Here is a 71,231-nt window from a genome sequence, read left to right as displayed (position 1 = left end):
CACAAACACACACACACACACACCCGTAAATAAGAATAAAATATGGCGAAACTAAAGTGGCAACCTGCGCGAGAAAAAGGGTTGTGTAGATAGAAGTAAAGACTTAGAAATTGAAGAATAATGTCAAATGCAAAAATACACACACACACACACACACCCCACACACACACACCAACCCACACACACGCACACAAACACACATACACACACACCCACACACCCACACACACACACACTGCACACGCACACAAACACACATGCATACACACACACAATCACACACACCTGTAAATAAGCATAAAATGTGGCGAAACTAAGATGTCAACCTGCATGAGAAAAAGGGTTGTGTAGATAGAAATAAAGCTTTAGAAATTGAAGAATAATGGCAAATGTAAAAAGATACAATTGACATTCGTTGGAACAGAAGATAAAAGCAACACCACACTACTTCTATGTTCAAAATGGACGTAAAATACGTTCGACTGTGACACACACACTCCAAACACACACAAACACACACACCCCACACATACACGCACACAAACACATACACATACACATACACACACACACCCCTACACAAAATGGAAGTAAAACATGTTCTACCGTGAGACACATACACACACATCCACACACACACCGCACACGCACACAAACACACACACACACACAATCACACACACCCGTAAATAAGCATAAAATGTGGCGAAACTAAGATGTCAACCAGCACGAGAAAAAGGATTGTGTAGATAGAAATAAAGCCTCAGAAATTAAAGAATAATGGCAAACGTAAAAAGACGAAGATGACATTCGTTGGAGCAGAAGATAAAAGCAACACCTCACTACTTCTATGTTCAAAATGTATGTAAAATATGTTCGACCGTGACACACACACAGTCCAAGTACACACACACACACACACACCCCACAAACATGCACACACACACATACACACACACACACCCCACACACACACACACACACCCACATAAAATGAACGTAAAACATGTTCTACCGTGACACACACATACACACACACACCCCCACACACAAGCACACAATCACACACACACACACATCCGTAAATAAGCATAAAATGTGGCGAAACTAAAGTGGCAACCTGCACGAGAAAAAGGGTTGTATAGATATAAATAAAGACTTAAAAATTGAAGAATAATGTCAAATGTAAAAAGACGCAGATGACATTCGTTGGAGCAGAAGACAAAAGCAACACTTCACTTCTTCTATGTTCAAAATAGACATAAAACATGTTCGACCGTGGCACACACACACACCCCAAACACAAACCCACACACACTCACACAAAATGAAAGTAAAACATGTTCTACCGTGACACACACACATACACACATACACACTAAATAGAAGTAAAACATGTTCTACCATGACACACACGCACACCCACACACACACACACTGCACACGCACACAAACACACACACACACCCATAAATAAGCATAAAATGTGGCGAAACTAAGATGTCAACCTGCACGAGAAAAAGGATTGTGTAGATAGAAATAAAGCCTTAGAAATTGAAGAATAATGACAAATGTAAAAAAACGCAGATGACATTCGTTGGAGCAGAAGATAAAAGCAACACCTCACTTCTTCTATGTTCAAAATGAACGTAAAATATGTTCGACCGTGATACACACACACACACACCCGTAAATAAGCATAAAATATGGCGAAACTAAAGTGGCAACCTGCACGAGATCAAGGGTTGTGTAGACTGAAATAAAGACTTAGGAATTAAAGAATAATGTCAAATGTAAAAATACACACACACACACACTCACACCCACACAAAATGGAAGTAAAACATGTTCTACCGTGACACACACGCGCACACACACACACCCACACACACACACACCGCACACGCACACAAACACACACACACAATCAAACACACCCGTAAATAAGCATAAAATGTGGCGAAACTAAGATGTCAACCCCCACATACACGCACACAAATACATACACATAGACACACACACACCCACACACACACACACAAACACACACACACACACACACCCGTAAATAAGCATAAAATATGGCGAAACTAAAGTGGCAACCTGCACGAGAAAAAGAGTTGTTTAGATAGAAGTAAAGACTTAGAAATTGAAGAATAATGTCAAATGCAAAAATACACACACACACACACACACCCCACACACACACACACCAACCCACACACACGCACACAAACACACATACACACACACACACCCACACACACACACACTGCACACACACACAAACACACACGCATACACACACACAATCACACACACCTGTAAATAAGCATAAAATGTGGCGAAACTAAGATGTCAACCTGCATGAGAGAAAGGGTTGTGTAGATAGAAATAAAGCTTTAGAAATTGAAGAATAATGGCAAATGTAAAAAGATACAATTGACATTCGTTGGAACAGAAGATAAAAGCAACACCACACTACTTCTATGTTCAAAATGGACGTAAAATACGTTCGACTGTGACACACACACTCCAAACACACACACACACACACAAACACACACACCCCACACATACACGCACACAAACACATACACATACACATACACACACACACCCCTACACAAAATGGGAGTAAAACATGTTCTACCGTGAGACACACACACACACATCCACACACACACCGCACACGCACACAAACACACACACCCGTAAATAAGCATAAAATGTGGCGAAACTAAGATGTCAACCAGCACGAGAAAAAGTATTGTGTAAATAGAAATAAAACCTTAGAAATTAAAGAATAATGGCAAATGTAAAAAGACGAAGATGACATTCGTTAGAGCAGAAGATAAAAGCAACACCTCACTACTTCTATGTTCAAAATGTATGTAAAATATGTTCGACCATGACACACACACAGTCCAAGCACACACACACACACACACACCCCACATACATGCACACACAGACATACACACACACACACACCCACCCACATAAAATGAACGTAAAATATGTTCTACCGTGACACACACATACACACACACACCCCCACACACAAGCACACAATCACACACACACACACATCCGTAAATAAGCATAAAATGTGGCGAAACTAAAGTGGCAACCTGCACGAGAAAAAGGGTTGTATAGATATAAATAAAGACTTAAAAATTGTAGAATAATGTCAAATGTAAAAAGACGCAGATTACATTCGTTGGAGCAGAAGACAAAATCAACACTTCACTTCTTCTATGTTCAAAATAGACGTAAAACATGTTCGACCGTGACACACACACACACCCCAAACACAAACCCACACACACCCACACAAAATGAAAGTAAAACATGTTCTACCGTGACACACACACATACACACACACACACACACCCACACACACGCACACACACACACACACAAAATGGAAGTAAAAAACATGTTCTAACGTGACACACATGCACACCCACACACACACACACCGCACACGCACACAAACACACACACACACACCCATAAATAAGTATAAAATGTGGCGAAACTAAGATGTCAACCTGCACGAGAAAAAAGGTTGTGTAGATAGAAATAAAGCCTTAGAAATTGAATAATAATGACAAATGTAAAAAGACGCAGATGACACTCGTTGGAGCAGAAGATAAAAGCAACACCTCACTTATTCTATGTTCAAAATGGACGTAAAATATGTTCGACCGTGATACACACACACACACCCCTGTAAATAAGCATAAAATATGGCGAACTTAAGTGGCAACCTGCACGAGAACAAGGGTTGTGTAGACAGAAATAAAAACTTAGGAATTAAAGAATAATGTCAAATGTAAAAATACACACACACACATACTCACACCCACACAAAATGGAAGTAAAACATGTTCTACCGTGACACACACGCGCACACACACACACCCACACACACACACACGCCGCACACACACACTATCAAACACACCCGTAAATAAGCATAAAATGTGGCGAAACTAAGATGTCAACCCCCACATACACGCACACAAATACATACACATACACACACACACCCCCACACACACGCACACAAACACACACACACACACACACCCGTAAATAAGCATAAAATATGGCGAAACTAAAGTGGCAACCTGCACGAGAAAAAGGGTTGTGTAGATAGAAGTAAAGACTTAGAAATTGAAGAATAATGTCAAATGCAAAAATACACACACACACACACACCCCACACACACACACACCAACCCACACACACGCACACAAACACACATACACACACACACCCACACACCCACACACACACACACTGCACACGCACACAAACATACACGCATACACACACACAATCACACACACCTGTAAATAAGCATAAAATATGGCGAAACTAAGATGTCAACCTGCATGAGAAAAAGGGTTGTGTAGATAGAAATAAAGCTTTAGAAATTGAAGAATAATGGCAAATGTAAAAAGATACAGATGACATTCGTTGGAACAGAAGATAAAAACAACACCACACTACTTCTATGTTCAAAATGGACGTAAAATACGTTCGACTGTGACACACACACTCCAAACACACACACACACACACAAACACGCAAACCCCACACATACACGCAGACAAACACATACACATACACATACACACACACACCCCTACACAAAATGGAAGTAAAACATGTTATACCGTGAGACACACACACACACATCCACACACACACCGCACACGCACACACACAATAACACACACCCGTAAATAAGCATAAAATGTGGCGAAACTAAGATGTCAACCAGCACGAGAAAAAGGATTGTGTAGATAGAAATAAAGCCTCAGAAATTAAAGAATAATGGCAAATGTAAAAAGACGAAGATGACATTCGTTGGAGCAGAAGATAAAAGCAACAACTCACTACTTCTATGTTCAAAATGTATGTAAAATATGTTCGACCGTGACACACACACAGTCCAAGTACACACACACACACACACACACACATACACACACACACACACATACACACACACACACCCCACACACACACACACACACACACATAAAATGAACGTAAAACATGTTCTACCGTGGCACACACATACACACACACACCCTCACACACAAGCACACAATCACACACACACACATCCGTAAATAAGCATAAAATTTGGCGAAACTAAAGTGGCAACCTGCACGAGAAAAAGGGTTGTATAGATATAAATAAAGACTTAAAAATTGAAGAATAATGTCAAATGTAAAAAGACGCAGATGACATTCGTTGGAGCAGAAGACAAAAGTAACACTTCACTTCTTCTATGTTCAAAATAGACGTAAAACATGTTCGACCGTGACACACACACACACCCCAAACACAAACCCACACACACTCACACAAAATGAATGTAAAACATGTTCTACCATGACACACACACATACACACACACACACACCCCCACACACACACACACTAAATGGAAGTAAAACATGTTCTACCGTGACAAACACGCACACCCACACACACACACACCGCACACGCACACAAACACACACACACACCCATAAATAAGTATAAAACGTGGCGAAACTAAGATGTCAACCTGCACGAGAAAAAGGGTTGTGTAGATAGAAATAAAGCCTTAGAAATTGAAAAATAATGACAATTGTAAAAAGACGCAGATGACATTCGTTGGAGCAGAAGATAAAAACAACACCTCACTTCTACTTTGTTCAAAATGAACGTAAAATATGTTCGACCGTGATACACACACACACACACCCGTAAATAAGCATAAAATATGGCGAAACTAAAGTGGCAACCTGCACGAGAACAAGGATTGTGTAGACAGAAATAAAGACTTAGGAATTGAAGAATAATGTCAAATGTAAAAATACACACACACACACACACTCACACCCACACAAAATGGAAGTAAAACATGTTCTACCGTGACACACACGCCCACCCACACACACACACACACCGCACACGCACACAAACACACACACACACAATCATACACACTCGTAAATAAGCATAAAATGTGGCGAAACTAAGATGTCAACCCCCACATACACGCACACAAATACATACACATACACACACACACCCCCACACACACGCACACAAACACACACACACACACCCGTAAATAAGCATAAAATATGGCGAAACTAAAGTGGCAACCTGCACGAGAAAAAGAGTTGTGTAGATAGAATTAAAGACTTAAAAATTGAAGAATAATGTCAAATGCAAAAATACACACACACACACACACCCCACACACACGCACACCAACCCACACACACGCACACATACACACACACCCACACACACACACACTGCACACGCACACAAACACACACGCATACACACACACACCCACACACACACACACTGCACACGCACACAAACACACACGCATACACACACAATCACACACACCTGTAAATAAGCATAAAATGTGGCGAAACTAAAATGTCAACCTGCATGAGAAAAAGGGTTGTGTATATAGAAATAAAGCTTTAGAAATTTAAGAATAATGGCAAATCTAAAAAGATACAGATGACATTTGTTGGAACAGAAGATAAAAGCAACACCACACTACTTCTATGTTCAAAATGGACGTAAAATACGTTCGACTGTGACACACACACTCCAAACACACACACACACACCCCACACATACACGCACACAAACACATACACATACACATACACAGACACACCCTACACAAAATGGAAGTAAAACATGTTCTACCGTGACACACACACATACAGACCCCCACACGCACACCCACACAAAATGAAAGTAAAACATGTTCTACCGTGACATACACATACACACACACACACACACACCCCACACACACACACACACACACACACACCCACACACACGCACACAAACACACACACACACACACACTGCACACGCACACAAACACACACACACACACACAATCACACACACCTGTAAATAAGCATAAAATGTGGCGAAACTAAGATGTCAAATGTAAAAAGACGCACGAGAAAAAGGGTTGTGTAGATAGAAATAAAGCTTTCGAAATTGAAGAATAAGGGCAAATGTAAAAAGACGCAGATGACATTCGTTGGACCAGAAGATAAAAGAAATACCCCACTTCTTCAATGTTCAAAATGGACGTAAAATATGTTCGACCGTACCACACACACACTCCAAACACACACGCACACACACACACACCCCACACATACACGCACACACACACACACATACACATACACACACACATACACCCCGCAGACACACACACCCAACACACACACACACACACCCCCACACAAAATGGAAGTAAAATATGTTATATAGTGACACACACACATACACTCACACACACACACCCCCACACACCCGCACACAAACACACACACACACACACACCCATAAATAAGCATAAAATATGGCGAAACTAAAGTGGCAACCTGCACGAGAAAAAGGGTTGTGTAGATAGAAATAAAGACTTAGAAATTGAAGAATAATGTCAAATGCAAAAATACACACACACACACACACCCCACACACACACACACTCACACACACACACACACACAAACACCCACCCACACACACACTGCATACGCACACAAACACACACACACCTGTAAATAAGCATAAAATATGGCGAAACTAAGATGTCAACCTGCATGAGAAAAAGGATTGTGTAGATAGAAATAAAGCCTTAGAAATTGAAGAATAATGGCAAATGTAAAAAGACGCAGATAACATTCGTTGGAGCAGAAGATAAAAGCAACACCTCACTACTTCTATGTTCAAAATGGACGTAAAATATGTTCGACCGTGACACACACACACACTCCAAACACACACACACACACACACACGTAAATAAGCATAAAATATGGCGAAACTAAAGTGGCAACCTTCACGAGAAAAAGGGTTGTGTAGATACAAATAAAGATTTAGAAATTGAAAATTAATGCCAAATGCAAAAATACACACACACACACACACCCCACACACCCACACACACGCACACAAACACACATACACACACACACACACACTCCACACACACACCCACACAAAATGGAAGTAAAATATGTTCTACCGTGACACACACACCCTCACACACACGCACACAAACACACACACACATACCCATAAATAAGCATAAAATGTGGCGAAACTAAAGTGGCAACCTGCACGAGAAAAAGAGTTGTGTAGATAGAAATAATGACTTAGAAATTGAAGAATAATGTCAAATGTAAAAAGTCGCAGATGACATTCGTTGGAGTAGAAGATAAAAGCAACACTTCACTTCTTCTATGTTCAAAATAGACGTAAAACATGTTCGACCGTGACACACACACCTCCAAACTAAAACGCACACACACCCACACAAAATGGAATTAAAACATGTTCTACCGTGACACACACACATATACACACACAGACAGACACACACACACACCCACACACACGCACACAAACACACACACACACACCCACACACATTCACACAAAGACACAACACACATACACCCACACAAAATGGAAGTAAAACATGTTCTAGCGTGACACACACGCACACACACACACACATGCACACACACCGCACACGCACACAAACACACACATCACACATACCCGTAAATAAACATAAAATATGGCGAAACTAAGATGTCAATCTGCACGAGAAAAAGGGTTGTGTAGATAGAAATAAAGCCTTAGAAATTGAAGTATAATGACAAATGTAAAAAGACGCAGATGACATTCGTTGGAGCAGAAGATAAAAGTAATACCTCACTCCTTCTATGTTCAAAATGGACGTAAAATATGTTCGACCGTGACACACACACACTCCAAACACACACGCACACACACACACACACCCCACACATACACGCGCACACACACATACACATACACACACACACACACCCACAAAAAATGGAAGTAAAAATGTTCTACCGTGACACACACACATACACACACACACACACACGCACACAAACACACACACACACACCCGTAAATAAGCATAAAATATGGCGAAACTAAAGTGGCAACCTTCACGAGAAAAAGGGTTGTGTAGATAGAAATAAAGACTTAGAAATTAAATAAATAATTTCAAATGTAAAAATACACACGCACACACACACACACCCCCACACACACGCACACAAACACACACACAGACACACACCCACACACACACCACACACGCACACAAACACACACACACACACAATCACACACACCCGTAAATAAACATAAAATATGGCAAAACTAAAATGTCAACTTGCACGATAAAAAGGGTTGTGTAGATAGAAATAAACCCTTAGAAAATGAAAATTAATAGCAAATGTAAAAAGACGCAGATGACTTTCGTTGGAACAGAAGATAAAAGCAACACCTCACTTCTTCTATGTTCAAAATGGACGTAAAATATATTCGACCATAACACACACACACAGGCACACACACCCCACACATACACGCACACACATATACATAAACACACACCCAACACACACACACACACACAAAATGAAAGTAAAACACGTTCTACCGTGACACACACACACACACCCCCACACACACGCACACAAACACACTCACACACACACACACGTAAATAAGCATAAAATATGGCGAAACTAAAGTGGCAACCTGCACGAGAAAAAGGGTTGTGTAGATAGAAATAAAGACTTAGAAATCGAAGAATAATGTCAAATGCAAAAATACACACACACACACACACCCCACACACACACACACTCACACACACACACACACACACACCCCACACATACACACATACACACACACACCCACCCACACACACACTGCATACGCACACAAACACACACACACCTGTAAATAAGTATAAAATGTGGCGAAACTAAGATGTCAACCTGCATGAAAAAAAGGGTTGTGTAGATAGAAATAAAGCCTTAGAAATTGAAAAGTAATGGCAAATGTAAAAAGACGCAGATAACATTCGTTGGAGCAGAAGATAAAAGCAACATCTCACTACTTCTATGTTCAAAATGGACGTAAAATATGTTCGACCGTGACACACACACACACTCCAAACACACACACACACACCCCACACATACATGCACACACACACTTACACATACACACACACACCCAACACACACACACCACCCACACAAATTGGAAGTAAAACATGTTCTACCGTGAGACACACAAACACACACACACACACACGTAAATAAGCATAAAATATGGCAAAACTAAAGTGGCAACCTTCACGAGAAAAAGGGTTGTGTAGATAGAAATAAAGATTTAGAAATTGAAAATTAATGCCAAATGCAAAAATACACACACACACACACCCCACACACCCACACACACGCCACAAACACACATACACACACACACACACTCCACACACACACCCACACAAAATGGAAGTAAAATATGTTCTACCGTGACACACACACATACACACACACACCCTCACACACACGCACACAAACACACACACACATACCCATAAATAAGCATAAAATGTGGCGAAACTAAAGTGGCAACCTGCACGAGAAAAAGAGTTGTGTAGATAGAAATAATGACTTAGAAATTGAAGAATAATGTCAAATGTAAAAAGTCGCAGATGACATTCGTTGGAGTAGAAGATAAAAGCAACACTTCACTTCTTCTATGTTCAAAATAGACGTAAAACATGTTCGACCGTGACACACACACCTCCAAACTAAAACGCACACACACCCACACAAAATGGAATTAAAACATGTTCTACCGTGACACACACACATATACACACACAGACAGACACACACACACACCCACACACACGCACACAAACACACACACACACACCCACACACATTCACATAAAGACACAACACACATACACCCACACAAAATGGAAGTAAAACATGTTCTAGCGTGACACACACGCACACACACACACACACGCACACACACCGCACACGCACACAAACACACACATCACACATACCCGTAAATAAACATAAAATATAGCGAAACTAAGATGTCAATCTGCACGAGAAAAAGGGTTGTGTAGATAGAAATAAAGCCTTAGAAATTGAAGAATAATGACAAATGTAAAAAGACGCAGATGACATTCGTTGGAGCAGAAGATAAAAGTAATACCTCACTTCTTCTATGTTCAAAATGGACGTAAAATATGTTCGACCGTGACACACACACACTCCAAACACACACGCGCACACACACACACACACCCCACACATACACGCGCACACACACATACACATACACACACACACACACCCACACAAAATTGAAGTAAAACATGTTCTACCGTGACACACACACATACACACACACACACACCCCACACACACACACACACACACCCCACACACAAACACACACACACACACACGCACACAAACACACACGCACACAAACACACACACACACACCCGTAAATAAGCATAAAATATGGCGAAACTAAAGTGGCAACCTTCACGAGAAAAAGGGTTGTGTAGATAGAAATAAAGACTTAGAAATTAAATAAATAATTTCAAATGTAAAAATACACACACACACACACACACCCCCAAACACACGCACACAAACACACACACAGACACACACCCACACACACACCACACACGCACACAAACACACACACACACAATCACACACACCCGTAAATAAACATAAAATATGGCAAAACTAAGATGTCAACCTGCACGATAAAAAGGGTTGTGTAGATAGAAATAAACCCTTAGAAAATAAAAATTAATAGCAAATGTAAAAAGACGCAGATGACTTTCGTTGGAGCAGAAGATAAAAGCAACACCTCACTTCTTCTATGTTCAAAATGGACGTAAAATATATTCGACCATAACACACACACAGGCACACACACCCCACACATACACGCACACACATATACATACACACACACCCAACACACACACACACACACCCACACAAAATGAAAGTAAAACATGTTCTACCGTGACACACACACACACACCCCCACACACACGCACACAAACACACAAACACACTCACACACACACACACGTAAATAAGCATAAAATATGGCGAAACTAAAGTGGCAACCTGCACGAGAAAAAGGGTTGTGTAGATAGAAATAAAGACTTAAAAATTGAAGAATAATGTCAAATGTAAAAACACCCACACACACACACACACTCCAAACACATACATGCACACACACACACACCCCACAGATACACACACACACACACATACACATACACAGACACACCCAACACACACACACACACACCCACACAAAATGAAAGTGAAACATGTTCTACCGTGACACACACACATACACACACACACACACCCACACACATGCACACACACACACACACACACACACACACACACACACACACACACACACACACACACACACACACCCGTAAATAAGCATAAAATATAGCGAAACTAAAGTGGCAACCTGCATGAGAAAAAGAGTTGTACAGATAGAAATAAAGACTTAGAAATTGAAGAATAATGTCAAATGTAAAAATACACAGATGACATTCGTTGGAGCAGAAGATAAAAGTAACACTTCACTTCTTCTATGTTCAAAATAGACGTAAAACATGTTCGACCGTGACACACACACACCCCAAACACACACGCACACACACACACACACCCGTAAATAAGCATAAAATGTGGCGAAACTAAGGTGACAACCTGCACGAGAAAAAGGATTGTGTAGATAGAAATAAAGACTTAGAAATTGAAGAATAATGGCAAATGTAAAAAGACGCAGATGGCAGTCGTTGGAGCATAAGATAAAAGCAACACCTCACTTCTTCTATGTTCAAAATGGACGTAAAATATGTTCGACCGTGACATACACACACGCGCACACACACACACACCGCACACGCACACAAACACACACACACACAATCACACACACCCGTAAATAAGCATAAAATATAGCGAAATTAAGGTGTCAACCTGCACGAGAAAAGGGTTGTGTAGATAGAAATAAAGCCTTAGAAATTGAAAAATAATGGCAAATGTAAAAAGACGCAGATGACATTCGTTGGAGCAGAAGATAAAAGCAACATCTCACTACTTCTATGTTCAAAATGTACGTAAAATATGTTCGACCGTGACACACACACGCACACACACACACATACACATACACACACACACACACACACACACCCACACAAAATGGAAATAAAACATGTTCTACCGTGACACACACAACCCCACACACACGCACACAAACACACACACACATACACCCGTAAATAAGCATAAAATGTGGCGAAACTCACGAGAAAAAGGGTTGTGTAGATAGAAATAAAGAGTTAGAAATTGAAGAATAATGTCAAATGTAAAAAGACGCAGATGACATTCGTTGGAGCAGAAGATAAAAGCAACACTTCACTTCTTCTATGTTCGAAATAGACGTAAAACATGTTCGACCGTGACACACACACCCTAAACACAAACGCACACACACACACACCCCACACAAACATGCGCACACACACACACACACCACAACACACACACACCGCATACACACACACACACCCGTAAATAAGTATAAAATGTGGCAAAACTAGTGTGACAACCTGCACAAGAAAAAGGGTTGTGTCGATAGAAATAAAAACTTAGAAATTAAAAAATAATGGCAAATGTAAAAAGATGCAGATGGCATTCGTTGGAGCAGAAGAGAAAAGCAACACCTCACTTCTTTTATGTTCAAAATGGACGTAAAACATATTCGACCGTGACACACACCCACACACACCCCACAACACACACACACCGCATACACACACAAACACCTTCACGCGCACACAAACACACACACACACACACCGCATACACACACAAACACCTACACGCGCACACAAACACAGACACACACCGCACATGCACACACACACCCCCCCCCCCCCGAATAAGCATTAAATGTGGCGAAACTAAGGTGTCAACCTGCACGAGGAAAAGGGCTGTGTAGATAGAAATGAAGACTTAGAAATTGAAGTATAACGATAAATGTAACAAGAAACAGATGGCATTCGTTAGCGCAGAAGATAAAAGAAACACCTCACTTCTTCTATGTTCAAAATGGAAGTAGAACATGTTCTACCGTGACACACACACACACACCAAAAAAAAGACGCACAGATAAGTAAATGGAAAAGCCGAAACATGGAGGGGCATCATTCAGCAAAGCTTCTCCAGTTCTGGTCGATAAAATTGAAAAAGAAATGCAGTTGTTGATTAGAACATATAAAAATATACTCCTTGACATCATGATCTCAACAAAAACCTGCTATACCAGATCATGATTTTCAGAGAGGTTGATCCAGAAACTAGAATATTAATATAAAATCATTGCCCTAATACAATTGCATATGTAAAACACACTAGGAAATGTTGCAACCTTCTTTGCTCCAATAATAGTACTGGGTTCAAAAGAACAACAATAGTTATGCTCTTCTTGATGCCCACAGGCAGGCTTCGCCCAAAGCATTGAATAGCAATCAACAAATAAAACCAACTTTAAACTCAATAAAATTCCAAAGCATTACTGCAATATTTCAACTAACAGGACCGATCACATATCGAAATCACATATAGCATACTCAGTAAATATCATAATTCTTACAACTAAAAGAACAAAGTAATTAAAATGATACATTACATCAAACTGAAAAACATCAAATGCACCAAACTAATGCATTATCCACTAAGCTAAAGTGGGTTTCATCAAGAAGCTCATCAACCACCAGATTAAAGATTGAATAGGGCACACTTAGCAGCAGTTTAGAGGAACCTTAAAAGCATAAGACATATCACCTACTGTAGAAGCTAGTCCTCTTCATGGCGATGTTTCCTGATGTTCTTCTCAGACTGCTTCTTGCCCTTCCCACTCGCGAATCATCTAAAGCACTAACCTCGTAATCAGAGTGTGAATATGCCTTCCTGCTCCTCCTTTTATGCCGTCGATCAGCAGAATCATCAGAAGAATCATCATCTGAATTATGGTGACTCCTCATCCTCCTCTTCTCCTTCCTACACTTCCTCTTTCTTCGCCTGCGTTTCAATTCCTGCAATTTACCTAATTCAGATAAGTGCCTTCAATTTCTTAAAAAAAAACAAAAAAAAAATAGAAAAGTACCTTCAAGGTAATCCAACTACCTATACTGCTCAAAAGCAACATGAGATCAGAAAGTAAAGTAAAATCCGAAATGCTATGAATACATGGGATGGTTAACAGAAAGCAATTAGCATTGACTTAGCTTTGTATTTACTAAGGCATTTAAGCAAAAGCCCAAGCGACAAGAAACATAAATTACACAAGACGTCTCAACCTTTAACAAAGTTAGCATAAAAACTTGTAATGGATTTTGATTGCTTCATGAAACTTTCCTCTTTTTCAAAAAGTTAAAGCTAGTGTCTCCTTCCAGTAAATGAATCATTAACTTTCTAAAGAAGAGCCACAGAAACAGTTGTGTCATGTATCAAGCAACACCGCAGATTCAACAACTTATAGGCCTAATATCCTGGTTTCTGCAATACCAAAACCAATATGTATGAAACTGCCCATAAGTACCTGAAGGCAGAAAAATAACGGAATGATTAGTTCTTTACATGATAAACAGTAAGCCTCATGTAAGCACAAGCACGAGTCAAGCATCAGCTACAACATATATAACTAATTAATTGTTCCTGAGCAAAAGGACCATTCTCCCTCTTCCATGCAAGTACCCAAAAATCAATGTGTTGCTACAGAAACTACCATGTGATTCAAGGGTGAAAATTATAAAAACCGCTATTAGCAAGAAGGAAATCAAAATGGCTAAACACACCAAAGTCAGGGTTCAAAACTACAACATTTTGTAGTGGTTGCTGGCAACCAATTCAAGAATTGGTTAGCAGATCATAACCACCCAAGTCATTTATCGAATTTTATCAATCCTCCACTCATTTTCTCTCACTATATCCCCTCTGGTAAATTAAATGAATCCAAGACCACTCTTGCTAACAAGATATATTGTAAGGAAAAAATAAGATGAGCAATGCACTCTCTCCTATCCTGTTATTGCTCTTCGTTTTAATAAATAGTCTTTCATATCAGCCAAACAAAAATGAGAATGCACATCTATGCAAGTACACAAAAATGTTACAAATGACATAAATATACCATAAAGACACACAATACCCGTAATGAGCATAAAATGTTGCGAAACTAAGGTGACATTCTGTATGAGAAAAAGGGTTGTGTAGATAGAAATGAAGACTTAGAAATTAAAGGATAATAGCAAATGTAAAAAGACGCAAATGGCATTTGTTGGCGCGGAAGAAAAAAGCAACACCTCACTTTCTTCTATATTCAAAATGGAAGTAAAACATGTTCTACCGTGACACACACACACATACACACACCCCACCCACACACACACACACCGCACACACACACACACACACACACACCCATAAATAAGCATAAAATGTGGCGAAACTAAGGTGACAACCTGCACGAGAAAAAGGGTTGTGTAGATAGAAATGAAGACTTAAAAATTAAAGGATAATGGCAAATGTAAAAAGACGTAGATGGCATTCGTTGGCGCGGAAGATAAAAGCAACACCTCACTTTCTTCTATGTCAAAATGGAAGTAAAACATGTTCTACAGAGACACACATACACACACACACACACACACACACATACACACACACACCCGTAAATAAGCATAAAATGTGGCGAAACTAAGGTGACAACCTGCACGAGAAAAAGGATTGTGTAGATAGAAATAAAGACTTAGAAATTGAAGAATAATGATAAATGTAAAAAGACGCGGATGGCATTCGTTGGATCAGAAGATAAAAGCAACACCTCACTTCTTCTATGTTCAAAATAGACGTAAAACATGTTCGACCGTGACACACACACCCCACACATACACGCACACACACACACACACACACACACACCCGTAAATAAACATAAAATGTGGCGAAACTAAGGTGACACCTGCACGAGAAAAAGGGTTGTGTAGATAGAAATAAAGACTTAGAAATTGAAGAATAATAGCAAATGTAAAAAAACGCAGATGGCATTCGTTGGAGCAGAAGATAAAAGCAACACCTCACTTCTTCTATGTTCAAAATGGACGTAAAACATGTTCGACCGTGACACACACACACCCCGCACACACATACACGCACACACCTGCACGCGCACACAAACACACACACACACACGCACACCCCTGCACGCGCACACAAACACACACACACACACACCCATAAATAAGCATAAAATGTGGCGAAATTAAGGTGACATCCTGCACGAAAAAAAGAATTGTGTAGATAGAAATAAAGACTTGAAAATTGAAGTACAATGCAAATGTAACAAGACGCAGAGTGCATTCGTTGGCGCAGAAGATAAAAGAAACACCTCACTTCTTCTATATTCAAAATGGAAGTAAAACATGTTCTACCGTGACACGCACAACCCACTACCACACACACAGACCCACACACCCCACAAACACACACACACACCCCACACACACATACACAAAAAAGATTCACAGACAAGGAAATGAAAAAGTCGGAACAAGGAGGGGGCATCATTCAGCAAAACTTTTCAAGTATGTGGTCGATAAAATTGAAAAAGAAATGCATTTGTTTCTTCGTACAAATTATTACATGGAAACGTTAAATAAAGGATAAAATTAAAAATTTATGCAATTTTCTTTGCTAACATAGGCATTTTTCATTAAACCCTAAAAGGAGGAAGTTCGGTGTAAATAATGCATTTTTTAAAGGAATGTAAATATAATTTTGAACTTTTTCTAGAAAGAGGATAATTTTATATTTTTAGAGAATTCTAAATGTAATTAACTGTTAAAGTAATTAAATATTTTAAAGAGAAGTTACTATAATTGAGCATATTTCAGAATAATTCATGAAATGTAATCGAACTTTCAGCCATAATTTTGTGAATTTGTACTAACCAAGAGGTGTAAACATAAATTTTCAAATTTATGTGTAATTAAACCATGGAATCACATAATTATCCCTAAATTGTCCTTTTCTATTTGTCAAATTTTACGCTATACGTATATGAAATTTTAGTGTGATACAGATCTTATTTGAACCCATTCACTCATAACACCAAGAATCAGGTACAAGCATTCTTCTTGTTAGAACCACATCTTCCCCATTCTTTTCTATATGTTTTCCTCTGTCAATGTGTTATTCAATCTCATACCACTTCATTCTGATAACTTTGGGGATCTCCGTGGATCATCTCCTATTGGGGATGACAATTAGGATGAGTAAATTGGAGACCTGCCTCGCCTCGTCATCTCAAATGAGGCGATGCCGAGTTCAAATAAATAATCGCATCCTGCTCCATCGCTACAAAATCAATAAATAAGCAAATCATGATATAACGCAAGAAGTTCATCATCTTCTTCATTAAAGCGTGAACCAGAAGCAGAATCAATACGAAAGGAGGAAATACATCAATCTTCTTCAACCTACCACTAACTCTACAGAAACATAAATTACATTTATTACTACAAACTTATTTCGCTTTTCCATTTCAAATACACGGGCATAGTCAGCCACATATAGGCCGCCCATTTTGCAGTTCGTCCACAAGCATAGCAGCACCACAGGACTTATGAATTATCATCAAGCATCATCGACAACAGCAACCCTTGAACAAAGTCACTTCTCTTTGCCTTCTCCTCCTGATCTTTGATTGACATGGGAGGCTGCTGCACTTTTCTGCAAAACAGAATCCAATAAAGGAGATTACGTTAGCAGTTTGAAGGGCCGTAGAAACCTCAAAAGAAATTTAACACCGAACAAAACAAAGTTTTGGGAAGCTTAACTGGACTATAAAAGTGTCGTAACAGCTACCCAGATAATTAAGTTATATTACCATATAAGATCTCAATGGCGCAGGATTAATATCAATTCTCCATTCAACAGGTTTGTAGGATTTTATTTCTCTATCATCAACAGACATTTCAAGATACAGTAACCGAAGCATGGAGCAGGAGTTCTAGAGCCCCAAAACAAAAGAAAACTTATTCTAAGTGAAGACACTCAAAGCGTCTAAAAAACCATGTAGTTTGATATATAATTTTAAGCTAAGCATCTCAGGTGTTGCAATACATTATGATCATAACTTCAGCAGGGATCACGTTGAAAGCCAATTCAGCTATCTGATACCACTCTAACTTAATGGAAAGATGAGGATTAACTAAAGTTAAAGACATCTAGTAGAAACAAAGATCTATAATTGTCCTCCAGAATGTCAATCCCTCGACATACTTCACTGGTCTCCCAATATTCACATGCCTCTCTTCTATTTTCCTTTCTCCCTCTCTACATCATTGTCGACCTAACTTTGCCATGTCCAGCTCCTTAAATCTAAATCCTTCTCCCAAGAGGTTCGGCTAATTGTCTTTGCTAACAACCCCAAGTTTACCGTGACACCTCCATAAATTTGAGTGCAGACTTAAGTATGCTAAAGCCTGTGAACTGAAGCATTTAAAATTCTTGGATTCATCCTCATGAAGGTACGTGCTTTAAATTGATCTGACGCCTAGCTAGGGTGTCCATGTAGCTGGAGAAGAAAAAAAACAAAATCTATACCCACACCAAGAAAGATTATATACTCCCCCCCCCCCCCCCGCCCCCAAAAAAAAACCCCCAACGTCACCTAATCCTGTAAACCTCTCTTCGACATGATACGTCAACCAGCCCCAGTGCAACCAACTGTACTTTGTCACCAACATAATAGGATGCAATGCCCACCAAAAACCAGTACTCCCCAGTTCTCCACTTCAATCTCTTGGTAAACTTGATTTTTAATCCAAGTAATACTTGAGCATGTGCAAGATTATGGCGCAGCACGCATGGAACTCAGGCAAGTAGATTTTGCTGTTCTGATCTGCAAGCCAGAGTGTCCACACCCTTAAATTGTTGTCTCGGATGACCATATAACAAGCAGCAGGCAAATAGAGAACTGATGGGAATATTCAAGAAATAACAAAGAATAAAGACTTCTTTCAATACTTGTTGAGGAGGAAGGAAGAAACGTGAAACAAGAAGCAAGTCATCACCGATGCCTTTGAAGTGGCAAACTATTCCGCTACCATCCTTAAAAGTGAACTGCAGATTTTTCATCCATGACTTGCAATCTAATTATGTTTGTTGAGGCTACAAGCCACAATTAGCTGATTCAGTCACCAGGATCAACAACTATGTTGACCTGGATATAGATAACCCACAAGCAAACAAACCAACAAGACAAAGTCCCATAACATTGATTTGTTCGGTGATATAGTTTTCTTCCTATCTCTGTGTCATCAGGTCTATTCACTGTGAGTATTGCTATAAACATGAATGTTTGATGAGAGAAAAGGTGCAGATAGAAGAATATGGAATAACACATAAAAGGGAGCAGATATCTCAAATTGAAGAACCTGAGCTTGTTTTAGGTGAACTACACTGCTAACATAGTGTTGATTTCACCGCATCAAAGTTTTGTCAGAGTTTAAACCAGTCCGTAGTAGAATAAGCAAATAAAAAAATACTTATATCTTTACCAATCATACATGAAGTTGAGCTCATGGTATGCAAACCCAAGTTACCCAAGAAGGACCAAACAACAATTTTCAAGGACTGACTACTGTGTCTATCACAATTACAACATAATCTTTTTGCAGCTCTTATTCATGATATTTGCTGCTTATAAGTATCTAACGGATATAAACATTTGTCACCAAATTCAACATTGAAAAAACCAGTGAACACAATAATGCATTAATAAATGATAGAAAGATCTAGACAAACCTTACAAATGGAACTATCAACTTTTCCAAGAAAATGCAGCAACAAATGCATACCTTCCTTTCACTAACAAACTAAGAAAATTTAGATGCTTAACAGGCAGCAGCTTCAGGACTTTATAAGCATGTCAAATACTTCAGAATTTGCAGAGGTAAAGAAATTTAAATGGTGCAACAAAGTTTAGCAATCAGCCACAGAAAAAGAATGATGAAACAGTGTCTATTTATCCTTTCAGGAAGATCAGGTTAGACATATCTCCAATTTGTAGCAAAATGGACTGGGATCATGCACATAACCAGTGAGTTCAGATCTTCTGTCACACTTTTAGAGTTAGCACTTTGTCTCAAATATGCATGCTTTGCAACTAGCAAGCATCCAATTTTAACTATTTTGGGGTCCCCATATAAACTTGTCAAAGAATTACACTAATGTGACACAAGTATCATATAAAAAGGTGAGCTAGAGATCTTTTGCCACCGGATGCTGACATATGACATATGTTAGGGCTATACAACCATAGCAAGAACCGAGGGACAGAAGCTGTCTATTACCTCTCTGAAATGCTATCAGTTGAGCTTTTCTTTACTGATGTTGACTCCGTTGAAGAGTGTGATGGAACATTTTCATAATCTTCGACCATCGGCAAAATGAATGATGACAACAGCGGATCTGGCGCTGCATTACTTGAAGAAACTATGCAGGAAGACCCTCCAAAGAGGGACTGCAAATTCCCTTCTCTCAGCTCCCTCCTCAACAAAGAAAGAGTAGAATGTGAACCAGCTTTTCGTGATTTTCTCTTGCGCTGCATGTAATCTCTAGTCAAGGAACTCATAATGCAAGGTTAAGTTCTTCTAGCATAGACCCTTATTGCATGAATGAAAAAAAAACAGCTATTGGGGAATTGACATAATCTTGCACTTCCAAAATTTCAAGAATTTATGGTCAGGGTTACTTTGAATAACCAAAGAACCAATTGCATGTAAGACGACATTTCTTCTATCATTCATAGAATCTCGTACAAATCCTGGGGTGACATATAAGACTGCATAAGAATATAAATTTGAATTAAGAAACATAGAAATGATCCCGTAACTGAGTTCAAGAGAAGTACAAAAATAACTGAAATGCAAACTAAGAAGAAGGATATCTTAAAGACATTCCCATGTTGCAAGGTAATATGAGCTACCATGTCGACACCCACCCTCATCGCGCAAACTGGACATACCTGCAAGGATATACTAATTTTAATATCACTTGAAACAACAAACATTGGAATTACTATCAAATAAAATATGCCTGAAACATAGGGAAGAAAAAGTTCTTTGAAAATAATTCAGATCATTCTTGAACGCTTGTGATCAAACTAAGTTCTCAAGAGAAAATTCTTTTAAAAGGAGTTCCTTTAAGAATGATCAAGGAAATAAATCTTGAGAAGAAAAATAAACAGAGTGGGATGGAACAAGCTTAGGAATTCTGGTAACATCTCCTAAACCACCGAAGCAGACAAAGTCTGCTTAGAGTTACTAAATTCAGAATTGATCCATCTCTCTCCTTTTTCTGCACAAACTTTGAAAGCGGAGAATGGTTTACCCCATGATATATGTAAAGTGTCGTCTCTGCATATCCCATAACAAGTAATAAATTCTCAAACTTTATTGATATAAGAGAATCACCAATGATTATCTAGTTCATTCAGTCTCAGCTTTGCACATCAAATGATGCAGCAGTTAAACATCTCTTAACGGTTTCGGTGCAACTTCAACATTTCATACATAATAATATAAGTAATGGAGAGGACAATAGAACTTTACCCCATTCCTGGCTTCTACAGGATGCTCATCATCAATGTGGCAACATAGTCCCACAATATCAAAATAATCCGTACAAAAAGGGCATGGATATTCCTCCCTTATGTCATCATCCACGTCTATTTCCTCAAATCCCATGAGCATTTCTGCATCAAAACTATCCCATTTCATTCCTACAAAGGATACCCATCAACCCCAAATGCTAGAGTGGCATAAACACATGTTCTGATGCATAACATACCCCAGCAAAGATCCAATTTTTAAGGAAACCATTTAACGTTCAAAATTACATATAAATCACTGGTGAAGTGTTAAAATACCCAAACACAAATTAAGTCATTCACACACACAAAAACTCAGAGAAAACCAAGCATAACAGAAAAAACACGTTTACTTTCAAAATCCCTAACTTCGAACTTAAATCGCACCTTCAAGAATTCCACATAGATTAATAATTCAACAAAACCTAGACCGAAAGAATTCAATCATTAACATGCGACTCACAGCATCACACATGTAAACCCAACAAAAACAAAATTCCCGACCAAAACTAAATTAATTCGACCACTAACTAGAAGCACGTAATAAAATTACCCATTAAACAAAAAGCTGAAATATTGGATAACGCGTTTACCAGATCGAGATTGAAGAGCAGTTTGGTAGCGCTTGGAAGCAGAAGAGAGACGAGCAGCCCAAGAATTAGCATCCATGGCTTTCCTTTTCTCAACCTCAAAATTCAAAAAAAATTGAAAATGGTTTTGCAAATCTAAGCTCTCTTCTTCCCAGGAGCTGATTAAACTAATCAAGGGTATGCCTGATCAGTGAAAAATCCTTGCCCAGAAATTCTTCTTGATTTATGAATCTTTTATGAGGAGTGAACAAGATTACGATGATGAGGATATGAGAGACAGAGGGAGAGAGAGCGAGAGAGAGAGATAAAGCGAAGAGGGCTTGCCTTTGCGAGGTGAAATGAAAATCCACCGAAAGGAAGAAGAGAGTTGTCTTCCACACACCTTTTATATTGTTTTTTCTTTCTTTCTTTTTTTTCCCCTCTTTTTTGCCTTTTCCGGATTTTGTTTTCCTGACAGCCCGATGTGTTGTCTCATCCTTATTACTCCCAAATCTATGATGAGATTTTGAGCATAAAGTTGGAAGTTCCCGGTAAAAACACGACAAATAAATTACATTAACATTCCTCAAGATTGCGTAGAAAAACATATAAATGTTTTTTATATTTTATAAAATTATAAAATATTATATTTAAATTATAATTATAAATATAAGTATACTCTTTATTAAGTTATAAAAAGAATAACTATGCTCTCCTCTCTTGAGGTTTGATTTAATTACACATAAATCTCATGTAGTTTGAGAACTTACATCCCGAATTTATTGATATTAATGAAAAAATTGGAAAAAAAATATATTTACCCCCAATTGGCTTAGACGTATAGTAGGTCAAATAAATCTTTTTTTTATTAAATTACCCTTATACGTCCTCATACGTTAATGAATGTGGGGAGCTATATTTTCACCATTATAAGAGTAGTTTAGTATCAACAAATTTGGTAAATTTTGACTAACGGATGGACTTATTTATTAGACTAAAGCAAACCACAAGATGCTAAATGTAATTTTCAAACCACATGAGATTTATGTGTAATTACACCAAATCTTATAGAATGGGAGTGTAATTATCCCAAATTTAAATAAGCATTCTTTAAGTTATATTGCGCTAACCCCTTTAAAAAGTGTAACTGTATTATTGCAGGGAAAAAAAAGAAAAAAAAATTATTTGTATATTTAAATCTAACCTTAAAACGTGTCAATATAATTTACGCGAAAAAAATTAGTGTCATCTTTTTCCAGTAAAAAGGATAAATATTTGTATGCCAAGATTGTGAATTTCAACTTATTTGGGGGGGGGGGGAGTATGTTTATAATTATGTATCTTTTACTTTATCTTAAATTTTATATCGCCAAAAAGCATAATTTTAAATGAATCTACTCAATCACCAAATCGGCAAATACCTCTAGGACGAAGCTAGTAAAGCTCGAATAACAGCATTGAAAGATGCTTCCCCGATTACTTTCTAGTTGCCCACTGCACTCCACGTCCCCATTTAAGCATAGACCAATGCCACTTGACACTTCTCTGAATAACTCGAATATATATTATAAAAAATAAACAGTCATAAAATTTTAATTTTAATTACTAAACTAACCCACTATCATAGGTCCGTTTTTAAAAAAAAAAATCAAGTGATGTCCTTTTATTGAATGTTGTTAGGATTACCCATTTATTCAACCTTTTTTTTTTTTTTTTTTGATAATTGAGAGCTTTGTTTGGAAATAAATTTTAAATGAATTTCTAAAGATGACATTTGAAAAATTAATTAAATATTTTATTGATTGATATTAAATAAATTTCTACATAAACCGCATCGCTAAATCCATTTTTAAAAAAGGAGAGAATTAGTGATAATTTAAATTCATATAAAAGATTTTCTCAATTTAAATTTGGAAATAACTTATATTCATATCAAATATTCCTTTAAATAATTTGTAAATACTTTATACAAACGTTTTCAAGTAAATAAACAAATAGCTCATACTCTGCTGAATTTTATTTCCCATGCGACTCCAAAACCTTGCATCTGTTTTCATGTACTACTCGTTATGACACGTTGTATCTACGTGCATATATAATAAATATTTTTTTACGTTTAAAATATATATTATAAATGAGAACAAAATATACAAATAAATACATTATATTAAAAAAAATAAAAGAGAGAAAACTAATTTATTAGTTAGAGTATAATTTGAAAAGTTGACTAAGTTAGTTATCTTATTAATTGAAGGACATTTTTTACTTTACAAAAAATTGGTGTGGCGATGTTTAGGATAAGTGGCTTTATCATGACGTTTTTTGTTACTTAATTCAAATATTTAAAATATATATTTTCATCTTTTTACCAACAATTCCTATTGTCAATAACACATAAATCATGACTTAAGTGAATAAACAAAAGATGTAAAATTATACTTTTATTCTTATAGGACATGGAGGACAACACTTTTAATTTTTTATCTAAGGGCGTTTTAATTTGGTTTTACAACTAGAAAAAATCCATAAATTCAATCTCATTTTTAGTTTTTCGTAAAAAAAAACAGACATATTGCACGTGTCCAGTAGTCAATTATTTTGGAAAGAAAAATAATTATATTTTTTGTCTTATAAAATATGATAGTATTTTACTTTACAAAAAATTTAATTTAATTTTAAAATTAAAAAATTCGACACATTTCGTCTTTTATCTTCTGAAACGAACTTCCCAATCCCCATGCATCGTAATCCTTTTGCCTTAATCTCAAGAGCCCCAAAATCCCTCCTGTTTTTCCTTAATTTTTTCTTTAACCCTCCCTATCAAAATATTCGTGAAATTAGAAAAATAAGAATGATTTGTAGTGGTTAGAGATCGGAGATCATGATGTCGAGACATTTAGATGCATTACTCGACTGTGAAAATTCATTTGAGGTCAGAGATATGACTATTTTTTCAAGTCTTGCCAAGTCTGCGTATGTTTACGGGATTCTGTTACTTGTTGATTAAAAATTGAATTACAGTCGAATCTTTAAAAGTTTGTTGGTAATATTTTACTATGGCGTGTCCTTATGTGTAAGCGAGCTATGTAACATGGAGTTCTTGTTGTATATTGACTAGGCTTGCTTAAATATATTTTTTTTAGGCCGCCATATCAGTAAAGATTTCGTGGTTTTATGGGCTAAAAGACCATGCTCATGGGTCGATCGAGTCTACTTGTTGGGCTATCCTGGATCGATCGGGTCTACCTGCTGGGTCATTCGACTGGAGACCAATTAGCACTTCTTTGCTCTTGGACTCTTAAGGTGAATACTTGAGGATTCATAAAGTACAAAAATATATATGATTGTATTTGGATTGAAGGATGTGGAATTGTAGATTTTAAATCTTTAATAACGAATCATTTAAATATATTTTGATAATTCTAAATTTATAAAATTTTTATATTTTAATTTTGAACTATATTTTAATAAATACGAATGAATTTCAAATTGAAAGTCATTTAAAATCTTGTTTCAAAATACTTTCTTTAAATTCAAATACAAATTCATGGGTGCAAAATGCAAATACAGCTACTTTGGACTGCACTTAATTTAACTTCTCAAGGGTCCCACGCTTTGTACACCGTATGTCTTAACTAGGCCCCACCTAAACCCGGCTTCCAATATCATTCTTTTTCCTTGCACTGTAACTTCCCGTATCAAAGAAATAAATACCAGAAACCCAGCCCGATTCTCGGCCCGACCACTTTTACCCTGTTTCCGTCAATCGGAAATTGGACACCGTCTGAAATCGGAGAGCTACTTACCCATTAGCCACTAAGTCATTCGTAGATCTATTTGAATTTAGACACTTTTGGAGATTTGATTCTTATGATTTTGCTTATGTTTTAGGGAATTTGGTGAAATTTAGTGTTAACTTTTTTGATTAATGGCGACGAGGAATAGGACTATTTTGTACAGAAAGTATAGGGATGCATTGAAAAGCGTCAGGGTCCCGGCGGGCTCGTCGCCGTCGATCTCTGGGAGCGGAGGTGCGGTGATCGAGATGTCAACCACTTCTTTGCTTAACCCTAAACGATCTTATACTCCTTTGAGCACTGAAGATCCGGGATCCTCCAGGTACTTTGATTGATCGGTATTTTAAACTAGTTTGTTTTCTCTAGTGAAACTCTGAAATGTTATCTGAATTTCTTTTTCTTCCTTCCTATTTACGAATTTAGTTTCTACTCTGTGTTGGAATGATTCAAAATTGTTACCACTTGTCGAGTCATTATCTGGGTGAAAACTGATTCCTCAGATTGACTAGATACTATAAGATGAGATATAAAACATCGTTCTGCCTCCATCACATCCAGGAAATGACTGGAACTTCCCTGAAGAATATGATGAAGTTCCAATGCAATAGCTGTCCTATATGAAAAATAAATGTGTACTAAGATTTGAAAAAATGATTTTAGATAAATTGGCAGAACCCTTGCAAAATCTTGAAAGCTTGTTTTGTTTGCAATATAAGCAATTCACAGGGGAAAAACTGGATGACTCCTTTTCTTTTGCATGTGAAATCTTACACATGTTTCAGATGTCTGCTGCCATGGTTTACTTAATTGGACTTAGTATCTTGTCAAAGAGGAAGGTAAGATGCACAAGAACTTATTTCAGTCGCTCACCAAGGATATTGTGGACTCAGGCATTGTAGTTTATTCATCATGCTTCTATTATAATTTTATCTCAATTCTGCCTCCCTAACTTAGATCCAGATTTAGGTTCTTCTAGTTGATTAAGAAACATGAATAATGCTGCTGTACTTTGTTCTATTTCGTCATCTGTTGTGGATACTAATTATTTGGGAACAAGGACTCCAGGGCTGGATGGTTGCGAGTTCTATTATTTTTTCAAGAATTTCATATTTCCTTGTGTACTGAAGGTATGTTGTGAAAGTATGCTCTCTTCTGCTTTGACTTATACACATAACTGGAAAAGGACAATGTCATAGAAGAACTGTAATGGGACTCTTTGGAGAGTTTGGATTCATTAGGGTTCCACTTGTTGCTGTTTTCAATTTTATGATCTGCCACAAAACAGGAAATGAGAATTTAAAATTTCTTTTTTCTAGCTTTAATGTTAGTATCAAACTTTCCAGTTGAAGCCATAAGAAGTGGCAGAGAGTCTTTGTGTTGTGCTGGAAAAGATGAATTTGGGATGATTACTGTAAGAAAAATAGACAATACTCAATGGAAATTCTAACATATAGTGTGAGGATGCAATTTTAATGCTTCTGTATTAGTACCACTGTAGTTATGTCCACCTGTTTGCCTATATGCTATGTGCCTGATGTTTCTAAAACGCATAACTAAGCTTTAGCTGATTTGCCTGTCCCTGTTCTCTGGTGGTATGGGTTTATCCTTAGGCATAAACTATTCTGATTGTTGACTCATGGCTATATGATAAATGTTCTCCAATCTGAAAATATATAGATCCATCAATGAATTAAAGTTTTCTACATCTTGAGGTATGCGTGGTGGCTTATCTCTGGAACTTGTATTTGATCAACCTGAGATTCATGTGAACTATGATAAGGTTAATTTTTTCATTAAGAGAAAATGGATTACAAATGTTTGTAATTATTAGTTTACATACCATAACTTGCCATAAAGGTGCATTCCGAGGCTGTTAAATTTTCACAATTGTCGCATTAAGTGATGATATGGGAAACCATGTAATTTGATTACCATTACTCGTCAACATGATTCGTACCGAATGACCGACTGAGGAAATCATCCTTGAACAAAGGTTGCTCCAGTTAGCTTTGAGAAATAATAAGATTACTATGGTTCTTTGAATTTTAAAAAAGGATGTTACATTGTGTGATGGTAGCAACTTTAGTTTATTTTTTTAAAAAATATATCTATTTAATGAAGTTATTTGTAAAGAAATTTATGCTACATTGTGAATTACTTTTTTTTAAAGTCATTAACTTAAGAATTTTTAAAAAGAAATTATATGCAAAGATGTTTCACACTTTCACTGGTAGTGTCTTTACACAATATTTAAAAAGAAAAAAAATCAAGGGATGCGGTGCCTCTGATAATTTTTTTTTAAAAAAAATGAAAAATGTATTTCTCGATAACGTCTTTGTAGAAAAACATTATCTTCAATATTGTTTTATGTTATATTGGAGAAATTTTTATACCATATTAACTTACTGTCTTTTCACAAATCTTAAATGAATTGCTATGTGCGATTCTATGTATAGTATAGAATCCACTCTTGCCAGTGTGCTAGATGTTATTGCTACTATTAGGGTGCAACTCAAGACCTTTAAACTGCACAACTGCCCAAGCACGAAATCCGGTTGTGGCTGCCACAAGGACAATTGTTGCCTTAAAAGTCAATATTATTGTCTTAGCTATTACCACAAGTGTTTGCCCTTTCCACACAGCACCTATATTCTCTCCATGGGCGTCTGCCATGCAGCACTATGTTCCCTCCCATGAGTGCCTGCTGCTTTGTAATTCAAAGGAAGGTGAAAGACCCTAAATCTGCAGACTGCTTATGATGAAGAACTGTGAACCACGGTAATTAGAAGCCTGTAACCCCTTGTAAACCAGTCTAGAGGGTCCAAGAGCTATCTATAATCTGTAGGTTTAGGGATGACAGAAGGACTTCCTTGTTTGGTCTTAGTCAATGCGATGTGGAGAAAGAACCAGTATAACAGATACTGGATAGGGGTGCACATTACTGGTGGTAAAAAGTCATAGCTTATAGCAACAATCAGATCTTTAAACAGTATAGTAACATGTGCTTTAGGATCCAAGTGTGCCGCACAATTAGGTAATTGCTGGCACCCCACGCCAACAATCTCCTGCATCACTTGCCATGAAGGTCACTGCTACGGCACAATAGATGTAGTAACTGTTTCATGTTTGTGTCAGAAGAAAGCAAATTTAAGCACTCACTTGATACTGGTAGGAGGTTAGAGGAGACTAACATATAGAGAATTGTCATAACTAATTGAGCTTCTCTTATGTTATTTGCTTAATAAGTTTATCCTATTCTAAGACCCAAAGCTTCCTAACATCCTAATATATGATTATAAGCTATGATTCTCCATCAGATTCTAAGGTTTTTCCCTGTCGCTGTAGGAGTACAGTTGCAGTAGGTTTACCACCAGCTTGGGTGGATGTATCTGAAGAAATAGCAGCTAATGTACAACGCTTGAGGGAAAAAATGGCTGAGTTGGCAAAGGCTCATGCCAAGGCTTTAATGCCTTCATTCGGAGATGGCAAAGAAGATCAACGCCGGATTGAGGCACTTACACAAGAGATAACTGATCTTTTAAAACGATCGGAGAAAAGATTGCAAAGACTCTCTGCTTCTGGGCCTTCAGAGGATTCAAATATCAGGAAAAATGTCCAGGTATGATCTGTAATCTTCTGTTTCCTGATTTGTATATCTGCAGACAGTTGTGGTATACTGTATCCTCAATTGTATAGAGTTATGAATAGTTGTGGTAATACTTATGTACTAAAACTGTATTACTGGGTTTATTAGATAATTTAAAGTCAGATGCAAGCAAAAGACGCAGTATGCTATTAGGGGATTATTACACTTTTGTTATGCATCGAGGAATTTACTAAAATATGTTAAGTATTTGGTGGAATGAGGAACAGACCCAACTGCTGCTTTTCTCGTCCTCGTCTTGTTTCTTTTCTGGACTTGCACCATGCATTGAAGGAAGTTTACTTTGAGTTGCTGAAATTGAATAGAATACGATGAAGTATTGTGGTGACTTTGGATCGCTATTATATCATTATTTTGATATTTCATAACTGAGCTAACTGCTACTCCTGTTGGTAACATAATTGGTAATACTGCTCAGAACATGCCATGCAATTCCACTTTTCTTCTGAAAAATTTTATTGTTCACTATAGTTATCAGTATGCTATTAGGGGATTATTACACTTTTGTTATGCATCGAGGAATTTACTAAAATATTTTAAGTATTTGGTGGAATGAGGAACAGACCCAACTGCTGCTTTTCTCGTCCTCTTCTTGTTTCTTTTCTGGACTTGCACCATGCATTGAAGGAAGTTTACTTTGAGTTGCTGAAATTGAATAGAATACGATGAAGTATTGTAGTGACTTTGGATCGCTATTATATCATTATTTTGATATTTCATAACTGAGCTAACTACTACTCCTGTTGGTAACATAATTGGTAATACTGCTCAGAACATGCCATGCAATTCCACTTTTCTTCTGAAAAATTTTATTGTTCACTATAGTTATCATCTAGGATATTGTCTTACAGTATAGTATTTCTATGACAGAGGTCTTTAGCTACTGATCTTCAAAGCCTCTCAATGGAGCTACGTAGAAAACAGTCCACATATTTGAAACGACTTCAGCAGCAGAAAGAGGTGCAATTTCCTTTGTCAACTCCATTTTATCAAATTTAAATGTCCAGATTAGTGACGTAATGCACTTGTTCACAGGAGAAGTGTTCTTCTGAGGTTTCACCTCCTGAACTTGTCAGTGCTTCCAAGATTTATTGAATAGCTGCTAGTGTCATTGTATCTCTATGCTTTATAGTTATGTTTTGTCAATTTCTTTAACATACTCATGCTGTGTAGGGTCCTGATGGGGTTGACTTGGAAATGAACTTAAATGGGAGCAATCCTAAGGGGGAGGATGATGATTTCGATGATATTGTAAGTATCCATATTATCTTGTTTTCAACATAAATTTCTCTTTGGTATGTGAATTATATGCTCAGCTAAGTAGGAAGAAACCACACACACGTATAGGTAATGGTTAGTTGTAGACCAGAATTGTTTGCCCTTAGAGGTGCTCAAGTAGGGATACATCCATTCCCTCTATTCCTTCATTTATGGAAGTAGATGTAGCATTCAAGAAATTGCCAATTTTTGTGTTAAGATTATACAGGAGTTACTCCTAAGACCTGAATCTGGTTATCACAAGGATACATGTAAATCTCTCAACTGGCTGCTTATACAACTAATATTTACATGGAGAGCAACAAAAGAGGGTACATCCACCTCATTGTGGATGATTTGATGTCCAAAGTGTCACCCTCTTGTCAACCTTTATGTCAATTTTCCACCTGATACAGATTTTTATTTTGTGGAAGATAGAAATGCCATCCAACAATTGGACCTGTTGACCTTAGTTTTTTTAAAAATTGGCATACTGAGTTACCTATTCTGTTCCTTAACATAAGTGGGGTACCTACGAGGCTACGACCTTATCTGTTTGTTCCTATGAAAGTAAAATGAGTTTGCCATGCTTGCAACTGGCATTTAGGCTTTCTCTTAATCCAGACTGATTCAATGAAAAGGTCCATAAAAGTGGCTACTTGAACCCGGGTTCTTAAGGTTATGAATTTACAGACCTGTGATTACTGGGCCTAGACTTCAGGGATATGCAGTAGATCTAAGAAATAACCCTGACCTCATAAGCAGTTCCTGATGACCAGATGAGGATAGGATCATATTACTACCTGAATTAATTTTTCTACTATGTCCACCAACTTGGCAATTTCATTAATGTAGTGGAGATTCCAAAGCTTTCTACAGATTGCTTCTTTGGTTTGTTTCACTGTCAAAGTGCCTCTGATACCCAAGTTACTACTGAAATGCAATTTTCCGCATTTATGTCATGAATGCATTCTTTGACCTCAAGTGTCTCACAAATATCACAAAACAGGGATTCAGTGAACATCAAATGGCCAAATTAAAGAAAAGTGAGGCATTCACCGTAGAGAGGGAGAGAGAAATTCAACAGGTGAGTTGAATTTAGGTTTTTTCTTTAGCATGCACAATGAACAAATATTTCATTTCTTTTGGCATTTTCATTGGTTCTAGGTGGTGGAATCAGTGAATGAGCTGGCCCAAATTATGAAAGATTTATCAGTGTTGGTGATCGATCAGGTCGGTGCTATATTCAATTTTCATTGGGTACTCATGTATTAGACTTTGGATTTTGATTAATTTATGTCTGCAAGCAGGGGACCATTGTTGACAGGATTGATTATAACATAACAAATGTCGCTGTGTCGGTTGAAGAGGGCTTGAAACAGCTTGAGAAGGTCCACATTTTATTTGATTTATTATTCTTATATCACCATTCTCTTAAAGATTTTTCTTTGGGACACATTTTTTGTTTATCTTTGCTTAGATTATGTCTATATTTGTGGTTAATTTTGTGTCTTTTATGAACTGGATTTGCAGGCTGAGAGAAGCCAAAAACAAGGTGGCATGGTTATGTGTGCCACTATTCTTGTTATTATGTGCTTTGTTATGTTAATTCTCTTAATTTTGAAGGTGATAATCTTCTAATCTTTGAACGAAGCATCTTCTTGAATTCTCCTATGGTTCTGGACCTCCATGGCAACCTTTACAAAGTCAGCTATCAAAAAGTCGAATGCTGGGATTTCCAAGTCCCAAATAGACTCATCTTACTAAATGTTGAAGACAACAATTAATTATTTCTCACTGTTCATTTTTTGCTTTTACCACTTTCTATGTGGGAGGAGTATATATATGTCTGGATAGAATGTTTGACTGCTCCTGGGACTTTGTACAGTCTGGAGGAGGGATGTGACATTGATTCTTTCATCCCAGGAAGATTTTGTAGCTTTGTTACAAATGCTCTCTTCTCTTGAGTTGAGGTGAAATATGTTTTCTTTGTAAGATTCTTTCTTGAAGTGGGAAAACAAAACACAGAATGACCATTGTAGAAGCTCTGACTCACCTGAATAATGATTGGCATTTATTGTGTTTGGTAGGGGACTCAAAACCTAATTGTGGCACATACTTGTATGTCTGCGCTGTAACATATATTCAGGTTGAATTATATCGACACCCGTGAAGTTAGGCTAATTACCGTCATTTATAGGTCTAGTGTTGTAATATACCTTAGAAATGTTTGTGTAATATTTTACCACTACATAATTACGATTAATGGGTGTGCTTGAAATTTTATAAAAGATAGGAAGTATTTTTTATAATTAAACATAATTTCGGGCAGTGTTAATATATATATAGGGCCAATTGCACCGCTCATCTAGAATATGAAATTACATTTTTCAAAAATACTTATTTAAAAATATAAGCACATCCTCCCCAAAACGTCTTTTATCAGAATATTTTTGTTTCCCACTTCAATCAGTTAGTGATAACTCATAAGTATAGATATTTTTCTATCATAATATTCAAAGATTGCTTAAAGATATTGAAAGGAGAAAAAAAAAATACACGCACAAACACAACCTTAAAAAGCTATCAATACAAATGTAAAATATTATCAACAAAATCGCCCCTCAAGATATAAACATTACAAATACGTCTATGGGCACAACGACCAATTAATAAATTTATTATTTAATTATGTAGAGCTTTTATTAATTATATTAATCTTAAGCAGCAACATAAATAAAGAGAGTAAAAAAGAGATTATCCAAACATGATCCTGCTCCTACATTATTTACAAGTTAATGAAGAATTATAGCATCACCAAAATATTTCTTTCGACTATATTAAACTTGGACGTGTATATAATGATTATTTTTACAGTATACAGGATAACAGTTATTAGTCCAGAAGAATGACTTTCTGATAAGAGCAGCAATGCATGGAGGTGCTGATGAGAAATGCACTTCACACCATTCCTCTAAAAGATGAACAATGTCGAAGAAGATTTACAGCTTCAGTTTGCACTCTAGCCATCAAGAAATGCTTCGAGTAACTAGAATAGACAAGTTTTGCTTGAAAACCTGCAAAACAATATAAATATGATTCTGAATAACAAAATATTTGTATTCTAATCATGTAACAGGAATAATCTTACCCTCCTAAAATGTTCCAATTCTCTCTCCATTGTCATATTGATATCCCCAGATAATGGCTGGGCAATGCCAGCAGATTGATTTCTTGCCTCACCCTCACTCAGTACCTGAAAAGTACTCCACATCAGCACAAATCAACTGGAAATAGTTAATCCTTAACTTATTTTCTCCTGAGAACACATCCAAGGAGAGACACAAATAGAATCATATACGATGATATGCTTCAGTTCATCTCAGAATTTCAGATTTTATTATATCTTCTCTTGTTCTCATTTATGTCTGATGCCAAAGGTCAAAGGAGGATTTATTGGCCCTATGAAAGGGTGGTGACCCCAAACCGTGGCTTGATTCAAGAGGCAGATATTTGGCTAGAAGGGGCAAGAGGTTTTTCATTCCTTTGACAAATAAAAGTTATTTACAGTACAGTATGACTTAATCATTCTCACTATAAAATCTCCTAGACTCCTACTACTAATTTAAGGTTTGGAGCGCTAACGTGTCCTGTGCAGGGATGTTTTACCCAAAGCCTCATCTTGAAAATTTGACTTCTATGGTGCTTGAAATTTGTAAGCATCATTGGTGCCGCATGTGAAAACATTGTGCAAAAACACGAGTAGAGTGAACCTCAAAAATGAAAAAGAATAACTTATCATCACAGATGTTATTCCATCCAATCAGCCACAGATGGTAAACAAACCACCTATTGCGATGATTCTGCCTAACACACATGAGGAAAGACAACCGGTAGACCAATTCTAATTCTAGCCCAGATCAGTCACCCACACGCCCAATCTCCTTTCAGGATAGTTCAAATGAGCAGACAACTACTAGGTGAGCAGGATGGTAACTGTTGTTAATGGTATTATTTGCAGCTTAAATCCAACAATAGAGCAGGTTGTACCACCTCCTCCACCAATGGTGGGTATAAATGTTAATCCAATACCGAAGCACAAGGTACGGCACAAAGAGAGGCCCACTGAGAGGAGATGTGGGATCAAAGAGCAAAAGTTACCTCTGCACAAGAATGACCTGACAAGATCTACATGGCTAGAACTCAACTCGACCTCACTAAAAAAGCGGTGGACCTCTTCAGTAGATAAAGGATATGAGGAAAAAGACAGTAAAGACATGTCAAAGGTGAAGAGAGGAGGTTGAGCGATCACCTAACCTTAGAACACCCTTTAACATTACTGAATACAATAGCAATGTTAATCCTATATAAGAACGAGTGATATTTCTTTGGTATGGGTAAGCTAAAATCCTACCCCTAACAAGCATAGGGACTTAGAGATTTGTCTTAATATATGATATAATGAAAACCTAGGAGAAGTTTACACCATCCTTACATGATATGTATTTTGAGAAATGCGCTTCAAAATTGTGAAGGATGGAATGTGAAAAAATATGCATAAAAGCAATAACAAATAACCATATCTTGGTCATGCATATTCCATTGCAAATAAATTGGACTGAATGCCAATTCAGGTGTCCCTGGATTTTTAAATTGCAAACTCATAATAAAGAGAGCTCAAATTGTTGACAGACAGAAGGTGCAGACAATTTGTATATAAACAGGGATTGAATCTCACCAATTTGAAACCATCTGGAGAATGTATAAATTCCATGAATTCAAAATTCGACAGAAGACACTGCTGCACTGCATAAGATACCCGCAAAATCGTACAGAGGATTCCGAATTTCTGCTTAACCCAACACTCAAGAACGTAACTAAATCAGAACCTAAATCATCAAACCAAAATTAAGTACTTTATGGTGTACGGAAATTTAGATACCTCTTTAGCAGATCCCTCAAGTGCATCACTTTTTGGAAATTTCTTCCTATGATATCTCACAAGCAATGCTATTAGCTAAAAGCTTTCAATTGTCACTAACAATGAAAACCTTGCAAATCTAGATTGGACACAGGATTATTACAGGGCACCATACCTTAATCTCTTCCTTAGAATAACCTTGGAGGTGATCGCCATTCTGAAAAAAGAAGAGACAGGTTTCCGGGATTAGCATCCAGATACAGTATATTAAACTATATTTCACACAATGCATAATAATTGAAGGTCAGAGTCAGCTATCCGATTCCCATGCATAGTGGAACACTACCATGAACAGGAATAAATTGTTTAGAAACAGTGAGTTCAGAATACATAAGACTTGAAAGTTATAGTCATGAATCTGATTCCAATGCATAGTAAAACACTACTATGAATAGGAATAGATTGTTCGGAATTACATAAGAAACATGAATCTCATCACGTTAACTCTATTCCTCCCGCCAGATTTGGCCAGGATTAGCAAACTAAATATAATACATCCAACTAGAATACACAATGCATAAAACTTGAAAGCCAATCATCCAGCTGAATTGATTGCATAGTGCGAAACTACTGAGTAGGAATAGATAGTCAGCAATATCATAGAAATGGAAAATTCTCAAAGTTCATCTGATTTACTACCTCCCTCCTCTCAACTCATCGACCTCCGCAAATACTAATAGATTAAACATCTGAAGAACTCTTCAAAGGCAGAAGATAAATTAGTACATAACAAAAACAGTAAATGCAGGCATACCAATATAATGCGATAAGACTGCTTATGATAACCCTTCTTGCCGGAATACAGGCCAATATTGTGAAGCAAAGTCGCAGCATCAAGGTACTCAAGATCCCTATCATCCAAGGACACTGAAAGCTCATTGTCATCATTACCATCATTGTGAAGCTCATGCAATTTTCTCAAACCTTCAACAATCTCCTGCAGAATCCAAGTTAATAAACGATAGTAAAGGAGAACAAACACTAAAATATCTATTTAAAATCTTCATGACTATACCCTCGCGACGCTCGCACACATGTTAGCAGCCTTCATCCTCTTCTTATTGTTAAACCTTGACGCTAACCTAACAACCGACCTCCATCGCGCATTTGCATTCAAATCAAACCCCTTGAAAACCTGCCCCAACATCTCTGTGATCACTCCCTCCCCTAATGCATACCCTGAGACTTCTATTTCCTCAATCCCAAGCCTATGAAATATCTCATCCAATAAAACAGTTCCTGCCAAAATGAACACAGCTCGTCTCTTGAAAAACCCCATTCTCCTCATCTTCCCCTCTATTTCCCCCTCTTCGTCATACAACCTCTCCACCAAACACCTCAACTCATGCCTAGTAAACCTCCATTCCCTTTTAACAAATTCCTCAAACACCCCAACATTTTCCTGCACCTCAAGCACATAACCTTTGCACACTGCTTTTTCAATCGCCTTAATCGTACCAGAGGAACCTACCACAATATCTATTTTGAACTCCTTAATCTTCTCGATCAAGCCAGAGTTTTCTAGTTCATTCCGAATATGCTCGCGCATTTTCATGATGTCGCCAAATTCCTGAGTTAGAGTAACATGCCCTAATCTCAACGATTTAGAAAACAGAACATTCCCCTTAAACCCCACTGTGAACTCGGTAGAGCCACCGCCGATATCAATTGTCAGAACCGTAGAGGTGAAAACCGGGAAGAACTGTAGGACTCCGAGGTAAATGAGGCGCGCCTCTTCGGCGCCGGAGAGAATTTCTACGTGGAGGCCGAGGGCTTCATTGACAACACGAATAAATTCAGATCTGTTGGAAGCTTCACGGACAGCAGAGGTGGCCACAAGGCGGAGGCGGGAAGGAGGAAGGCCGTAGGAGAAGAGGAGATGCTGAAATCTCCGAATGGCGGAGACTGCGCGGTCGAGAGTCACGGCGGAGATAGTAGCTGCGGAGGAGGTGGAAGTGGTTTCCAGGCCGAGTACAACAGGTTCTTTGAGGCGGTGGAGGGTGAGGAATCGGCCGGAAGAGGGATCAGTACGTACGATTGTGAGTTTGAAGGAGTTTGTGCCGATATCCACGGCGGCGAAGTGGTTATTGGTGGCGGTGGCGGGTAATGGTATCGGGGCACTGCTGCTCATAATGAGAGATGAAATGAGCGTGGCAGATTGTCTTCGATATGTTTGGAGGTGGAGTGGACTAACCTTTCAACTCATGAATTCCAAGTTTACTAAAACTTGTATGTATTTTATTATTATCATAATTTCCACTCATGTTAAAGTTCGAGTTCTACACCTAATCTTCTCACTTTTTCTCTATTAAAAAGTGTTATTTATAAGCAGCCAAATATATAAAAACCACATCTTTATTTTTAGGGATTATCCTCCCAATTTGGAGCCAACCTTCAATTTTCAGGTTTGTTGACATTCTTGCGATTCATATGATCTCTTAAGCTACCGTCATGTATTCTAATTTGTACTTGCTTTGCAGTTAGGCCAGCCACTCCTGCTAGATCCTTCCTTACAAAGCTTAGCTTAGCTAGACCCTCTTCAATCAATTCTTAATTGTTAGATTAAGAAGCAAAGAATATTATGCACTTTGATTTTTAGTTTCTTTCTCTCATGAAATTCATAACTTGCTATTTATAAAAAAATTAAGATAGTGTGAGTCTGATTTGTATCTATTATAGTAGTCATGCTCATTTCTTTTGTACATGTCGCACCCTTTTAATCCGAACACAAAAACAATACAATACCGTTATTTCTATCACAGCGGCTGGTAGTGAAAGCAATTGACGATCTTGGCTTAGATGGCTTTGCTCTTGGGGAACTTCATTTATCGATAGTCAAGGTACCCGAAGAACATATCCCATTACATCTTCAATTCTATTAAATATATAGCTACTATCGTACACATATTATGTATATCTTAAATCAAATAGAATTAAAAAAACGTAATAGGATTTAGAATAAGGACAAGAAGTGAAAGAATAGGCAAAGCAATCAAGCTTCCTGGAAAATCCGAGCAATCATTTTATTGCTTGAAAATGCATTCATAAGTTAGAGAAGTTGCTTCGCACTTTCACTCTTCTTGTGTTTGCAAGTGAAGTAGTAATAGCAGCATCATCTCACCTTTCCCACTAAACCAAACAATCAAACGGTGGGAAAGTCCACTGTGTTTGGCTAAATTTATTTAAAATATTTTATAATTTATGCGTTTTTATAAATATTTTCACTATTTATAAATTATTATATCTTATTTTCAAATAATATGAATAGTGAAGTTTTCAGGCACTTCTGACCAATTTCTTGGTAATGATGTGGACACATTGAATGAGATTAATATTTTTTTATAAGTAAATTCAGTAGTCTTGATATTAATTGAAAGGGTAATGTATATTGATTTTCTTAAGATTATGTTGAATTATACAAATATTTTATTTTATTTTTTTTATTATAAATAAGATTCTTTAAATAAAAACGATAAACCAAACAAAGTGAATTGGTTGTTCAAAATTTTAATTTATGCTAACTACTCATATTTTCTTTAATATAACCTACGTGGCATAACATAATCTCCTACGTGTCAATAGCAGTCATCATGTCTAAAAAATTTCAAAAATTGAATGAAGTAAAAGGCTCATAAATTAATTTAAAGAATCAACACAAGATTTATATAAATTGAGTTTTAATTAATTCAAAGTGATTCCAGGAAATAAATTATATAAATTGAGTTTAAAAATATAAAACAGTATAAATTACAACATATGATTAATCATATCATTTATTGATTTTACGGCTGATCATATCACCTAATTAATGAGTGTGATTGTCATTGTTTTCTACGACAAATACCATCCCAAACATACTATAAGAAGAAATTACGATTTTTTTTGTCGAGAAATCTATTGTAAAATTACATAAATTATAATTGGTCCAAATTATAAGAGTTGTGACGGGTTTCATTGCAGCCGTTCCTAATTTTACAATGTTTTTTATTTGCGCACTGTGAATATTTTTTGATATTATTATAACGATGGGTCGTTTTTCCATTGCGGAAAAAAAAAAAGCACGGAATTTTATAAGTTGCAGTTGAAAAAAATAATATTTATAGTAAGCTACAACCTGAAATAGTAAGTATATTTTTGAATTGCAATTAATAGTTTGGGACCTCAGATATATAAAAGAAAGGATATTAGTAGCAACAGAATGAATAGGTAGGAAATTAGAAGGCATGCAAACACAACATCAAAGGTAAGGAAAACGTGGATTGAAATGCATGGAATGGAATTCATTCAAATTTCAAACACAAAATGAACCGGAAGAACACTGTGCAAAGTCCTTTTCAGGCTGTCGGTCTACATGTCCCCCTAAACGCGCCACCATCTTTTTCTCCCCGACCTGTGTAGACGTCTCTCTCACCGCGTTTCATCTTCCAACAACCTTCTTCACCACGTCTCTCCCTCTCTCTCTCTCTCTTCTTATTATTCAACAAATAGAACCAAAACAAACTCAAACGATATTATATTTATTAATAATAATCGTCACTTCTACTTCACATTCCTGTTTTTACGCGGTTATTTCAGTCGGTTGAACTTGAATTGTATTCACTCTCTGTGGAATATGCATATATGCTCTCTCTCTCTCTCTCTATATATATATATATATATATATATTTATAAACTAGACAAGAATCAATTTTTGCTGCATGATCCAAGAAGATCTAATGAACGAAACCTGAATCCCCACCACAATACCACACAGGGTTTGTGGGCTCCTGCTTAAAATAATGAAAGCTACATAGTTAAAAGGGTTCTTGTCTTTTCGAACATAAAATCATCACACATACCCCTTGACTTATTGGGATTTTATGTGTTTGTTTAATGATTACTTGAAGCTTTCATGTAGTTTCCTGTAAATTCCTCACTGCCCTCTTTCCTATTTAAGCACTGAAAGTTGGCAGTTTTTTCCCCTTACCTGCCAAGAACAGTTTGCAAAATTTCTTTTTCTCAAAATTAGAGTTGTGAGCTTGTGAATCTTGGTGGGTTTTGATGGTACCCAGACAGCTACTTAGAGAGGGGGCTGAAGCAGATTCTCAGCATCAGATCAAACGCCGTCGGTCCCTCTCGACGTGGGTGCAGTAATAGTGACTGTTTGTTATATATTTCTTCATAGTTATTGCAGTTTTCTTGTTGATTTTCCTGAAATTTTGATGGGGTTTGTGCAGTATATTCAAAGGGGCGAGTAGTGCTCGGAGTCTGCAAGAATATGTGCCCAGCTTGGAACCACTCATTCGAAAATGGGTATGATGTTACGATTATGAGCATTACTTATTCTTTGTACTAGTGGTCTGTCGCATCATGGGCCAGCGAGCTCGTTGAACTCGAGAATTGCCTCTAAATCTACCAAATACATCTTGAAATTCAATTATAAATAGCTGGTAATATCCAATTGATGCATTCGAATTCTTTATTTCATCTGATCCTATTGATCATATGTGAAAGGGAATCACATGGTTGAAGCTTGGGATTTATAAGCTTTTGATGATTCAAACACAACCCTTTGTTTGATCCATGTAGCTTACTTGGAGTGAAAGTATAAGTTCAATTATTTCCAGTAGGAGTACCACTTGTTTTTTATGACGGAATTCAGTTTTGATCAGTTCTCAAACTAATCCAAAAGTTAAAAGGCATCTGAGTCATGTCATTTTTGTATCAATTGTCTATAGCTTTAGGCCAAAAGTAGTTGTATAGTTTATTCTCTTGGATGCTGAAATTTGATTAGTTTTTTATGTAACTTATGACCTCATATTATCTCTGTTGGATATTTCTTTATTCTGCTGTTCTATTGTTTTAGGTGCAAGAAGCGGTCGACCGCGCGATGGACCCTTTTCTGGGGTTAGTTTTTTTGTAAATTTTCAACTTTATCTTTCTTTTTCCACGTTTCACTTTTCTTGTCAACCATTCCCAACTTTCACGACAACTAAATTTGCGACTTTTTTCCTACCGTAAAAGTAGAATATTTTGCACGCACTCCCTTACAGTGAAATAAAGTTACTTACGTTGGATGATTGTTTCAGATCCTCCTCAAATCAAATTGAGTGCTCGGGATCAAGAACTCTGCAGCTGCAGTTTCAGGGCAACTTGCCTCGAACTCTGTTTACGGGCAGTAGGGTTCTATCCGTGGATAAAAGCCCGATAAAAGTTGTCCTGTGTGATTCCACTTCTGGAAAAATAGTAACATCTGGTCCCCTTTCTTCAATCAAAGCGAATATCGTTGTGCTTGATGGCGATTTTAGTCCTGACGATGGGGAAGACTGGTCGGAGAAGGACTTTGAGAGCAAGATTGTTCAGAACAGAGAAGGGAAGAGGCCGTTGGTGACCGGAGATTTAACAGTTCCGTTGCAGAATGGAGTTGGTTGCATCGGTGAGGTGAGCTTCACAGATAACTCAAGCTGGATCAGAAGTGGGAAATTCCGGTTGGGGGCGAAAGTGCATCCTAGTGCTCATGAAATAAGCATTAGGGAAGCAATGAGCAGCCCCTTCAAAGTCAAAGATCACCGTGGAGAATGTGAGTGTGTATTCTCGACTACTAGGTTTCCCCTTTCTGTATCATCTTTTAATTTATTAGTGGTGTGTACTGATAAATGATCTATTTTCCAGCATACCAGAAACACTATCCCCCATCCTTAGACGACGAAGTATGGCGTCTGGACAAGATTGCCAAGGACGGTGCGTCCCACAAACGACTTAACCAGTTTGGTATTTCCTGTGTGGGAGACTTCTTGAGGTCGTACATCACAAATGAGCTCCAACTACGCTCAGTAAGATGCTCGTTCTTGCTATCGACTTTGGCATCTCTTGTGTGAACCATCTAATGATGTGTCTTCCATATACAGGCACTCCGCAATGTCTCAAACAAGACATGGGAAACGATCACTCGACATGCCATGACCTGTACGTTAGACGACAAGAAATACATGTACGGGACTGCACAAGGGACAGGCCTGTTGTTCAACTCCATCTACAAGGTTGTCGGAGCAACCTTCGACGGACACAGCTACCAGTCTGTTGATAGTCTCAACATGTATCAGACGGTTGGTATCCTTGATCTCTAAAAAAAGTAACGGTATTGCGTGCAAATTCATCCACGACACTATAATCTTTCAACTAGACAAGTCATTCGCTCATTCAGTTTGTGTTTGGTTGACAGAGGATGGTGGAGGAACTGAAGCAGCATGCTTACAAGAACGTAAAGGACTGGGTTTCAGTTTGTGATCAGTCTATTGTTGCGTACCCAATGCTTTTGGAAAATCCAGCTGACACTTTCACTAATCCGAACGTGGACCTCCAGGCCCCAAATCGCCATTTTCAACAAGGTACAACTATCAAACTTCTATCTAACATGTCTATGTTCATCCTCCAAACCTGAAGATAATCTTTCTTGACAGATAAACTAGAAATTCAGATGAACAATCATCATCGAACAATTTCACCACCCTACGAAGACTCAGTTGAACATGAGAACAGTTCTTTTGAGTTGGTAGAGAGTTCAGAAATGCAGGGGTTCAATCCGGCATTTAGAAACGGTTTCGAGTTGAGCAATTCTTCCGGCGGATTCTACATCGCAGGACAAACGTGGGCTACTGGAGGGAACTACATGGAGTCGCATCTCTCGACTGAGGATATACCAGTGGACGACAATTTTCAGGTCGAGTCATCCGCATGGCATCAGAATCAACTGTTTCTTGGTTCCAACACTGGTGAAATCGGTATAACATCTTCTAATTCTGGAATCCTTATCCCCAGGAACCGGAGGCCGAAAACATGGTGGTGCAAGCTTCTGGCCGTGATCAAGTGGCAGATACTGGTCAAACGTAACGTCGCTGCAAGAAAATGGAAACTACTCTATCTAGATGTAAATATTTCTTAGGTTTGCTGAAAATGCGTGCATCCCAAATCTCTATATCTCTTAAACCCTTTGCTGAAAATGCAACAAAAGGAGTTTGTGTCTATGTACATAGGATTGAATGAATGAGGATAATTCTGTGCAACATCAACATGAAACAGAGTGTTGCACGGAATTATCTGAGTCAGTTTGTGTTGAGATCCAGCAAACAGTGAAGATTTGGTGCCCAAGATGTGCTTCCTGATGCTGGCTTGCTGTAATTGTTTTAAAATCTTTCATTTGAGCTTTTCTCATCTAAGTGTTGAGATCTGCTGCGGTGAGGTTTTGAGTTAGTCTTCTGTGTACTGTTTATGTCGATATCAGTTGTATATTCAAGTGTTCATTTGTGTATCTCCCTTTCCCTGCTTTTATTACCTACTACCAATTGAATTTCAAAGAAGCTTTAGGGGGTATTTGGAGGGCGATGCGATCACCCTCTAGCGAGGCGACCGCATCGCCTTCAAAGATATGGGCTACGGCCGTCGCCCAGGGATGAGGAGGGCGCCGCACCCTCCTCTTCTGCCGCCGTTGATGCAATTTTTTTTATAATTTAATTTAAATAATATTTTATTATATGAATAATTAAATAATTATTATATAAAATAATATTTTATTATTAATAAAAATATATAATAGTTTAATTAAATAATTATTATAAAAATAATATTTAAAATAATCATTATAAAGATAATATTTTATTATTAATAAATATATATAATATTATATATTAATTGTGAGATAAGGGCAAAAATGTTAAAAAAAAAATACTTTTATAAAAAAATCGCAGTCAAAGCGCGTTTGACCCAAATTTTGTACAGAGATATTTTTTATAATTTTATGTATCACGGGGTATTTGATACTTTAATTTTCATGGAGAACTTTTTGAACATTCTATTATCACGGGATGTCTGAATTTTTCCCGAGATAGAATTAGTGTATCAGACTAAAAATATTAATTTACAAAAGTATGAAATCAAAATAAGTTGAAATAAAGCGTGCAAGTTCAACTTCCGCAGCCCCTCCCAGAAATATCTTCTCTAAAATGTCTGGAAACTTCCTCACTGATATTTTCACCGCAATATTACGTCCATTGGCTTTTGCTGTTCCAATTTATATATCTTCAGCATGGATGCTGAAGCTCACAAACTTTCCTGCCATCCCCGTCGCTGTTCTCGAATGCCTTTGCTGTAGATCAAAAGTACCCTGATTTTCCGTGGAATCAATCAGTGGCTGGTAGCTGCGAAACAAGAAAATAAGCGGGTATGGATCCAGGATCCGACTCCGAATCCTATTGCTACTACTCCGTGCTTGGGATTCGCAAGGACGCCTCCTTCTCCGACGTTCGCTCCGCCTACCGCAAGCTCGCTCTGGTATGGTATTTTCTTTTCGATTTTACATTGTTCTCCTCGTCTCGTAATAGGTAATGATTCTTCTTCTTCTTCTTCCCCAATTTTCTGACTGATCGTGTGTGTGTAGAAATGGCACCCGGATAGGTGGGCGAAGAATCCAACGGCGTCCGGAGAAGCCAAACGCCGGTTCCAGAGAATTCAAGAGGCCTACTCAGGTTTTTAATTAGTGTGTGTGTGAATTTAATTGCATTCTTCTTCAATCCAAAATCATGCATGTGAAATTGTGGTGTTAATTTGATGAGCTGTGTCTCCGATAGTGTTGTCGGACAAGGAGAAGAGGTCGTTGTACGACGCCGGTTTCCTCGATCTCTTTGAGGAAGATGAGGTGCGCTCCGTTTCTTCACAAGGAAAAATATCTTCACATATTTTCTTCCTCCTCTCTTTTGATAATGCCACGCCTATTTTTGCTTTGCGCACGCCAATTAGATATTTCGTCGTCTACGTTGATGTTACGATTTTGCCCTCTGACTTTATTGTATTGCCGTTGCAGGGCATGGGAGACTTCCTCCACGATTTGATGAGTATGATGGAAAAGAACGCTGGCGCTGAGGTATGATGTGAAATTGTAATTTCTTTCCAGTGCTAGGGGTAAAATGGCAAAAACTAAAATAACTTAATAATTATTCAATCTCTGTTGAATTCATTGTTGGAAGGAGGAGAGCCTAGAGGATCTGCAGAGAACATTTCTGGATTTGTTCGGTGAGGATCTGGCTTATATGATTCGAGACGGTAATGATCCAAGGGTAAGGAAGAGGTCACGACTCACCGGGAGCAACGCACGGGTTGCATCCAAGCGCCGCACCAGTACGTGATTTGTCTTGTCTGCCTCTGCCCCCGTCCGACTCTTGTAGTTACCTTCGACGTTTTTATCGTTGACAAATTAACGACTTTAGTGAAACCAATCGGACTACTTAAGTTTTAATGTCTGTGACGTCTTTGAATAAATTGTTAGAGAGCACCTCCTCTTTTTCTTTTTTATTTATATACAATAAAGTACGTTACATTTGATACATTTAAATTGAAAAATTAATTAAATACATTAACAATTTCAAATCAAATTCCAAATCAAATACTATGTCAGAAGAAAATAAAAACTACTGTAAGGTATATATAAATGGACTTTCATGGTGTGCAGTTTGGCTATCTTTTCTTTTGCTTTATTATCTATTCTCCATTCTATCAAATTTTCAAAAACTTTTGTCTAAATCTAAATATTTAAAGTTTTATGGCTAATTAAGTGTTGGTTTAATTATACATCGAACATTAATTATCTTTTTCCAAACATTGTTACATACCCATTAATTTTGCATATCAACTATAATTATTATATTATATCTAATACTATATCATTGTTATTTTTAATCGATGTATAGCTATATCTATACCAATAGTTTTACGTAACAATAATTTTATAGCATGGTTAAATGGTAAAGAAGCATAAGATGTTAACAGGCTGCCTAGCAATGGAAGAAGTCACCAACTCCATGCACTACGATAAATTATCATTTTGTATCTATCAGGCCAAATTGCAATTTATCCTCGTATTATATAAAAATAACAAAATACCCCCATGTAAAGTTTTTTTTAGTAAATTATCTCCTTATTTTTTTTAAAAAAGGAGCAAATTATTCTCTCACGTGAGTGGTGTGACACACGTGCTATATTTTCAAATTTTTAAATTTTTTTATATCTTTATTATCAATTGTTGGATTGTATCTTTATAAAAAAGCGATCCAAATTTAATTTTATATATATAATTATATACAAAAAAATATAATATATTTTTATAAATATACAGTATATGTATAGTATTATATATATATATGCATATATGTATAATATATTTATACATGTTGATTTCCTCCCCTCCCTCACTGTCACAGCTGGACTTTTTTGTCTCCCAACAAAATATATTTTTTGCTCGTGCGTCGTCTCAAGTTACACCAAAATTTGACCAGCCTTCGGATATTTCAGAGTATACCGACTATCCGTCGTGTATTTGTGACACTGAACTCACCTATTCAAAATGCCTATGTTCACTGAAGCTCTCGGCATGCACGACTTTGTATTATCGTGGACGGGCCCAACTAGTTAGTCTATCGCCATGGATCTTGCCCACAATCTCGAAGCCTGCCGATGCATCCCTCGATGTCAGGGAGCATCCTCGCTCCACCTCAGCATTACAGCACTTTGCATGCGCCCGCAACACCAATCTCAAGCCCAACGCTCAGTTGGTGCATCCTTGGCGCATACCTTCGTTGTGGCCGTCTTCTGTGTCTCGTTCGAGTAGGACTGCTTCATAAAAGTTCGAAGCCTATTCGATATGCCAACATCACACATTGATCACACACAGCAATCCAACATGCCCTCTTACCTTTCAACATGGTCCACAGTGTTGTGTTGCCCCACAACCGCTCATCTTAGCCAACGGATCCATGTGGACGGTTAGAACTTAGAACCCAATAGCGCATGCCACGAGTTGGTTCACGAGGTGAAGTGCTTGTGTTGATCACTCATTCGTACGAGAGGTGATGCCCCTGATTTTACACAGCCCGCGGGGCAATCTTGCGTGTCACACGAAACCTCTTGGCCATTTTTCTGCTCAATGTAGGCCATATTGGCCCTACGTCGCCCGTTCGCTTCCCATACATTTCGTGGACTCTAAACACTCTTTTAAGATGCCTAGAGCCAGTTCTTGAAGAGCCCTACATGCCCCTAAGAGAATGCCATTTAGTGTTGTCATGCACAGGGAGGGCTAGTTGGAGCCCACCACCACATGTCCCCCTTTTAATAGTTTTAAAAATACTTTTTCTTGTTCCAGTAGTAGACATTGAAATGGTCGAGGAGTGTACATTTTTCGCATCTCTCTCAATCGATCTCCAAATCACGCGTCACTTGAACCGTTGCATAGCCTACAACTTTTACATCATAACCCAAGAGTTTCAGCCCCATCTGATCATCCATCATTGAGGAATTGCCTCACAATATTCTGAAATCACATTCGGCCTCTACACTAGTAGACTCTGAACATTGTTGTCGTTTCCTACCCAATCGAAATCGTCTAACTCTGAAGTATCTTGGAGGTGTTGCCAACACACCAAGGATATCACCATTAAAACAGTTTTTCAAATCTCTAAAGATAAAGTATTCTACTCACATTTCTCTCCTATTCGCGCGCAGGGTGGCTCCCGATTGTCGCCCTTATATCCCCGTGCCGAAACGTCCTGGAATAACAAATATGTATTGTAATTTTTATTTTTTTGCGATTTTGGTCTGTTAAATTAACCAAACAAAACCCCCATATTAATGAAAAACACATGGAGGTGCCTGCTTTTTTCTGGAAATATTTGCAAAATCCAATAATTAAAAGATTAAAATTGCAGAAAATAAAAATCTCAGAACCCGTTTACTTTTAGAAAGATAAATGATTAAAATGTTAAAATATCAAAGATACAGAATAAAAATTACATTTAATCATAATCTAAAAAGTAAACTCATTTGCTATCCATGACTTTTTCACAAAATAAAAAAAAAATAATTACAAGTTATTTTTATTAATAATTTTAATGTTATATTCTTTTTGTTATTTTTTAAAAAAATTATTTAAATAAATAAGCCCATGTTTTAACAACTTCGGTTTGTATTGTGAAACTTATTATAGATGGGCTTAGTATAAAGTAACACGCACGCCTAGCCTAGGTCTTATCTTAAATTTAAATCCACCGAATTGAACAAAATAAAAGTTTGGATGCATATCAAAATCAAACCGGATAAATGCCTTTTTGGTTCTCAAATACAGTTAATAATGCACTTTTGATTTTTAAATAATTTAATATTGTAATTTTGGTTATCAAACTTTTACTTTTTTCGTATTTTTGGTCTTTTCGTTAAATTTAACGAAAATTTCATTTAAAATGAAAAAAATTAGTATTTTTCTTCCATTTTATGGTATTTTTCAACTTGTAATCCAATGTATTAATTCTTTCTATTTTTCGTCAAACTTCAAAAGAGAATAAATAAAAAATATAAAAATTAAACAACAAATTTTCTAAATTTTATCGATAAATTTTCTATTATTGATAATTTTTTGTTAAGATTATTTAGAAAATTTATTGCTTAAATTTAATTTTTTTGGATTACAACTTGAAAAACACTATAAAATGAGAGAAAAATTGTAATTCTTTTTCCACTTTAAATGAAATTTTCATTAAGTTTAATAAAAAAATTAATGGAAGGGCCAAAAGTGTCAAAAAGGTTTGAGGATCGAAATTACAACCTTAAATTTTTAAGGATCAAAATCACATTAGTGGCTATATTTGAGGACAAAACATGCACTTATCCCAAATCAAACCGAACAATTTGCATTCGATGTTTTTTGGTAAAAAAAAATGGATATTAGATTAGATTTTGATTTTTAATGTAGGTTTACTACACCATATTAATTTGAAAATATTATTTTTATATACGCAGTTTTCTTTATATTAATTATTTCTGACACTATTTTTATCATTTTACTTACTAAAAATTTAGAAAAATAAATAAGAAATGAAATTATTACTAATATTTAATTTTTGACTATTTTAAAAAAAAAGTATGTCTATAAACAATCTTGGAAGGAAAGCCCATGAAAAACCAACTGGGGTGAAAATTGAATACAGTTAAAATTTTGAGGACCTTATTGTAATTACCAAACCCGTCAATATAAAATAACCCGTACCCGGCGACGAATCACCCAAACCTTCTCATCTAAGCCCACAAACGAAAACCCTAACATAATCTTCTCTTTCCTTTTTCTGTGAGCCTGTGAAGTGTGAAGACGATGGCGGTGGAGGCGGCGACGCAACCCAGCAAGCTACGGTGGGGAGAGCTCGAGGAGGACGATGGAGAGGATTTGGATTTTCTTCTGCCGCCGAAGCAGGTGATTGGGCCCGACGAGAACGGGATAAAGAAGGTAATTGAGTATAAGTTCAACGACGAGAACAACAAGGTTAAGATCACTACCACCACGCGCATCCGCAAACTGGCTAATGCTCGCCTCAGCAAACGCGCCGTTGAGCGCCGCTCATGGCCCAAGTTTGGGGACGCTGTGCACGAGGACGTCGGCAGCCGCCTCACCATGGTCTCCACCGAAGAGATCCTCCTCGAACGCCCACGCGCCCCTGGTAATCGCGCCTTTGCCGCTATATATAATCTATTTTATTGCTTATGTTCCATCTTCTTAACCAATATGTACGATGCATAAGTATGCCTTGCCCTTTTTGTTAGTCATCGCTGCTGTTATCTGGATTTATTGTCAAATAACTGTTTTTCAATTTTATGGATCTTGATTGCTTTGAATCTGTATGGATTGCTTGTTGGACTATTTGGTTGGCATATGAAAAATCTTGAGAGTTGAATGATAATTGGTGAAAGGCATGTCATATATGGATGTAATGGTGTTAGTTAATCTTTATTGTGATCTAAATTTCTCAACTGAAGGTGGCAAAAGAGGGATACCCGTATAGCTTCATTTATGACAACTGATTCACCTTTGAACTTTTAAGGTTCCTTGAATAGAGAAGAAGAACATGGAGTGGATGATTTTATTGTTTTGCGAAATAGTGCCTGTTATTCTAACTTTTTAGCTCATCAGTGTTTTGGGGGATGATTTGTTTACGTTGCCTTTGAAATGCTCATTGCCTGGTAATTAAAGTCCTTAATTAAATTAGGACCTTCTCTTTTGTTTCCGCCAGTGTGTGGGCAATGGAACTTGCTTGTTTTTTACTGTTGCAACTGGTCTTTAATGTCTTCATTGTTATAATTTAAGATGTCTGTAAAGATGTTGCACTGTAAAACTCATGTATGGAGTTCGTGGATAGAGTCAGGATGAATGATGTTATCAGCTATATCATGAAAAACAGGGTGCATGGGTAGGTGAGGGAGACATCACAGCGGCAATGTCTTTGACCATCAATATTAAATGAAATAAATATGAGTACACATAATGCTGATAATTTTCAGTCCGTGAAAATCAAATATCTATTTCGCGACATTTTTATACAAAATTACATGAACTATTGATTTATATTAGAACCTTATAGTGATACAAGTTCCTTGTTTTCCAAACGTCAATCAAATAGCTCAAGTCCAGACATTAAATTATCATTATTTGAACAACAAGGTGAAGATTAAAAAAATAGAGAAGCAAAAGATAGATGAAAAGTGAGAAGAGATGCTGTCCAGATTGCCCCTACTGTGGGAACAAACGCTCTGCCATTGGCCTCCAGTTTTTCCCCCATTATTTCCTTTATACATTCTGTGTTGCCTGCTTCTTTTTATTATCTTCCTAGTGTCATCACGATTCTCTGCTCCATTTCACCATTCTCTAGAGTCACCTTTCTAGTGGCAATACCACCATAGCAATCTTTTTGGTTATCGTTTATATGAGTTGAGCTTTATTGATTGTAATCCCATGGATAGTGGAGTTGATTTGTTCTAAAATCACTGGAGTAAAGCCCTTCTGTGTAATACACAAGTATTCTAGTGCGCATCCTTTATTTTATTGGTAGATATGGTATTTCATCTGGTAAAATGCTTGTCTTATCTGGTTATATTCATTGGAAGGTTGTATATTGGTCTATGCCGGTGGTTTGTTTTGGTTTAGCTGTATATGTTACTAATTGCTAGCTTGAAAAATAGGCACCAAACAAGAGGAAGCTAAGGTTGCTGGGGATCCTTTGGCTCAAATAGGCAAAGGAGGAGCTGTACTTATGGTATGCAGAACCTGTGGGAAGAAGGGTGACCACTGGACCTCAAGGTGCCCTTACAAGGATCTTGCTCAACCAAGCGAAACCTTCATTGATAAGCCAGCAACAGAAACCAATGCGGCAGCAGGTGCTACAAAGGGAGCTTATGTTCCTCCTAGCATGAGAGGAGGTAACACTGAGAGGACTGGTACAGACATGAGACGCAGGAATGAAGAGAACTCTGTCAGGGTCACCAACCTTTCAGAAGACACGAGAGAGCCCGACTTGCTTGAGCTATTCCGTCCTTTTGGAGCTGTCAGCCGAGTTTATGTTGCGATTGATCAGAAAACTGGAACCAGCAGAGGTTTTGGTTTTGTCAACTTCGTAAACAGAGAAGATGCTGAGAGAGCTATCAACAAACTTAATGGCTATGGTTATGACAATCTCATCCTTAGAGTTGAATGGGCTGCTCCAAGGTCTAACTAGTTCCTTGACTAAGTGCTCGAAGGTTTGGTTCTCCTGGCAAACTCGTCGAAGTTGTCGTACTTATCGAACAAATTACTTTGCTGTCGGTAGGTATGCCTATTGGGCATCTTCTCATGGTTTTGTTTAATTACGTTGGATGTGAATCAGCATAAAGTGTTTTTGTCATACTATTATCTGAATTGGTTGTGGAGGGGATTTTTCTCCTCTTACGGCTATAGAATTTGGACTTGGTAGTTATATGACATATGAGTTCATTTATAAGTATTTTCTTTTTGTATGTCTGTATTTTTTAGCTGTTGCAATGCTTTCTGTCCGCCTTAGCTGATTTATGCATTTCTTTGAAGGCTTGGCCGTACAGTAAACTTGACTTGCGACTCCTATAGAAGAGGTAATCGGAGCATGCCAAGAGATTAAGGAGAGTATATATATAACATTAGTCTTCTATTTTATTTGTTGTTCAGTTCCTTAGGAGTGCTTATTGAAGCCTGAAGGTGAAAAAAAATGCATAATGCCACAAAGCACAAAGGTAGAGTGTCGTGTGCCTAAAAAAAATTACGAGTGTAAAAAATACAAAAAGCAAAGAAGATTGGAGGCAAAATGGATAGACACTCAGTCGTAATAATTGGGGTGTAAAGTGCAACCAGTGTAAAGAAGTGGGGAAAAAACTAAAATTAGGATATATAATCTAAACATACTTTTCTTAGGGTAAATTAATACAAATATACTCAAATGTTGAGAGGTATGCATTTAACCCTATTTTTCTGCTTAAACAATTATCACTGATTTCTTATCGTCAGGAATCAACGCATAGATTCAGACAATGTTCGGCCTCAATTATTACCAGTAATTTGTCGCACTATATATATATATAGATATATTTGTGTGTAAATTGTATAATATTAATTAAAATAAGATATTTATTATTTAATAAAGTATATAATTGTAATAATTTAATATTAAACTTATAAAAAAATAATGACAAATATATGCATGAAAATAAAAGAAAAAATAACTATAAAAAACTAGTTTGGAGGTGGGTAGTAAGTTAGAGAATAAATAAAAAAATAAGTTAAAAAAAAAAGAAAAGAATTGCTATAGTCAATCTTCATAAAATGGTGTTGCATTTTAGTCCTAATTCAAAAGGAGAGAATTACAAAAGTTGTATATTTCTTAGATAGAAATGACAACTATATCATTGTATCAAAATTTTAATTCATATTTTTATGTATGATCCTTCTTACAAATTAATATGTTGTTATATCATTCAATAGCTCTAAAATTGTAAAACAATAATAAAATAAAAGTTATAACAAACTTATATAAAAGACTAAAATTCACACATCTAATACTAAAAAAATTACAAAATCTCAAGACTAAGCATTAGGCTTGTAATCAAATTTTTAAATTTTGTTTGATTGAATCAATTAAAATCAAATCATGATATAAATCACTGATATTATAACAATCAATGATCGTAAATTATCAAATATTTGTCATTAACTATTATTATTAAAATAAACAAATAATTATTATTAAGACAGAGTAAAAATCCGCATTTTGGTAAGATTATGGAGTCTAAATTTTGAGAATTAAAACATACATTGAAAAGAGTGTGAGCCCAAGTTATGGGGCCGGAGAAACATGGATTGGATCTCATGATCCGAATTTCTCGGGTTGGTTTGTGGCAAAGAGGAATTAATTTCAATTCCATTTTTCAATTTATTTATATAAAAAAGCTCTATCTGAAATTTCAATTTATACTAAAAAAATCCCTATTACACTTTCTTCATCACTTTTTCACTTCACCTCCACTCCATGTTTTTCCCCAAAAATTCCTCTCTCCCTCCACAATCTTCTCACCCCTTTCTCTCTGTATATGAATAGACCTGTTCACGTATTAATCTGCAGAATTTCAAGATTGGCTTCAGAGTGAAAGCATTTTGAATACGCCCCATCAGGCACGTTTTCTTCTTTTCAGTCTTATTTATCTGCATTTTTTACTTTTTCTTTTGTGGGATTTTGATACGTTTTCAAAATGAAAAGGGCGGTTTGTGCCCTATAACGAGTTTTTTTGTGTTAAATCATAAACTTTTTTTTGGATATTTTTCTTGGCGGAGTGTAATTTTTTTGGATGGTTTCAGCGGTTTATTCACTCTGCTGTTAAAGTTTTCGCCTTTGCTATTGAGTTTGTTCTATTCCCCTTTCCCATCTGTGATTTTGTTGCTGGGTTTTGTAGTATTGTGTATGATTTTTTAAGATCTTGTTCCAGATATCGTGATGGGTTGGGGTTGAGTTCATGGGTTAGTGTCATTGTTCTTGATGGTTGAAAATTTACTTTCCGCATTTCATTGTTACTACATTCCTTATATTTCTTCTTAGTTCAACATACTGAATTAAAGAATGGGTTGCTCGTTAATGTCTATTTTGGTTGTCAGACAGAGCTATATTTTTAGGTGAAATTATGGTTTTGAGGTCTTGTCTTCATTGGGTCAGGTATTGCTGGAAGTATATGAGACCATTTTGAGTAGCAATTATGTTCGATTTAGTTTTATCGAATAAGCTTTTATCCAATTTCTTATTTATTCGGAGTCATTTTTTAATCCAAGCAAACAGTAGTTAATAAGTATTTGCTTCGGCTCTTCACATGTCTTTCTCTCATTTTGCAGATCTAGAGTTAAATTAAGAAGTGGCTGAAATATTATGAGACATAATTGTTCTTTCTAAGGAGTCATGCTCATCCCGTGCTTGATAATATGCTTTTTTAAGATTTAGGTTGCAACTATGGCAACCTGACTATTTTCTTGAGCAAAATTCCAAAACTGATGTTATCTCTTTGCAAGGAATTATCTGGATTCTTCCTGAAAGAATGCTAAAATTATTGTTTAGTTGAGGAACTAGAGAAATATAAGTTAGTGGTCTGGACTCTGGAGGACGAAAATGCAACTGACAATATTAGATTTCTTAACACATGGTCAATAACTGAGTATATCTTGGCAAGATTTAAATATGATATTATTTTTCGATGCACAAGGTGATTTTGGTTTGACCTATGGAGGAATAGATGGGGAGAATTTATGCTTAAGAGCTAGTACTTTGCTGAAATTCTAAATGCTACGATTTCGAGGCAGTGATTTGAGGAGTAGGGAAATAGATTACGTATAATTTAGTCATATTTGCTGTCATATGAAAGCACTCAAAAAGATTTAGAGTGCCCAATTTTTGCTTTCATAGATATGGTGATTCTTTTTGTGCTGGTTTTCTCTTAGTTGTTATATTAGCTTCTGGCAAAAAGCATCCTTTGATACTTATTTTCATTTTATGTTTTGCTTCCTTGACAGTACGATTATTTTAGGCCTCCTGCTCATAAAATCCTTCTTTCCATCTTAAAAACCTCAACAAATATGATTCCAGTAGACAACTCCTTGCATGCAATGTCAGATTTATATGGAATTTGTATGCAACTAGAATAACTCCTGGAGGTTTCTGCTGTAGAAAAGGGCTATGTTACATCTTAATCTGTATGAATGACTTCTACCCATTGTTGGTAAAAAGAAAAATGTGTAGCTTGCATACATGCAGTAGATATTTGACCAATGATTCAGATGGGAAGCATAAGGACACTCACTTTTCTCTCTCGTGTCCATCTCCAAGCCACAAGCTTTAATGAACACAATTTTTTATATTTCTGGTTCACATGGTTCCATTTGAGTTTTAGTATCTGTAATCCTATAGTCCTATAGTCAGATTGTTTTATTGTGAATTTATTTTCTGCTTAAACTGCATAAATCTTAGATGGGAGCTTGATGCCCGACTTTATATTTGTCATTGATTCCTTGTTCAATTGTTCATTAAGTGATCATTTCTCATGGAATGTTCTATAATTGAGCAGGATAATTTCTTGATTTATATGATATTCTCTGCCAAATTGCAAGATATCTGACATTTTAGAAATTCAAACTTTGCTCTTGCAAAATTCTCCTAAGTTTATGCTATGTGTTGAGTTGTTAAGGGAGCTTCGTGCTAATGGAGTTTCTCATATTATGGTGTAAAATCATTTGTACCATGCTCTGCAGGTTGAGGACGCTATTTTCTGTCTCCAGTTTGGATCTGGAACTCTGGTGGCTCTTTGGTTTGGATGAAAACAATTGTAATGTGCTTCTCTCTGTTGCAATTTCCCCGATGCAGAATTCATTCATTAGCTAATTCCTGGTGGGAAAGTTTTCATAAGTTAGGTAGGAGAAGTGGAAGCAGTTCAAGTTTCAGGGTTCTTTGTTCCAACAACTATGAGCCTGAAGGAGGAAGCAGCAGGAGGTGGACTAGAGTCACTAGACGAACTATTAATACAAAAACAGGAGGAAGCAATGAGAGCTCAATTCGAAACACGAGTGTCAGACATGAGATCATTCCTGAACTAAGCAGTGAGTCAAATAGTAAAAAAATAGAAACAACGAAGGTACAAAGGTGCAGAAAAATAGGCATCAGAAGCAAGATCATTGCTGAAAGTACAAGCACAAAGATTAGTACATATGAAGTAGAATCAACAGAAATAGAATCAGATCAGTATTATATTGACTTGGCCAAACTTGCAACAATTATTTGTTTTGATATTGAAACCACGGGGTTCGCCAGAGAGAAAGATAGGATAATTGAGATTGCATGCCAAGATCTTCGAGGGGGTGAAAACAGCACTTTCCAGACTCTAGTGAATCCGCAGCGGGATGTGCCCAATGAACAAATTCATGGCATTTCAACCCGTATGGTTAACAGATATGATGTGCCCAGGTACTTTGCAGAACATTCACTTTGAGACAATAGCACATATGCTGCTTCTTGATCCAATGGCGTGGGATAAAAAGATTACAATAAAACAAACACAGTGTCTTATCATGGTCTGGTGAATTTAGGCTGCTTTCTATTATGTGTATCTTGAATTCGTTGGTGCTAAGGTTTAAGGGCCCTTTACTTGGCCATAATTTCCAAGTGCCTGTCTTGTGTTAAATCATGTGCGCGGTTTGTTAGGTCCCTTCTGTGCCTGCATTTTTATCTTGTCATCTTTATCATCTTCTCTTGCACTTATTTTCAATGGAACGGATTGTAGCTTGCCATCAATGATTCCATTCTTCTGTTTGTATCTATCTGTAATTTGGTCTGAAATGTCTCCCTCTTCATGCTTCATTGAGTTGATTGTGTTAAAAGACCAGATGATTCTCCATTCAGATGCAAGATTCCTGTCAATTTTAGCTTATAGAAAAAAGCTTTTCCCTGAATGAATATATGCACAAGTCTTAATCAAGCTCTCTTTTGTAGGATGAAGGACCTCATTCCTATCTTTCTGCAGTATGTCAGAAGCCGTCAGATCCCTGGTGGAGTTGTGGTGTTGGTATCTCACAACGGGCGCACGTTCGATGTCCCCTTTCTGAAAAAGGAATTTAGTCGATGCTCTTATGAGATTCCTTCGGATTGGTTGTTTGCTGACACCCTTCCACTGGCTCGTGCTGTAATGAAGTCTAAAGGTGTTTCACTCGTTTCTCTCTTGATAAAAGTATAGCCCATACGGCCACATCTATATATACAAAGGATTTTTAACTTAGATGTCACTCATTTTGGTTGTATTAGGATCAAAAGTTCCTTCAAAGATATCACTCCAAGCCCTCCGGGAACACTATGGCATTCCTTTGATCGGCCCAGCACACAGAGCCCTGTCAGACGTGCACTCCTTAGCATTAGTTCTCCAAAGGCTGACATATGACCTGAAATTGCCAGTATCTGGCCTGATCCAAGGGTCCTTCAAGTAGGGCTCCAATGTCTTTACTGAAGAGGATACTTCTGCCTAGTCCGTCATATTGTTGTAGCAACAGTCTCATTCTTTTGACTGCTCATATCTGTTTCTGTTAGATTGTTCCATGGTAAAGTAAGCCCGTTCTTAGTTTTAAGCCAGAATTACAATGGAGTTGTGTGACCACTCGTCTCAGCCTGGACTCGTTGCGTCCAAAATTGCAGTAACTTAGAGAATACAGAACGGAAATTGATAGCTGTACTTGAAATGGTCACTAGGGCTTATGTACTGTTAGTAATCAAAGCATACTTAAATTACATTTATCATGATCTTCTGATTTATGAAACCATTGAGTCATGTATTCTTGAAGCACTTCCATTCAGTTTGTTATAAAGCGAATATAGAAAGTGCTTCTGAAGGTTGACATAACATTGTGGTTTCTGTAGTGTTACAACTTACAAGTGATAGATTCTGTTAATGTATATATATTTATATTAGGAAAAATTATATGTACATTTCTTGAGGTTTATTGTAACGACAAAAAACACTTTGTTAGGTTAAATATTCTTTTACATCCTTCCAACTTACATTCTTGTTGAGTTGTAGGGTTATGTTAGTTCCGTGATAATTTAATATAACTCTTCTTACCATTTTTTTCTCTCCTGGTCATGTCTTTCGTTTCCACGAGAATTGTGAAGATTGAGTCAAATATGTATGAGCAAGAGATATTGAACACTGTGTTGGGTTTATGACCACTTGACCCATTTGGTATATGCATATTCGGTATAGAAATTTGTAAACTCCCAACTTCATCATGGGATAATGACTCCTTTGGAGTAAGTTAGTGTAATTTATTTTAATTATATTGTTGTAGTGTTCAATTTATTGAAATGTTGATATAATTGTTATAGAATTACCACCGCAAAACACTCCACAAATGTTTTCTTTCCAGTAATTTCTCTTCAAATTCTTTCACAAAACATCATGAAAAAATCCATAAATTTAAGGTCTGTTAAGTGTGGACAAGTGAGTTGCTCGAAAGTAGTATCTGTGTACGACTGAATCAATTGAAAACATCCTGCACAATTTCATTAAAAGTTCAAACTATTTCCATAGAATTCGGACGAAAACTGAGTAGATCATTGGAACCTTGGGATTTCCCAAACAAACATTATAAAACATGTAATAGTTTAGATTAGAGGCAACAAAAACCCAAAACTCTTGCCGCTCTCCGTATTCTTCTCTTCATCTCTTTCCTCCTCCTCTTCATTTGGACAGCTATTCGGTACAATTATAATTGTCCTCAACAAATCACCACAATGCTCAACTCAACAAGCACCAAACGAAACAATTATGTCCTCATGAATTAAGATATTCCATTAATCCCAAAACAATCTATAGATTCACTCACCCAACCCCTTAGAATCCCTTCGTCTTTCTCTCTCTTCTTCAACTACATATATATATACATATACATATATATAGAGAGAGAAACACACGGACAGAGACAGAGCGAATGGAGGGTTTTGATAATTACCGCGGTGGTAGGAAGATGATGATTAGGGGGGCGGGGGCGGAGAGCGGAGCGGAGTCTCAAATATCTACGTACAGAGATTTCAACCCAAAAGGAGGGCGTTCAGTTGCGCGGCCGTGGTACAGCAGTGGGGAGCTGAAGAGAAGGAAAAGGATTGCTGAATACAAATTGTATTCGGTAGAAGGAAAGATGAAGAACAGGCTGAGAAAGGGTTTCCGTTGGGTCAAGAACACCTGCTCCAGAATTGTGCATGGATTCTGATCTCACCCCGTTATCAATATTTTCAAATATCTCTCCTATCCCATGCATGCATGCGTGCAAATTAATATTTATTCTTTTTGTTGTGTACATTGATTTTCGAAAAGTTTCTAATTTTAATTAGTCCTAAAGTACATCGTTGATAATTTTAGTTCCGTACGAATTCATTTTTGTAATTCTTTTTTCTGTAATTTTAAGAATTTCGAACATTGAGGACGAAAATGGTCAGAATTTGCAGAAAAGTGCACGTGACCAGCTTAATTGAGTGCACACAATTTTCTGGCTATTTTAGCAAATTCCATCCCTTTTTATCCTCAATGTGCAAGACTCTTAAAATTATAGATTTTTTTTCTTTTGTCAAATAAATTCGTATAAGTCTAAAATTACTACTTTATACTTACACCACTAAAATTGTAATTTATTAATTAATTTTCATTCATGGATGATGGAGTAAATTGTAAGCATTTGTTGTTCTTCTTCTTTTGCATTGGCTATTGAAGCTGGGCCTTGAATTGGCAATTCTTTAGATTAATGTAAAGAAATTGAGATAATTGGTACTGCAGGTAGCATCATTGTATGTAATTAATTAACCTAGGCTGTTATTGCAAATATGATGTTAATTTTGTGCATTTTATTATTATCAAGAAAAAAATATGCAATTTTAATTAATAAGGGTGACACTTTTGATCTTCTCTGATTTCAATATATAACTAAAAGAAATGACGCGTTTAGTCTAAATATCGTCGGAAAATTAGCATTTATTTGACCTCTTTCGCACCTTTTGGTCCGTTATAGTGCAATTTTCATCCAGTATATTTGATTTTTTTTTATTTTTTTATTCACGCAACTTGGATCTGAGCAGTAATCAATTCAATTTAGTGCTAATGCCCCTGATGCAACTTGCTGCTCATTTAGTACCCTGTTGTATGAGTTATTATCTACTCTAACTTCGTAAGAGCCTCATTAGTTTGTTTTGAAAAGACGAGTCTCTAGAAAGAAGAGACCTTGGGACTTATACAATTACGGGGATGACAAATCTTCATCATGAATTCATTAATATACAATCATAATATATAATGACAATCATTTAATCATAATATACAAAAAAAAAAAGAAAAAACATAATTCTTAAGTGTTCAAAATATAGACATAATCATAAACACATATTCTTGAATAGAGAAATCTGAAGATTTTACAAATTGATAAAAACACAAACTTGCACAATTGATCGCACAAATTCGGAAGCAGAGCCATGAGTTTCATTTCTGAATTTTGTTCTGTTACAGTGCTTAACGAAGAAGAGGAACTCTGTTTAAATATACAATTCTGCTTCCTAACTGTCCAACTAACTAACAACCGACTTGGCAGCTTATGTGGCCCAATCGTGTTGCGAATAAATGACGTCAGCGCTGACTGTACAAAACTTAACAGAAAACAGAGCAAAAGACGTAGGCACGCCTTCAACGCATAAATGCGATTTTCTACCCTTTATCCAAAATTCCAACATTGGCAGCAGCTTGAATGGCAACTCCAGCAGCACCTTGAATGTTATTTTCAGAACTAGAATCAAGCTGTGAAGAACTTGAAGATGACGACTGAATCTGCATGTCAACAAAATCGTCACGTAATGATGCAGAATTGGACATGATCTTGCACAGCCATTCACTCGACTAACTTGGGACCAATTCTTCTAGTGAAAATGAGTTTTTTGTCCTTTTATATTTCTTTTTGTGCTACCGATAACTAAATGTATGAGTTCTAATAATTTTATTTGTTTTTATAGATAGAGAGACGATCAATTTATATATATGACATTGAATCTGACACGTTATAAGAAATATGCACTCGATTATCCTTTTAACTCTATTTTTTTTTTTTGGACGGAATTAATGAGTGATTGATGGGCTCAAAATATATGTGGAATAAAATGAACGGTTTGGATTGAATAACTTATCCTATAACTCTCAAGATGAGTTGATAAACTAACTTTGAACCTTCTAAAAGTAGTCCAAAAAAAGAAAAAAAAAAAGAAAAAAAAAAAGAGAAGAAGAGGTTGTCGGGCCAGCAAATTGATAATGAATAATAGCCCATGGTGTTGAATTGGGCTGTATCCAAGTCCAACAAAGTAAACGGGTGAGGAGCAGTAACATACCCCGCCAGGTCTAGTGATACTAATTTCCAACTTGAATGCGCGGGAAATTCATCTTACAGTTGCCGGGGGGAAGAATATTCCGAGGAGAGAGATGGACGATCAGGACTTGGAGTTGGAGAAGGCGAGATTGATTAGTCTGGCTCTGGAATTTGGATTCGACGAGGCCTCCGCCAACAGGTGTTTGGATCGCCTTGTTCAGCTGTATGGTGAGTGATTCCCCGTTGTGATTTCACAGCGCAGCCCTAGCTCATGTGTATGCTTAACATAGGAATTTTTTGGGAAAAAGTTGAGATTTTTGTTTGTTATAAGTAGCCATTTAGTCAAGTGACTTGCAAAGTGTACTGAACTTAGGAGTTCTGGTAAATGCTGAACCTACCAGTAAACTCCATGTTCATGAAAATGTGATAAGTTATGTCCTATAACAAACGAATCCTATTAGCCACATTTTTTAAGTTACAGGGTCCAGATGTTCTCGTTTATGCTAGCAAAGATGTAATATAAAATGAATGATAGTTAAGATTGGAAAATGGTGCAGATAACTGGATTATATTCTAATAATGACGCAACAGATGTTTGGCGTTACCGTGGATTGGTCTATTCTGCCATCTGCTGCCTTCCTAGAATGAGCACCAGCATATAGCAATTATATAATAAGGCAGACACTCAACTGACTGCTGAAATCTACAAGTAAAGAAGCAAAGGTTACTAGTAAAAATGAATAAAATTATGTGCATTTTACCATGAGATTTGTATGTGCAGAGAGACCTAAAACGTCCAATTAGTGGGAAAGCAATGTTGCTTCAACACTTTTAAGGATTTTACAATCTAATGTTGCGTCTATAAAACTTGATTAACTGGGCACTCACGTGAATCAGAGTATTCCCATGGAACTGTCATATGTTGTTGCTGCAGAATCTGAAAAAGGATGGGGAAGTTCAACGCCCTATCTACTTAGTAAATTTCTACTTGTTATTTTAGTTGTTCTCCGAACAGGATTTGAACATAGAATGAGAATTAGGAATTTGAATTCATGTTTGGGAGGAGACAAGGCAGTGGAAACTAATCTCCTTTGGCATACAGTTAAGCAGAGATCGTAATTTGTTGATGGGCGCATACGAATGGGAAAATTGTGGGTGTTAGGTTTCATTTGTCGTCAATTTTCATTTTTTACTACGTTGGAGTATTTTAATTTTTATGTTAGTATTTTCTGTTGAATGAGGTGATTGGATCAATTGACGTGGTTGTGTTTTCTGATTGTTGATATTTCACAGTAATGTATGATAAAAATATATATAGTGTTTTAATAAGTTCATGATTGGAAAATATATATGTATTTAATATGGATAGATATATGCATATATATATGTGCATGCATATATGTACAATATGTTGAAAAGCTTTTATTTTGTTATTGGTTTTTGTGTGAAAATGATAATGTATTTAGGTTAGTTGATGCGGTTTTGTTTTCTTTGTACATAATTAAAAGTTATGTTATTGCTTTACTAAATTAATGATTGGAAGATATATGTAGATATGTATATACATACATATATATAATGTAAGGATTGAGTTGAGAAGATATGAAACAAAGGAGTGAAATTGGGGTGTTCCTTTTTTCAGTTGAAACAACAGGCTGCAAACACAGTTTCTATTTTCATAGGGATGAAAACGCAAATATTGGAAATAAATGGAACCAAACAGGTCGGGATTGGGATAAGTTAAATATGGGAAAGCAATTATGTCGAGTGAACAAATGATTTGATTAATGAATTTTGACCGACATGAAGGCTAATGAAGTATTTTGGTAGTAGTCTGATGTTTTCTTCAAAATGTTGTACTGGCAATATCTATATTTCTCTATTTCACAGATGTACTATTTATCCCTTCATATTTATTTCTAGAATTTATCATCATTGAAATGACTCTTTCAGTATTTATACTTACATAGTTTCGCCTACAGCAAAAACTTGGTCAACTCGAATCCATGGTGTCCTTATTTGCCTGCATTCATGGATTTTCATTACTATACTTTTCATCTTCTTAAGGTGATGATGGGCGAGATTTCATCACTGTGGAGCATTGTGGTGATGACTTTCTGGCATCACTTGCTGAATGTATGCAAGACACTGAGGATTGGGATGATGTGCAAGCCATCGAAGCAGAAGCATGTGGTGCTTTGACTGAGATTCTGGACAAGGATCTTCTCCAGCAATATGATGCAAAGGTTACAAAAAGTAACCAAATTCATGTCATAAAAGATTCTCCTGAATCTCAGAAGCATCAAAATATTATGCAGTTGGATTCATCAAGTGACGATGAAGTAGCATTCCAAAATGTTCCTGGAAAAAAGCATGTGAAACCTTCCTCTCATGTATATTTAGATGGCAATGGTCATGACCCTTCTCCAAGTTGGACTAGACCTACATCAATCTCTGTAAGACTTTCTACCCTGATATCCAAACATAACAATGTGTCTTCTTCTCTGCGCTGCAAAACTTGCATGTTTATTTTACTGGAGCCTTCCATTTTTATCATAAAATTATATGGATAAATCTCATAACTTTTAATATTCCTTAAAGCAGTTTATGACCAGGGTAAAAGGATAGTAATGTACTTAGGCATGCCAGTGGATCTAATTAGCAGATCCATCTGGTTGTTTTAAACCCATTCACCTTTCCTCCACCCAAAGACGGAAGAACAAATACTTTTCATCTTTCACTGCTTTTAGAGTACTAATATGCAATTCTTTTGAAGGACTACTGGAGTGATCTAACTCAAAGTTCAGGTCCATCAGTTTATCAAGAAGTACAGCACTCCAGGTCATATGACAATATGCATGGAACTCTCACATTTGAAGAGCTGCAGAAACTGGATGATATGGAACTTGCAAATGTTGTTGTATTTGGTAATAGAAGTTTCCGGCCACTGCAGCATCAGATTTGTAAGGCATTTCTTGGTCAGCATGACTGTTTTGTTCTTATGCCTACAGGAGGTGGTAAAAGCCTCTGTTACCAGGTCAGAATTACACTTGAAGAGCATGCCACTCTTGTTTCTGTTTATGCATTTCCAGAATGACAATGAAACCTCTTAGGGCATGCAAATTTATTCATAGAGTTCCTAACTAGTGCCAATTTTTGGGGCTTTTATAGAACGAATTGAAGTTTTCAAGGTTTGACTAAGTGGAACTGAGAAAGGACATAGGCATCCTTTCCAGCATCTCATGTATTTGAAGATTTAATCTCTTGGATCTCAATTTCAAAGATTATGAAGGGTACCCTGGAGGTTGTACCTGGCGGTGACCTCACGTTGTTACATAAATTACTTGAAAATTCAAATTTTGCTGTGTTTATAGTTTGAAATGCCTCCCACTTGAACCAAAGTACTTATCTCACCAACAAGAATAAGAATTATGGCTCTGTTGTGCAAACTTATCCATAGACAAGTTACTTAATGTTTTCTTTATTTTCTTACTATGATATGCCATAGTTTGCAGCTTCCAGCCATTCTCCGCCCAGGTGTTACAGTTGTTATATCTCCACTTCTTTCCCTCATTCAAGATCAGATTGTTACCCTGAATCTCAAATTTGGAATACCAGCAACTTTCTTAAATTCTCAACAGAAGCCTTCACAAGCAACAGCCATACTTCAAGAATTAAGGTAAGCCTGTTTCAATTTTCTCTCCGTGTATATTATATCATTTTATGCCCCCCCCCCCACCGACCCCCAATCCCCACCCTCCTTTACTCCGCATTTCTCCTGTCAAAAAGTCCTCTCGAGCTGTCATGTGAGGGCAAAGCCAATTCTTTCTCATAATTTCTCATCTGAACCCTCAAATGTGATCAAAGGTCATCACTCTAGAATATCTAAAGTCCATTTTTATTCTTATAGAAAGACAAGCTTTTTTTTCTTATATCAAAAGAAGGATATTATGTAGTTGATAGTGTAAACTATTGTCATCATTGTACTATTCCTTGTACTTGTGAACTTCTACGGAAGTGCATTTATTTATTTCTTTGCCATAATGTGATGGGGTGATAAGTTGGAAAATGATCATTTTATCTTCTTTTTTTCTTTTTTCCAGTGTCCACCTAGAGGGAGTCATGGGATACTTTGGTTCATGTGAATATATTTGTATAAAGGTTCTGTGGACCTTCATAACTACTGATATATAATTTTAGTATTTTACAAGATTTTATTTCACTGAGCTCCAATCCCCACATATGCATAGAGTAAACAGACATTTCCAAGAGCATCAGGTACTCCTCGATTAAGGGATGCTTCATTTTTATGGCACACATCCTGAAAAGTTAAAGAGTTTCTCATACAATTACCCCCCATTTGAAAACATATCTTAATGGCAAAATTTGTGTATCAGAGTAGAGGGAAGTTTTATTATATGCAGAGGATATTGATATAGCTCCAGAATTAAGTGCAAACTGCAACTAGTCTTCATGTAAATTATATCCTGATTGCTTACTGATAATTGGAACTATCTTTGTGTTTCATGTTTGTTTGAATGTTTAGGAAAGATAAGCCTTCATGTAAACTTCTGTACGTAACTCCAGAAAGGGTTGCTGGAAATTTATCATTTCAAGAGATCCTAATATGTATGCACAGGAAGGTAAATTCTTACTATGTTGTGGAATATCAAAAGCAAATTTGAGTCAATTGTACTTTCAAGTCTATGGCACTTTTAGATACACTGAATATGAGATGATTAATATTTTTAATTTCAGGGACAATTAGCAGGATTTGTTGTTGATGAAGCTCACTGTCTGAGGTATGCCTTTCTCTGAAATTTTCTTGACATAAGTTCAAGCATGTGTTAGAAACTGAAACTAGAAGTAAGTTGGATAAAGGAGAATTGATCATAGAAGGTGATGAATAAAAATACAAAAGAATGAGGATATTACTTTTTGATGTCACAATTACATATCCCATTACAAGATAGTTATAATGGAATGATATGAAATACATGCAATTAAATCCATGAGCGTAGGCTGCTTGTCTATGATTGCAACTGAAGTAGAAAGATGGTAGGAGTAGAACTATATTACTAGTTTGAGGAACAGATTTCATTTTTCTTTAGTTAGTTGAAGTGGGATCTGCAGCATACTTATCTGTTTTCACTGCTTTTTCAGCCAATGGGGACATGATTTTCGTCCCGATTATAGATTACTAGGATGTCTTAAGCAGAATTTTCCTCGTGTTCCTCTAATGGCTTTAACTGCCACTGCAACACAGATAGTTCGCAAGGTCAGATTGCTAGTTCCTGGATTTATCTGGAAGTTCCTATTGCTTCTTTTTTAAGCTCTCAACTCACACAATATCTGCAGGATATCTTAAATTCATTGAGAATCCCTCATGCAATAGTACTTGAGACAAGTTTTGATAGGCCCAACTTGAAGTACGAAGTGATAGGGAAAACTAAAGAACCACTCAAGCAGCTTGGGAAATTACTGATGGATAATTTCAAAAGCTTATGTGGGATCGTATACTGCCTCTCAAAAAATGAGTGCGTGGAGGTCTCGAAGTTTCTGAATGAGAAATTCAAGATCAAAACTGTATATTACCACGCTGGTTTGTCTGCTCGTCAGAGGGTTGCTGTTCAGAAGAAATGGCATAGCGGAGAAGCCCAAGTAGTCTGCGCGACCATAGCTTTTGGGATGGGAATCGACAAACCTGATGTTGTGAGTCTTGCTTATCTGAAAATATCTGTTCTTTCATCTCATAACTTAAGAGTTTCAATATAGTTCAGGTTGTTTCTAGAATTAACATTTGAAGATGAAGTAAACTAGAAATGATCTTGCACGTCATATTCTTGACCATTAAGACAGTATTTCAACATATTTCCCAATTATGTCTGGTTTTAAAGACCTATATATTAATTGTCGCATCATCCCTGTAATTGGCCTATGAATCCTGGCTTGCTGGGAAGAAATATTTTGTGCTACAGTGCAGAATTAGGAGGGGGAAGGAAAGAAGTTAACATCATTTCTCCATGTTTCAGCGTTTTGTTGTTCACAACACCATGTCCAAATCGATTGAGAGTTACTATCAGGAATCGGGGAGGGCAGGCCGAGATAATCTATCTGCCACATGCGTCCTTCTGTACCAGAGGAAAGATTTCAGCCGGGTGGTGTGCATGCTTAGAAGTGGACAAGGAGGCAAAAGAGAAAGCTTCAAGGCGGCCATGGATCAAGCCCGAAAAATGCAGCAGTACTGTGAACTCAAGGTAACAGCAAATGACAGCCAAGATTACCTAGATCTCGACGTATTATAGGCATCCGTAGTGCTTTCTAAAGTAAAATTTCATCTCCTGCAGGACAAATGCCGTAGACAAGCTTTACTTGAACACTTTGGAGAATCCTTTGATCGGAGTGCCTGCAAAAATGGTACCAATCCTTGTGACAACTGTGTCAAGTTATCTTCATGATCAAGAATGCACGAATCTTTTCTCCTTTTCTCCAGTCTAACGTAGTGGATCTATCCAGAAACCAATCTTCTGGCGTAATCCTGCTTTGTGGAAAAACATGGAATTCCACCGAAAACAACTTTTTCCGTGGGAGCCTAATATGTCCGCTTGCTGCACTATTTTGCAACTGGCTAGGACTAGAAATGATCTTCCTTACTGCCAGGATTGCCAGAAGATAGAATGGGCCAGTCCTGTTATACGATTTTCGATAGGTCTAGAGATATGCTTTGCCTATCATCTGCTTTAAGTAGAGTATATAATCAGCAGAACGTCGTTGAGGAAAACCAATATGTAGTCTTGCAGATTTTCCAGGAAACACAAGATACAAACAGGTTAATTATGCTTTTTGTCGTCACCTGTAAGTCTCTTGACATCACTGTTTTAGTAGTATTTATCTCTCTTCAATGGAATAGTATTCATACTTACTTGAATCTTGGAGATAAATTGATAGCCTTACAACAAGAGGATGAAATTGATTTACTTGAAATTTTTGGCCAGTCAATTATTACAATGTGACAAAATCGGTTATGGTTCACCCAATCCAAGGTGATTTGACTAATGTATAACACTGGTCCTACCTAATAATACATCACATCTATGTTGATGTCAATTATGTGCTGAGGATGAATCCTTGAAACGGTCTGTTCTATATTTTTGTTTCTGACAAATTGATTGGCTGTTTAGAGGTAGTATCATATGACAGCAGAATCTTGATGGACCCAGATGACGGATCTAGGCACAAGGATTTGAAGGATATTGTTGACCAAGTGCACATGCCAACAGCTTGCCATCTGCTATGATTGTAACTACTCTTTCCATCACTATTTTATTTCTTTCTCTTAAATTCGCTTGGCCCTAAATGCTGGGACTCAATGAGACAACAATCATAGCACCACCCCCTCCACAAATTTGGGGAATTTACACTAAGTTTGAATTTAAGATTCTAGCTAGGAAATAAGGTTATATTTGTATTTGAGTTTTAGTAAATACAAGTATTGTAGGGGGAAATTGATCTAGGAGGAGGATCTCAATCCCCTATCAAAGTGATATGTTAACCTTGGAGTGACTCCCAGGATAAGAATATAGAGAATTTTATTATTCAACCTCCCTCCTTCACAATTGCCTCATTGGGGTATATAGGTTTTTAGTCTAGTACATTTGTTGTTTAGGTGCATAATTATGCTCTTATCCCTTATTTAATTCTCTTCTTGTGGCTGATATTTTTCCACGATAGACAACTCGATGACTTAAACTTTGATATGTATAAAACTTGACGGAAATTATCAAATGGACATTAGCCATTTGACTACAAGAGTGAGGATCATGAACCCCCACCCCCCTCCCAATGTAAGAAAGAATGACGGAGTGATTTAGAGTTTAGGTGGTGATTGAAAGCAAAGAAGAGGTGCCAAAATGATTTGATTTACCAAGATCCCAAAATTGTTGCCCCCACAATGG

At 36.9% G+C, this 71,231-nt stretch overlaps 8 protein-coding genes across 21 annotated transcripts; 6 read left to right on the top strand and 2 right to left on the bottom strand.

Annotated features, from left to right (window-relative positions):
* Positions 1-18,486: 18,486 nt before the first annotated feature.
* LOC105168946 (protein DEHYDRATION-INDUCED 19 homolog 3) lies at positions 18,487-23,702 on the bottom strand. Of its 2 annotated transcripts, none has more exons than XM_011089168.3 (5): positions 23,348-23,702; positions 22,717-22,886; positions 22,053-22,130; positions 21,457-21,713; positions 18,487-18,829 (listed from the first exon to the last, which is right to left on the bottom strand). In XM_011089168.3, the coding sequence occupies exons 1-5, from the start codon at positions 23,421-23,423 to the stop codon at positions 18,721-18,723; spliced, it is 690 nt and encodes a 229-aa protein (XP_011087470.1). In that variant the 5' UTR covers positions 23,424-23,702; the 3' UTR covers positions 18,487-18,720. The 2 variants fall into 2 exon arrangements, with proteins under 2 accessions (XP_011087470.1, XP_011087471.1); XM_011089169.3 differs by having other exon boundaries at positions 22,717-22,859; positions 23,348-23,701.
* Positions 23,703-26,991: 3,289 nt separating this feature from the next.
* LOC105168945 (syntaxin-43) lies at positions 26,992-34,155 on the top strand. 5 transcript variants are annotated; one of them, XM_088883417.1, is made up of 9 exons: positions 26,994-27,442; positions 30,466-30,739; positions 31,655-31,744; positions 31,820-31,855; positions 31,958-32,035; positions 33,051-33,128; positions 33,209-33,274; positions 33,352-33,432; positions 33,575-34,155. In XM_088883417.1, the coding sequence occupies exons 1-9, from the start codon at positions 27,252-27,254 to the stop codon at positions 33,680-33,682; spliced, it is 1,002 nt and encodes a 333-aa protein (XP_088739543.1). In that variant the 5' UTR covers positions 26,994-27,251; the 3' UTR covers positions 33,683-34,155. The 5 variants fall into 5 exon arrangements, with proteins under 5 accessions (XP_088739542.1, XP_088739544.1, XP_088739543.1 ...); XM_088883416.1 differs by lacking the exon at positions 33,575-34,155 and having other exon boundaries at positions 26,992-27,442; positions 33,352-33,568; XM_011089166.3 differs by lacking the exon at positions 31,820-31,855 and having other exon boundaries at positions 26,995-27,442.
* A 700-nt stretch (positions 34,156-34,855) lies between these two features.
* Positions 34,856-39,297, bottom strand: LOC105168944 (Ppx-GppA phosphatase). 6 transcript variants are annotated; one of them, XM_011089160.3, is made up of 7 exons: positions 38,038-39,294; positions 37,777-37,959; positions 37,138-37,179; positions 36,984-37,058; positions 36,780-36,905; positions 35,193-35,297; positions 34,856-35,118 (listed from the first exon to the last, which is right to left on the bottom strand). In XM_011089160.3, exons 1-7 carry the CDS (start codon positions 39,151-39,153, stop codon positions 35,071-35,073), a joined length of 1,695 nt encoding a protein of 564 aa, XP_011087462.1. In that variant the 5' UTR covers positions 39,154-39,294; the 3' UTR covers positions 34,856-35,070. The 6 variants fall into 6 exon arrangements, with proteins under 6 accessions (XP_011087462.1, XP_011087463.1, XP_011087464.1 ...); XM_011089161.3 differs by having other exon boundaries at positions 36,780-36,893; XM_011089162.3 differs by having other exon boundaries at positions 36,780-36,890; positions 38,038-39,293.
* A 2,336-nt stretch (positions 39,298-41,633) lies between these two features.
* On the top strand, positions 41,634-45,309 carry LOC105168943 (calmodulin-binding protein 60 B). Of its 3 annotated transcripts, XM_020696261.2 has the most exons (9): positions 41,634-42,142; positions 42,239-42,314; positions 42,868-42,920; positions 43,091-43,581; positions 43,674-43,834; positions 43,910-44,107; positions 44,224-44,389; positions 44,462-44,721; positions 44,820-45,309. In XM_020696261.2, exons 1-9 carry the CDS (start codon positions 42,063-42,065, stop codon positions 44,889-44,891), a joined length of 1,557 nt encoding a protein of 518 aa, XP_020551920.1. In that variant the 5' UTR covers positions 41,634-42,062; the 3' UTR covers positions 44,892-45,309. The 3 variants fall into 3 exon arrangements, with proteins under 3 accessions (XP_020551920.1, XP_020551919.1, XP_011087459.1); XM_020696260.2 differs by having other exon boundaries at positions 41,645-42,142; positions 44,462-45,309; XM_011089157.3 differs by having other exon boundaries at positions 41,650-42,142; positions 42,868-42,908; positions 44,462-45,309.
* Positions 45,310-45,984: 675 nt separating this feature from the next.
* On the top strand, positions 45,985-47,377 carry LOC105168942 (uncharacterized). The gene is made up of 5 exons (XM_011089156.3): positions 45,985-46,328; positions 46,435-46,522; positions 46,625-46,692; positions 46,858-46,917; positions 47,021-47,377. The coding sequence occupies exons 1-5, from the start codon at positions 46,221-46,223 to the stop codon at positions 47,177-47,179; spliced, it is 483 nt and encodes a 160-aa protein (XP_011087458.1). The 5' UTR covers positions 45,985-46,220; the 3' UTR covers positions 47,180-47,377.
* A 3,714-nt stretch (positions 47,378-51,091) lies between these two features.
* On the top strand, positions 51,092-53,743 carry LOC105168941 (uncharacterized). The gene is made up of 2 exons (XM_011089155.3): positions 51,092-51,529; positions 53,046-53,743. Exons 1-2 carry the CDS (start codon positions 51,187-51,189, stop codon positions 53,576-53,578), a joined length of 876 nt encoding a protein of 291 aa, XP_011087457.1. The 5' UTR covers positions 51,092-51,186; the 3' UTR covers positions 53,579-53,743.
* A 1,604-nt stretch (positions 53,744-55,347) lies between these two features.
* DPD1 (Polynucleotidyl transferase, ribonuclease H-like superfamily protein) lies at positions 55,348-59,783 on the top strand. The gene is made up of 4 exons (XM_011089154.3): positions 55,348-55,536; positions 57,652-58,360; positions 58,886-59,091; positions 59,195-59,783. Exons 2-4 carry the CDS (start codon positions 57,714-57,716, stop codon positions 59,371-59,373), a joined length of 1,032 nt encoding a protein of 343 aa, XP_011087456.1. The 5' UTR covers positions 55,348-55,536; positions 57,652-57,713; the 3' UTR covers positions 59,374-59,783.
* Positions 59,784-63,201: 3,418 nt separating this feature from the next.
* On the top strand, positions 63,202-70,204 carry RECQI1 (RECQ helicase l1). 2 transcript variants are annotated; one of them, XM_011089153.3, is made up of 11 exons: positions 63,202-63,504; positions 65,344-65,732; positions 66,053-66,313; positions 66,792-66,955; positions 67,823-67,919; positions 68,035-68,078; positions 68,440-68,554; positions 68,635-68,988; positions 69,309-69,533; positions 69,624-69,693; positions 69,793-70,204. In XM_011089153.3, the coding sequence occupies exons 1-11, from the start codon at positions 63,390-63,392 to the stop codon at positions 69,810-69,812; spliced, it is 1,854 nt and encodes a 617-aa protein (XP_011087455.1). In that variant the 5' UTR covers positions 63,202-63,389; the 3' UTR covers positions 69,813-70,204. The 2 variants fall into 2 exon arrangements, with proteins under 2 accessions (XP_011087455.1, XP_011087454.1); XM_011089152.3 differs by having other exon boundaries at positions 63,203-63,504; positions 69,624-70,204.
* Positions 70,205-71,231: the final 1,027 nt, after the last annotated feature.

Source organism: Sesamum indicum, linkage group LG8 (genome assembly GCF_026168435.1).
Source record: "Sesamum indicum cultivar Baizhima isolate 11 linkage group LG8, ASM2616843v1, whole genome shotgun sequence".
In the NCBI taxonomy this organism is placed as follows: domain Eukaryota; kingdom Viridiplantae; phylum Streptophyta; class Magnoliopsida; order Lamiales; family Pedaliaceae; genus Sesamum; species Sesamum indicum.
Note: the sequence above shows the minus strand (reverse complement) of the source record. Positions and strands in the feature narration are given on the sequence as shown.

Excerpts from the sequence above, each read along its gene's own strand:
- LOC105168946 (XM_011089168.3), bottom strand. The coding sequence starts at position 23,423 with ATGGATGCTAATTCTTGGGCTGCTCGTCTCTCTTCTGCTTCCAAGCGC. Across the intron at positions 22,887-23,347 it reads TGCTCTTCAATCTCGATCTG|GAATGAAATGGGATAGTTTT; the intron begins GTAAACGCGTTA and ends TATCCTTTGTAG. Across the intron at positions 22,131-22,716 it reads CTGTAGAAGCCAGGAATGGG|GTATGTCCAGTTTGCGCGAT; the intron begins GTAAAGTTCTAT and ends ATATCCTTGCAG.
- LOC105168945 (XM_088883416.1), top strand. The coding sequence starts at position 27,252 with ATGGCGACGAGGAATAGGACTATTTTGTACAGAAAGTATAGGGATGCA. Across the intron at positions 30,740-31,654 it reads ATATCAGGAAAAATGTCCAG|AGGTCTTTAGCTACTGATCT; the intron begins GTATGATCTGTA and ends TTTCTATGACAG. Across the intron at positions 32,036-33,050 it reads ATGATGATTTCGATGATATT|GGATTCAGTGAACATCAAAT; the intron begins GTAAGTATCCAT and ends ATCACAAAACAG.
- LOC105168944 (XM_011089160.3), bottom strand. The coding sequence starts at position 39,153 with ATGAGCAGCAGTGCCCCGATACCATTACCCGCCACCGCCACCAATAAC. Across the intron at positions 35,298-36,779 it reads CTCCAGATGGTTTCAAATTG|GTACTGAGTGAGGGTGAGGC; the intron begins GTGAGATTCAAT and ends AGTACTTTTCAG. Across the intron at positions 35,119-35,192 it reads AATTGGAACATTTTAGGAGG|GTTTTCAAGCAAAACTTGTC; the intron begins GTAAGATTATTC and ends ATTGTTTTGCAG.
- LOC105168943 (XM_020696260.2), top strand. The coding sequence starts at position 42,063 with ATGGTACCCAGACAGCTACTTAGAGAGGGGGCTGAAGCAGATTCTCAG. Across the intron at positions 43,582-43,673 it reads CAAAGATCACCGTGGAGAAT|CATACCAGAAACACTATCCC; the intron begins GTGAGTGTGTAT and ends TCTATTTTCCAG. Across the intron at positions 44,390-44,461 it reads AAATCGCCATTTTCAACAAG|ATAAACTAGAAATTCAGATG; the intron begins GTACAACTATCA and ends CTTTCTTGACAG.
- LOC105168942 (XM_011089156.3), top strand. The coding sequence starts at position 46,221 with ATGGATCCAGGATCCGACTCCGAATCCTATTGCTACTACTCCGTGCTT. Across the intron at positions 46,523-46,624 it reads AATTCAAGAGGCCTACTCAG|TGTTGTCGGACAAGGAGAAG; the intron begins GTTTTTAATTAG and ends TGTCTCCGATAG. Across the intron at positions 46,693-46,857 it reads ATCTCTTTGAGGAAGATGAG|GGCATGGGAGACTTCCTCCA; the intron begins GTGCGCTCCGTT and ends TTGCCGTTGCAG.
- LOC105168941 (XM_011089155.3), top strand. The coding sequence starts at position 51,187 with ATGGCGGTGGAGGCGGCGACGCAACCCAGCAAGCTACGGTGGGGAGAG. Across the intron at positions 51,530-53,045 it reads CGAACGCCCACGCGCCCCTG|GCACCAAACAAGAGGAAGCT; the intron begins GTAATCGCGCCT and ends CTTGAAAAATAG.
- DPD1 (XM_011089154.3), top strand. The coding sequence starts at position 57,714 with ATGAAAACAATTGTAATGTGCTTCTCTCTGTTGCAATTTCCCCGATGC. Across the intron at positions 58,361-58,885 it reads AACAGATATGATGTGCCCAG|GATGAAGGACCTCATTCCTA; the intron begins GTACTTTGCAGA and ends TCTCTTTTGTAG. Across the intron at positions 59,092-59,194 it reads TGCTGTAATGAAGTCTAAAG|GATCAAAAGTTCCTTCAAAG; the intron begins GTGTTTCACTCG and ends TGGTTGTATTAG.
- RECQI1 (XM_011089152.3), top strand. The coding sequence starts at position 63,390 with ATGGACGATCAGGACTTGGAGTTGGAGAAGGCGAGATTGATTAGTCTG. Across the intron at positions 65,733-66,052 it reads CTAGACCTACATCAATCTCT|GACTACTGGAGTGATCTAAC; the intron begins GTAAGACTTTCT and ends ATTCTTTTGAAG. Across the intron at positions 69,534-69,623 it reads AGCAGTACTGTGAACTCAAG|GACAAATGCCGTAGACAAGC; the intron begins GTAACAGCAAAT and ends CATCTCCTGCAG.